The sequence below is a fragment of the Chanos chanos genome, chromosome 5 (genome assembly GCF_902362185.1).
Source record: "Chanos chanos chromosome 5, fChaCha1.1, whole genome shotgun sequence".
Lineage (NCBI taxonomy): Eukaryota > Metazoa > Chordata > Actinopteri > Gonorynchiformes > Chanidae > Chanos > Chanos chanos.
This window is the reverse complement of record NC_044499.1, coordinates 31,398,807-31,469,392: the sequence shown is the minus strand read 5'-3', so window position 1 is coordinate 31,469,392 and position 70,586 is coordinate 31,398,807. Positions and strand designations below refer to the sequence as shown.

Genomic DNA, 70,586 nt, shown 5'->3' with positions numbered 1-70,586 from the left:
AATAAGTGAAATAAAATAAAATGATTGTGAAATGAAAATAATACAGGTTTTAGGCCTGTTCCAAAATAGATGAGACTAGCCTATGAGAACATAAAATGTAAAGTTTCCATTGCACAACAAATTGCTCGGTATCCAGCCTTTTTAACTCACAAGGGAAAGCTGGAAACGAGAAGCAACTAAATGCAATCTCTAAATAAATAATAATTAATAACTTGATTAGCCTCATAATGTTTCATCTCAAGGAATACAGCCAGTAAATGAGAGTCAGTTCCAAGCCAATGACAGGTTGCTACAAACCGGTATGATTTTTTCAAGATATTTAAACTCTGTTTTATTTTTTAATATTTTCAAAAGCTATGTGAATCTGATCCATTCAAGGTTGACAGTAGCCTATATTTGCGTTTTGACAAGGAATTAGTAATCGATTTTATTATAAAGATTGTATAAAGGCAAGCCTGGTAGGTTGTTCCCCGGATAATACAGTGGCGTCGGGAAAGCAATAGATCTGGGAACAGGGACTCTAAGCCTAGAATTGTCTCTGAAGACGAGAGGCATCCCAACCAAAGTCTGCGCAGAGGCATGTGCCATGTTAGCCGCTTCCAGTTCTGCCGAAAGTTGCCGTTTCCATTTGTTCCTGCGATTCTGAAACCACGTTTTCACTTGGGTCTCGGTGAGCTGAAGGCTGGAAGCGAGACAGGCTCGCTCCGAGCTGCTCAAATACCGTTTCATATCGAAGGTAGATTCGAGCTGGTACACCTGACTCCTGGAGAAAACCGTCCGAGTCTTCTTTTTCACTGAGTTGCTGAGTTTATCGTCACCATCCCTGTGTCTATCATCAGAGCTAGGTGACAGTTGAGTACAATGTTTTTCCTTATCATCTTTGTAATCCTGAAATATAGCCTGCGTTAAATGTTCTCTTTTCTCCAGTCCGTCGCGTCCTGTTTTAATCGCTTTGGTGGAATCTATAAAAGAGAAATTATGGAGGAAATTGTGAAAATGTAGGCCCACTATGTGAAAGCGTAAAAATACACAGTACACATGTCTAAACATATGCATACACTGAAACCAGAACATTGGCTCCCACATTTCTATGACATCCCGACATAGCTTAAACCTTATCATTATTTTTTTCGTTTAGCATCTGATGTTTATAGTTATGTAAATATTTATATTAATATGTTGTCCTTAAAAACAAAGCGAGTGAAATGAGACTCTTGACACTGGTATTTGATTTACTCTGGACATTTAAGAAAATGTCTAACTTAGCCTTCAAATGAGAGTAAGAAGTTGTGATTTACACTTACTCAGTGATGAATAGCTGAGAGGCTGATTTGAGATACACGGTCCATTGTCTCCGGGTTCAGAGCAAAAGCAGTCAGTGGAGTCCTCGCCGGCGCTGCATTCTTCTGACGACACGGACAGCGCGCGCCTCCTCTGCTGCCCTGAGCTCGACCCGTTCGTGTGTGAGCTCTCCGATGCGGTGCCCAAAATGGACTGGATGGAAAAGCTGGAGAGCGGAGCTGACGCGTGCTTGCTCCCACTGTCCTCTGAGTTACTCATCCTGGATTCCTAACATTCAGTGTAACAGCGTTTTTATGCATGGATAGAGAGGGCGAAAAGAAGCGTTCCAGCGGAAGGCTCCGAGACGTTCTTCGGTCTACTCTACTTCAGCCTACATGTGCGTTGAGGTATGATCAAGTATTCCCGCGTACCACCACTCAAGACTGTTGTGGCGTTGCACCGTTTTGCATGTAGGCATGCCCCCCATGGGCCAATCACATGCGGAAAGAGAGGCCCGGAAATTTCAAACAGTACTGCAAAGAGCTTAAGGACAGAAATCCTCAAATTGTCATCAACGCACAACATCAGAACGAACAACTTGCTTTTTTTTCTCCAGAATGATTACAATTCACCTCTGTTGAGTGTTTATATCTACGTATTGTGCTGACTGTCATCGTTATTTTTGTGTGTAGCTCCTGGTATTTGAGCTAAACTATACAGCTGTATAAAAATGCACGTAAGACGTTAAAAATCATGTTAAAACTTAAGACATTAAAAATCAAAGGCAAGCACTCTGAAAATTACAAGAAGGCCTGCCACTCTGCAGTGAGTGAATACTGAACTGAACACAGGAGTCTTTTTTCATAAAGAAAACTAACAATGTATTCTTAACCTTTGTTCACGAAAGGGGCGTAATGTTAATGGTGACCTGAACTGCCGTACACACCAGCATAAAACGCGCGCTGACGTTGATTTAGAATAAATCAGCGATTTTGAGCGAGAATGAGCTGGTTTGCTTGAACCAGACTGGAAGGATTAGCTATGACTGCGGAAAAGTGCTCTTGTCCAATTGTTGGAAAACTCATTATGTCTAAAATAAAACCGCCTGTCTGAAGTATAAATTCAACATATTCTTAGTGATTTAAAAGTTATCGGAGAGCCTAAAATGTGTTAAGTTAGGCTGGCTGTAAAGAGGCATAAATTCAGCAACATATGCAAAGTGTTTTGGGGTATTCTTAAATAGCTCGAATTACGAAATAATGTGGTTGTAATTCAGTTAATCACGAATCACCAACGTTCGTATTGCTGATCTTTCGACCACTATGCAAAGATGAATGGGACAACGGGAACGGGTCTCTGAGACATCATTGCCTACAGTAGACCTACAGGTGACGGGTTGTTCAAACCGACTGCGTCTATATCAAATTCAAAACAGAAGTGGGCATACCCATGTAACTGTTTCATACACTCTAGCTCCGGTGAACAAAGTAACAGATTCCGTCAAAATAGGATAATGTAGTGATGAGAATGACTTTTAATAAACAAATTGGACATGGCTGCGTCTTGAAATAATACGCTCACTTTAGAACTTAATTGATCACAAATAACCTACATGTTACATATCTCGATGTACAATTTTATCAAACCCAGTCACAAATTGCATTTCATCATCATACCAGTTTTTGTAGTTAATCACAGAGCCACAAACTCATAATGTAAATTCGGGATTGAATTCGACAAATTCGTAGTCACTTGGAAATGCGTCGACAAGTTTTACAGTTTGCTAATCCAGGTCAGAATTATATTTTCCTTTCTGCGTACTGACAGAGAAAGCATGTTATTTTGTTCATAAATCACAATATAGGAACATAATGTGGCATTTTAGGATATGCTCACTACTGTACTTTACTATAAAAGTTTAAATGGATGCGTGTAACTCAGGCTATTTCAGGCCCAGTGCTCCCGTAAATGAAGAATCGTGACAGCATATTCAAAATTACACGTCAAAACTGCACGCAATGTGCTAACATAAAAATAGATGAAAATACATTTTACACTCAATTGCATGTCTTGTTAATTAGACTGTTGGCAAAACTGCAAGACGCACATGACGCATGGACAGAACATTTACTTTTATAAGTAATTCAAACCATCTGTACGTTTTCATTCTTGTTTAACGGTCAGAAATATGGACATCGACTTTCATTTCCATTTTACGGTATTCAGTCAATAGACTGCCATTTGAAGCATAATGTTGTTCCATTCCATTAATGCCCTTAAGTAGGACTGTTTTGTGTTTGAGTGGTCAATAATTAAAATGACGATACAAGGTTGTCATGCCGCAGCAATCACATATGAGCACGACAAGAAGAAAAAGAAGAAGAAGAAGAAGAAGAAGAAGAAGAAGAATATCTAAGTAGCATAGAGTGTGCGCATCATTGATAGATTATCATAATAACCACATTGTTATGTTCACTGAAGAGCAGTGACCTGAAATCTGAATATATTTAAGAGGCTCTATGATGACACGCTTGTCGCTGGAGGGCAACAAAAGTGCAGCATTAATTGATTGATTGTTCCCTGAAAGAGACAGTCTTTAAAGGTTAGCGGGTTAATAATGTCGAATGAACCTGCTCAAACAAGTGAACAAGTGCTGTGTAGCAGTGTGCTCTACAGGCGCAGGAAACTTATAATGAGATCAGAGAGCATCGAAAGGGAGAATGATATTTCACGAATCAACACTGATATCTTATTCAGAGACGGTGCAAAAATAGGTTATTGTTAATCTGTCCATTTCCAAGCAAACTGGTCAAAGGGGAATCTGAATAACTAGGAGATTCACGATATTATTGGGGTTTTTTTTTAAACGTTTTTGTTTGTTTGTTTGTTTGTTTGTCTGTTTCAGTTGCATTTTGTAATTTACGTATTTCTGTCCTGCTATGCTGCACATTTTTTCTTTTACATATAGATTTACGGGCAAACAGAGATTCACTCATTTCACAATTTATTTCAGCAATAGCCTACAATATCAAAATTCCGCTCATACACAAAGAAAAGCTGACATTTCTTCGCATCCTTCGCATTCGTCAGCTATCTTTTGTCTTACATACATGAATACAATACAAACTGAATTTTAAAAACTGGCAGTACATCTCTAAAAAGAAAAAAGGGGAGAACACACACACAACCATTGCAAAATTTGTTTTATGTAAAAGGCAATAGAATAATATGAAACAAACATTTTTTGATTGTCCTAAACCTGGGCCGCATAGCCGACTGCTGCTGTTAAGATCTCAGTGGTCTGAACCCGCCATAAATACTCCGCAAATATTTGGCTATGGCATAAACACAAATTAGCTTTTTCTCGGAACAAGCTACTCAGCAGTACAAAACATCGATGGAATCACACGGCAAAATAATGAAGATCAATACTGGCGGTGAATTACCACTGATCAAAATCATAACAACGCAGAAACGAAATCCGTGGCTATTTCATGAATTAATGAAACTTTCATTTTTTTTATATTTGATTTTCTGACAAATGTGGCAAAGAAAAATAACTGGCCAAGTGTATTTATTCAATCCACTCAGTCACTAATAATAATAATAATAACAATAATAATAATAATAATAGTAATAATAATAATGTCACTCAGCTGTGCTCAAAGGACAGGTCTATTCCTTCAGCAATACAAAGCGTGCTTTTCAAAAATAGTGAATGACAGTAACACCTAAATATATTAAATTACACTCAGGGATCGAAATGCAAGTCCTCAGACAGGCCTCAGCAGTGGCACCGATGTGACAATGGGATGAGTATAATACACAGGATGGGGAAATGTCAGGAGGGACTGACTCGTTGGCACGTTGCCTGCACTATTTACACTTTCTGACGCAGAGTTCTCATGGTACAGAATAGGCACTCGCACTATTCTCTGCGCCGCAGCGTGACTCAAATTTGCAGCTTCCAGCTCCGCTGCCAGTTGTCTCTTCCATTTGTTCCGTCTGTTTTGGAACCAGATTTTGACTTGAGTCTCTGTCAGATGTAAGGATGCCGCCAAGCCGGCCCTTTCAGAGCTGCTCAGGTAACGTTTCATGTCAAAGGTCGACTCCAGCTGAAACACCTGACTCCGGGAAAAGACAGTGCGTGTCTTCTTTTTCCTACAAGGTTTCTTATCCGGGCTTTCCTCGGATTTCTTCCAATCGTCTTGTCCTTCCTCCCTCTTTGGTTCTTCAAAATCGCTTTCCTCCAGAATGATTTCGTCTGTGCTTTTGTTGTCATCGTCGTCTTTGGCGTCTGGGTCAGGTTTTAACAGCGGTTCTGGCGAATCTCTGTCTGTGCCGGACGCCGGCGACGAGTCTCTAATGTTGATCTTCTCTGAGACTATTCATTAAGAAAAAACGCAGTTAAAAGGGGGGATAGGAAATACACACTCGTTTCACGTAAGTGCCATTTGTTCGGTATGTAAACAAATTAACACCGGTCTTTCTATACACATTGCTCTGGCCTGTTAAAGGCTCTGGTGTATACCTGAACATGTCTAAAGGTATAGTAATTACCTGCACACCACGACAAAGTAAATTTGTTCTGGAAAATGTACTTTTCTGCTCAAACGTACATATTACGTAAAATTACAATGAAAATCAAACGGCCCAATGTTCTCTTACCTGAAGATCTGTGTAAGTGTCCGGATGAACTAAGAGCATATGGATACCACCACGCAGACGTCCGCTCTAGATAGTGCGCCGGTAATCCGAACCTTTGCACTGGTATCTCAAAGCGAGGAAAACTTAAGTCACCAACTCTAGAGAGCGAAAAGCCCCCATCCAAAAGTCCTTTCGATGTATCGAGTATTGTCTTTGGTTTGGAAGGCTTGCTATCACAGTTAAGCAAGTTCTTTATAGAAAATGGTGAATCCTTTGCAGGAGGATGAGTCTCTTGTGTTGTCTCTGCCATTGCTATTGGATGTAAGTAGTTCGGATGACACGGACCATAGAAACTTACAGAATATTAGAGCAAGATTGCTCTAGTCTAAGGTTGTCGGTGTAGACTGTTTCGTCAATAACTGAGACGAAAAAATCCGACAAAATCGCAAATCTGGTATGTGTCATTCAGGTCCAGTGATGATCCACAGCGGGAAAACAAATGGCTTTGATAAATGCGTACGTCCCGCGCCAGGCTGTAATGACTGAAATCAAAATGTCATCCAAGTTAAATGCGGGTAGTGCTCCACTATTGGGCACGCACAATGGCAAATAGGATTTAAGAAGAAATTGGTCGAGCGTGCGCTGCAGAGAGAGAGAGAGAGAGAGAGAGAGAGAGAGAGAGAGAGAGAGAGAGAGAGAGAGAGAGAGAGAGAGAGAGTCCACCCTCTTCATTGGTATATTGCGTTTTGGCTCGAGGCGGTAAACGCTGGCATGTTAGGCCATTGGTCTTGTTGTTCAATTAGTCAGCAAATGAGCTTGGAACAATTAGTCAGGGAGCATTTCCTGCAAACGTGAAAAACACATTTTAAAAAACAATAGAATTGACACGAATGTTGTTTGTTTTGTCAACAAGGGTTCTGTTCTTCTGTTCAAATGTAAGAATATTTTTATAAGGCAAAATGAGGACTTGCGATACTTCCTCCACCAATGTAGTTGCGAGGATTTTGAAAGTATACCCCTACATGCTACGCGCGTGATATTTTGTATCTCCACATACTACACGCAAAGCTGTTTACTACACATGGTCTGCGATGCATATGTTTGCATTTCGATTTCAACACATCTTCTAATAGTAGAGAACTAAACATCCCACAAACCTCCAACTACTATTCGGACTTTGGTGTTATTAAAAAGGATGTGTATTCACCTACATAGTAGGCCTATTTGTGACCATAACATTTTGAATGGCGCCATTAGATGTTCGTGATCTTTATCAATTAATTTGATTTGATTTATTATAATAATGGCATTTCTCTGTACGAATATTGTTGCTGAAATGGAAAACCTAAATATAATGAAACACTGTAGTATGACTGAATATATTTTATAAGTAATTACTGTGGGCCATTTGTCCGATTTAAGTTCAATGGTTCGATTTAATGATATCAGTAGTTTAGATTTATAATATAAGCGAATAACATAGTTTTCGTAATGTCTCCGCAGTACATTTTCTTATATTATTTGCTGTCGCAGTATGAAATTGTAGGCCTCTTTGGATTTTTAGTCGGTATGAGTGTAGTAACTTACTTTTAATTTCAGGCAAGTCGCTATAGACTGTTTTGCTTGGTGTATATAAAGGGTTTCAGACCGTTTCCTCTGGCTGTATGAAATATTCCAAGAATCAGATTTCTTTCATGGTTGATGTAAATTAAAAGCGAGCACGTCAAATAGCCCCACCTGGCGTTTAAACATCGAGTGTTCATGAATTACAGAACACATCAGCATATTGGTTTAACGATCCTTATTAGCCTAACTGCCCTTAGTTAATGTTCTCAACTGTATTAGAGATGACAAAATTGAAACAGTGCGTGGATTACTAACCGTAACAGCGAAGCAAGAAATAATTAGGATTTACATCAAATTAAATTTAGCCTACGCCCAAAGAACAGTATCATGACAAATTGCTTGTATTTGTGGATGATAACAAGGTTTAGGTTCAAATAGGCTATGCAAAACGTGATTTTTTGTTAATGTTACATAGGCCTGCCTCATATTACAACTATCAAAACATAATGAGCTAAGATAGATCGTCGCATTCATATTTTATCATGCAATAGCAATCAAACGTCTGATCCTCAAATTACCAGCATGGGGCCTGTAGTATCCAACTTGTATTTATTTCCAGAGTCCGGCTATTGATTACTTCAGCCAGAGGATGACGAATACCCCACCTGATCGATACGGCCAACGGTTTCTATTAAAGAAATGATAGTGGGGTTTATGGTTTGTTAAGAGGTTCAGATTGGGTCCATCATAGGCCTGCATTTATCATCGACTAGTTCGATGGTACAGTGATGAAAAGCCCGAATCAACCGTTCCAAGACTGCAACGCTCGCACACTCGATTAAAATGGTTTAGAATGACTTTAAGAAGTAATTTACATGTAAGACAATGTGAGTAAAGCTAACGGTTCGGAATATCCAGAACTACGAAAACAGGAACGCCAAGCCACTTCACCTCATTTCACAAAAATCTGTCCTGTCCGTCCACTCTGGGGAGTGGTGGAAGCTCTAGTTAAACAGAAAAATGACTGTGTTTTGACAAGCACTGTTACTAATGTCCTTCCATTTCACGGCTCATTTGAAAACCTTGGCTGTCGGCTTGCCGCGGTAAAGACCCTGTTTTATTAGCCTATTTGTCGGTGTATTCTCTAAAGCTGTGTATTGACATTCGGATGTTTCAGGGAAGCTTGTCTCTTAGCAGAAGTGATTACTCTATGTCTGATAAGTCAAAGACACCAAGCATGTATCTTATTCATAATCAAGTGTCTTTTCATTAATCACATAACGCTTGTAATTGAGGCTGCAGTCTTCAGACTCAGTACGCAGAAAAAAAATTGACTTTGTCAAAATATGATATTAATTATTTTGTGAGATCACACAATACTCAAACCTCACCAGGCGGTGACGGAGAAGCCAATTTCCATCTGAGAATGTGCGCTTGATTTTGGAGAATGAGGTCTGTAGCTTCTCCTTCTGAGCGCGCCACACTAGAGAGAGTAACCTATAAAACAGAGTCTGTTATCAATGTCAGAACAAGATATAGATATAGGCTGGCTCACAACGTAAGAGTGGCAACAGAGCTAGCCATCAACAAGGCAATTTCTGGTGTCACAACGGCTGCGCTTTAGTCGCGAGACCGCCATTCCGAAACTTTCCCTCTCCGCCTTCGCAGCTGAATGGGTTCCCGAGTAATATTCCACCATAATGGAAAAGGGCTGAAGTTGCCGAAGACAGATGAAGCCATAAACACGTATAATTGAGAATCAAAGCCCAATACATTTTAAACTGCTATCCATTCTCTCTCTACAGATGGTGATCTATGTCGCATGGTTGGCTACGGAATAGAGGGGACTGCAGAGCGATATTATAACTATAAATTTTCGTAACATAAGCCTTGATTATGGTTCGATTTTTCAGTCCGAGTCAGGGGCTAGAGGTGGGAAGCTCGCTTGGTAAACGGCACCATAAAGGTGCTGAGATGCTTATGACCTACGTGAGATTTTCCTTGCCCTCGCTTTAACAGGGTGGAAATAATGTTTGTTTTATTCCTTTTCTACAGATTCAGGCTTTCGGGAATAATCGAAAATGATTGAACACAACTCCACTGGTTTCTGATAAATATTTGCTCGTGTGTCAAGTAGCCTACTATAGGGGATGACAAATGTAATTACTCGCTGTTAGGAGCCCATTTTCAGTCGCTCCATATTAATATGATTATGGCGACAGCCGGATTTAAGAAAAGTGAAGTCTCCCCTCAGGCCTTGTAGCTGTGGCAAGTAGTAATTACGATGCCTATTACGTTGTAATTACATTACATAATAATTAAAGGCCTTTGCGGTAAACACGTGTAAGATAATTTATTAGCACAGTGGTTTTAGTGGCTGAGGAAATACGTGCGTAAACCACTGTTTGTGCCGTTGATGGTTTACAATGTAGCTACATAGATTACAAATTATGTCGTTTTTTTTCTTTTCAGTAGTAACAACTGCTTGTCTTCCAATTTTATATTACAACTCATTCCCGCTTATTCAGTGCACGTAACCAAGTTCTACCACATCTGATGCCTGAAAATACCCGCGCACCAAACTCGGGTATGAAACTGGAATACGCTACTCTGGATTATGGAATATTTATCTTTCTGGGGTTTTAAAGTAAGTGATTTGATCTAAAATGTCACTGGATGGGTTATGTGTTGCTCCCATTTGTTACTTTAAGTTGATATAATCTTAATGAAATACTGAGAAAAATTCCAAGTCTTGTTTGAATGCTAAAATAATCGGCAGCATATGGCTGCCATTTGCCATCAAGTATTTCTATTGTGTTTACAATTTTGTGTGTGTGTTTTTATTCTTTTTTATGTTATGTAAATGTTAGTTTGATGACCAGTTCACAAAGCAGGTAATATGGTGGAGAGGAGTAATCTGGCCCAACATCTAAACATTATTGCAACTACTTGCAATACCAATCGATGTTTGTTTCACTCTCTCTCTCTGTCTGCCCTGCTAGAGAGTGTTATTGTACCCTGTCATTAACATGCATGGTTTCCTCAGCTGAGCTGGCTACAGCCTCTTGTTCACAGGACGAGGCCTCTTCAGCGGACGTCAGGTCTTCCTAATGAGTGTAACCTGAGCACATGCCCACACACACAAACACACACACACACACGCACACACAGAGCTCGAAATCCAAGGGTTTATGCCACAACTCTGACTCACCGGTGAACTGATAGAGCAAATAGTAATGTTGCTTTTTAAACTTGCATGTTCACTAGCAAGAGATTTGCAGTCACAACATTTTCAGTTGTGTATTTATCCATTATACACTTCAGTGGCCTCAAAAGAGCTCTCTTGAGTTTAAAATCTGATTTTCAGAGGAAGTTCGACGGGTCGTCATCCTCCATTTCATTGTCATAAATGACAGCTATTCTCAGAGAGATCACAGATTAGTTTGACATAAACAATGGCTCAGTCCGTCATGCATGATGGGTAATTTAATAGACAAGACTAGAAGCAAGATTTGATAATGGCGGAAGACACTGCAAAATCAGATTCATATTCTTCTTTTTTTTTCTTCATCTAAACAAGTGTTCCCTCCTACTAAACAACGTACCATTAGTACAATTCTGAGTATAAAAGAGAGAAATTGGGGGAAAAAAAACAAGTTTGTATCTGATTGTAAAGGAGGTCAGACTGTCTTTATACTCATTCTTTTTTCTCTGACTGCAGATCATGAATGGCCTCTATTTGGTGTTTTGTGCATTTGTGTTTTGAAGGAAGTTTATTCTCTGTGGTTCTAACATGCTACTTATAAAATGTAAACATGTTGACAGTGTTGACAGTGTGACAAAATGGCATAAAGTGGCCTTTACCTAGACTCCACATAAGGTTCCCTCTAATACCATCCCTGCCTAAAATATGACAAAAAGCTACATTTTGTGAAATCTAGTACATGTATTTTGGCAAGTAGTCAAATATTTACTTATTCTCAAAATATCACATAAACCACATAGTACAGCATGCCCCAATGAAGTTCAATCTCAGATCTGAAATCAAAAAAGGTGCTGAATTTATTTTCATTCATTACAAACATGCTAGACTTCACTGTTAACTGTACTCAGTTTTTTCATATCAGTAATATTTACTAAGTTTATGGTAAACATCCACAGCTGTTCATCCACAAAAACAGTTCATTCATAAAGGACCTGACTCCAAAAATCCCATTAGGGAGGTGTTTACTGTCTTTTAACCATTTACTCAACTCAAAGAGCAATGTCACAACCATGAAGCACCTAGGTTCATATTGTTCAGAAGTTATGTTCCAAGCTGAATGACGTTTGACATAGTAGATGACCACTTTACAACCCTGTTCTTATGTGCCAATTGGTAGCCTAAGAGATTAAGGCTGTAAGTGGAAGTTTTTTCACTGTCCCAGGTAAAAAATGGCATTATTGACACCATGGGCTACATGACATGCTAGATTTAAAGCTCCTTTGTGGCTTAGTAGGGTTGTGGAGAGGCAACCCAAATGGACTCAGCTGTGGTTGGTGGATCAATGAGATCAAAGGTTATTCGTCCATCCCATCATTGCCAGGGCAGCGGTGCCTGCAAGACGGTCCTCTGGATTACTCTAATGTTGCTATTAGTGTCTCACCCGCACACACACACTCACATACACACACACACACACACCTCATCTGAAAATGGTGTGAGTGTATCTAAAGACTGTAACTGCTCCAAACACAGTGTATCACGTCTACTGAAACATTCTCAACACACCATTTAACTAATCAATTTCAACAGTGAGCAAACGCGTAATAGTGAATTAATGGAAGAACGCTTTTTGCTAATGGTTTCTGGAGGTAGTAAGAATTACAAGTGAATTCTTTTAACGCTTCACCAAAGCTATGCTTGAATAGAAGTGAAGTGACTAGCTCAAGATAGTGATTCATCTGTGTCCATGATAACGAACCTGAGATCAGATTAGAAGAGGTCCTGGTCATAGGACCACAGCTTTATAACGCCAGTTCATACAAAGTGAAAAAACTGAATCGAAACAGTCGCTAGACTGTGGGTAATTAAGTTACAGAGGGTCCATGAGGGGGAAAGAGAGAGAGTGGGCTAAGCTTATCAATGTCAATTTTCCTCTAAAGAGAGATGAAAAAGCTGAGCTTTCACTTCAACAGGAAGAGGGAGATTTAAATATTCACATCTTATCAAGAGGAACAGGATTTGCACAACCTACATTGGTCGCAATCTGTTTCGCAGGACTGCCGCGGCCTATTCCTAGTCTCAAGGACGACTCACGCTTTTGTGAACAGGCCACTTGTTCCCTGCATAATTAGGAGGTCTCATAGCTCTGTTAAAAGAAGTGGGCGGAGACGGGGGAGGCTGGCAGTGTACGCCAATGTAAAGTGTGATCGTGATAATAGCATTTTCATCAAAGGCACCAATTATCTTCATTAAGCCCAGCCGTGGTGTGGTAGCTGGGGGAATCGAGAGAGCGTCAAATGAATAGCATAAAATGTTCTATCTGCAGGTCGCTCTCCTCTCCTCTTGTCTCCTTTTCTTTTGCGTCGTGTGAAGCTGGGAATAGGGTGAGGAAGGAGGAGTGGACTGGACATATAGACAGGGAGGAATAAATTATGCATCCTGGGCCCTTCTTCAGCTCTCTAAACTAATTATATTCCAAAGAGAGCTAGTGAAGTCTGTTACTATAGCTGCACTTCCTTAGAAATGATACTCTTTCTGGAGTACTACTATGTCATGTTTAGCCAGAAAGGGTTGCACACGCCACAGAGTCCGGTAATAGGTTGCAGGTCGTCTCTCCAAATTAATTCTTAGTTTCTTTTCAAATGGAAATGATTTGTTTTCTACCCTGTGAAAGCGCAAACAGCTCCCAAATAAATTAGTTTAGCAGAGACACACACGCTTTTCTTTCAGTTGCCATGTTTAAATGCGAATTAGCCTAAGTAGATAATTTTTTTGACTTCCTAAGCTAACAGATGCGGTCTGGTGAGGACAGAAAGAGAGAGAGAGAGAGAGAGAGAGAGAGAGAGAGAGAGTCTGTAAAAATACATAAAGCAGCAGAACTGTCAGTGTTTTTCATTTTGGTTTAATTCAAAATGGTTTGTGTTTCATAACAGGTTTCCTCTTTTTTCAGGTTTTTTTTTTTTTGGAGTAACGTATTTTAGCAGTTAATATATTTTTCTAATTTCTGTCATTGTCAGTGATAAGTCTGTTTTGTCACACTATGTGTAGTAAAGTCTTAACTCTAAAATCTGAACATCTGACTACATACATTATTCCTAACATTTAACAATAGCAGGCCCTCTGGCTTACATTTCCATCTGCTATGTTAACCAATACGACCAGTGTACTGTACATTTACTGTTGGAGATTAACATTGGGGTTGGGGGGCAGGGGTGGTATTTTACAGACAGGGGAGAGGACGGAAATCTCATTAATCTGCTTCCTCTGACAAACTGGCCCAGTAAGGGTGAATTATTCAAGGCCAGTTCCTTTAGTTTGAAACCGGAGCGTAATTAAATGGCAATAAAATAACATTAGCGCTGACAGCCCATTAGGAGGTGTTGTAATTGACTGCTCTTCTCAGCGGAGACAGCACTATGACAAGCCCTTTGGCGTATTGTGCTGCCGTTACCGACTACAACCAGACTCCTCTAAAGCTAAGCCTGAGTCTGCCATCTAGTGGTCTGTACAGGTACATGCAGTTCACATGAAATAACACACACAAGTGACCAATAGTCACTTTCACTTATTCACCATGTTTATTTTATGGTTTAGTTTGTTTAGTATATGATCAAATACTCAGTGAATTTGTAATACTGTTTGCAGTGCAGTAATTGGCCCAGTGTTTCCCAATCCTGCCCCTGTGGACCCACAGTTCTGCATGCTATAGATCTTTCCTTGCTCTAACACACCTGATCAGCTCATTATCAAACTTATTATCAGCTAATTATCAAACCCTTGATTGGCTGAAGGTGGTGTATTAAGCCATGGAAGGGATATCATATGTGCAGATCTGTGAGCTTCCAGGAACAGGACTGGGAAAAATTATTTTGAGTAACTTATGCAGGGGGGAGAAAAATCCAGGCAAGCTCATTTCCACCTTAGGATGAGTCATGTTTATTTATTAACCACTCAAAAACAAACAAACAAACAAACAAAAAGAAAACAAAGCTAAAAAGAAGGAAACCCACAAACAAACAAACCCCAAACTCACTCACATGAAAAAATGCAAAACCAATCGATTATTATGCAGCTGTGTTACAGCAATTATTTGTAACTTTTTTTTGTAACCTTCCCATAAAACCTCCCACAGACATCCACTACAAGGCACTGACTGACTCATGGTGCAGAACAGAACTGAGTTTTGGGTAGGAGTTCTAAATGAATTTGCACTAATAGCTGAACCACATATTAATGGACACATGTTGTTAAAAATCATTAACCATTATTCAGTAAAAGTTCAATACACCATAAACATAGCTGTGCCAGATCAACATTACAGGACAAAATGTGAATGCCTCCGACTGAATAGGGAAGAACAGTGTAATTTTTGGTAAAGGTGTCTGTGTTGTTCTGTGCTCAATACAATACAGTAGTCTGAAAGTCTACACAGTGTACATACAGTGAGTACACAGTCACTGGGAACATCCGATACAAAGCAGGAGCTTACGCACTGAGGCATTTTGAAAAGCAATGCCAATTTAAACAACTGAATGATCTTTTTCTTTTTACCTTCTCTGAGACAGACAAAGTATCTGAATAACTGGGCCCAGTGACAGTTATCATTCAGAGCTCTCACTCTTTCTCCTTTTCACCACGCCCTCTTACTTAACAGGATAAATGACAGTTTTGATGAGTCTGTAGGGCATTGGTGTGATGTCTGAAACTGCTTAAACACACTCAAATCTGTCTGGATTGTAGCTTTAACTACTAAACTACTTCACTGCTGAAGATTGGAATTTTAAAAGAACAGAACACAAGATGAAGGAACCAGGCAGGAACATTAGGGTAGGGCCTACTTATTCTGATACATTAAATACTTATTTGCTTGGTTTTTCAGACTAACAACTAATATTGATATGATACACCTTATGCCAGCTGGCATGTGGGTGTTTTTATGGACATGTTTCATCACTTCTGTGTAAGAGACATTCAAGTCAAGTCTTTAAAGGGATTCTACACAAGGACAAAATAGGACAAAAAAAATCCAGCCACAGAACACAATTAAAATTCTAATGACTGTGCCTGATGTCTGAAAGAACATCTCAACACAAATTACTGATCTTAGTTATCTCTCACTGAGGTTCATACTAATGGTCTTAAGGTCACAGACAATGAGAGTGAACCTTAATGTGTAATACGGTCTCAATGGATCATATTGCCAGGAGTTGCGGATCAGAACAGTTTGTAAGTTCATACCTGTTACCACACTGAACGGGCTAACAGGTAATGTATGTCTTTTTGAATCAATGAAGGGGCACAAACTGGACTCTTCACTATTGTGCATCAATGTGTCAAAATCCAAGGGCATTTTTTTTCTTGCTATACACAAATCCAAATTTGTATCTACACATACAGTTTATTCCTCAGTATCCCAGCAAATCTTTTTTTAAACCATCCATACTGCAGGTTAGTGGAGACAGAACAGTTCCACTAAGTTCTGATCAGGTCAGCAAAATGCATTTACGGTTGTATTGACAAACTACAGAATTCAGCACAACTAAAAATCATGGATATGATCTCCCCATGGTCTAACTGCACGGCTAATGGTGCCATAATTTCGGAGTGTATCTAAAGCAGCAGCATCACACAGAAGCTGTGTGTGTGAATCTAGTGGTCATACTCCTGATCGATGAACTTGGCCATGGTACTCAGCTGAATGTTAGTTGTTCCCTCATAGATGGTGCCTGGAAGAGAAAGACACATATTAGAGAGTGATTCATAAAGCTTTCTACAATGTTGTATTGTCTTTACCATGAGTTTACATATAATCACTGTCTATCTGCTGATGCAATGACAGATCAGTAACACTGATTCTTGTGATTTTGATTTTTTGTGTTATTATTACAAAGTTTGTGTTATGTCAACTTGATGTGACTGGTTGGTTCATGACAAAACACTTATGACCAAATTATTCTTGTAATGGGACGGTATATAGTGATACAAATATCTACACTCTGCCATGAAAAAGAATAAGAAGTTGTCAAACTCTCATTGGTCGTTTCTGGGTTGGTAAACAGTCAAAAATGCGAAACTGAACCTTTCAGAAGTATGTGGTGGGCTCAGAACAATGGAGGAGGTGAAAGGAAAGGGGTTAGAGTGTCCTGTGTGTGTGTGTGTGTGTGTGTGTGTCCTCTCTCTCAGCTGTACACATGTTACACTGTCACTCTCCTCTGGGCACACAAGGTCAGGCTGTGGAATTCCACAGGCGTCGAGTTACCTCTGCCTCTGCCGAACCAGACTCCCCCCATGTCTCCCACTCTTTCTCTGTCCCTCTCGGTCTCTCTCTCAACCCCCCAATTATCAACTCAAGAAACCTACTTTCACCTATTTAAGTAATTCAGGTCCTTCTCCAGTTTTGGACAAAGAATACTTGCTTTGTACCAAAAAGATCCAGACATGGTGCAGAAACACACAAATATGCCATAGAAATTAGTTAATTCACTCAAATAAGTACAAAAGTCCTCTGGTGTTAATGTGTTTTTGGAGTGCCTTTTCTGTTCTAATTATAAAGTACTTACACAAGTATCTACATATTGTATACATCTATATCGTGTAGGCCTTTCTGATATACAGCATGTCATTTCTCATCCTGTTCTTGTCTCTGTGTACTCTTGAAAGATGTGGTAACGTTGTCATTCTCAGGTCCATTCCATTTAATACACACATACACATTCATCAACCTTACCTGTCTTAAAGCTATGTAACCTGCACACACTCACCTATTTTACAGTCCCTGTAGTACTTTTCAATGGGGTAATCCTTAGTGAAACCAACCCCACCCATCCATTCTATGCATTTGGAAGTGGTCAGAGTCGCAACCTATGTGAATCAAACAGAAGCATTCATTTAAACAGCTTCAAATTTCTCAGCCTACAAGATGAATTTAGGTGAATCTACATAGAATCTATTAGTAGGTCTCATAAATAGAATCAGGTACTCTGATCCAGGATCAGTGTTCCTCTGCTTAAGCAAAAAAGAAAAACAAAATCTCCTCAGCATTAACTGATCCAGGAACAGCAACCCCTGCCTTGCCCTGCTGTAATACAAGGGCAGTCCCTGACACTTGCACAGAGAAGCGTGAGGAGGAGTTATTCACTGGTAGAGGAGCTGACCTCTGCGGTGAAGTACTTGGCCATGCAGGCCTCTTTAATGAAAGGTCTCCCTGCCTCCTTCAGACGCGCTGCGTTGTAGGTCAGCAGCCGTGCCGCCTCCAGCTGGGTGGCCACGTGAGCAATCTGGTGCTGCATGCCCTGAGAATACACGGCGTTTCCACAACTTTACATATATGAACATACATTCAGCCATAATACACAGCCTTGATCATACCGCAGAGCTACATCACTCTAATGCTGATTTTCAATATTAATGCTGAGATTCAAGACTGAGGCTTCATTCAAACAGCCTATTCAGAACTCTACAAATCACATTGTCATTTCAGTTTTATTACAAGCGCCACACCATTCACATACATACATATTATACTCACTCATTCAGAACTAAATATGAGCCATACATACATACTACTCCACTGATTAAGGAACCAAAACAAAGAGAGAAATTTATATCCTCTTCCATGCTTCATCTATTTTTTCAGCATGTAAGCCATCTTTGGACTTCCTTGAATGTTCCCACAGTGAAACACTGCCCCACGCTGGTTAGGAATGGTTAGGAACTACGGACAGAAACACTTCATGCCATGCACCAGCTCCGTCACTGCTGATTTTACCTGGAAGTCAAAGATGCGTTTGCCAAACTGCACCCTCTGTCTGGTGTAGGGAATCGCGTGATCAAAGCAACCCTGGGCCAAACCCAGCATCTGAACAGAGGACAAAGGATGGATCGACTTAAACACATCAGAGGACTCCCGGTATGGAAACTATATGCTAGATAGTAAACTATGTAATAGACAAACTGTATAATAATTAACTACATAATATACATATAACAGATGGACACACCTGTGCTGCGATACCAATTCTCCCCTCATTCAGCATTCCAATGGCATATTTGTAACCATGGCCAATTTTTCCCAAGATGTTTTTCTCATGGACCTATATCAGAGAAAGCAGACTTAATGCTAGCACCTTTTTCACTCACTGCTCTGTAAAGTTCATTAACACAGCTATGCTTTTTCCCAACATGTTTGTAAAACTCAGCAGTTGTATTTTGTCTCCTTGTCCAACTTTTTTATCAAAGTCGATGAATATAAATAACATGATAAAAGTGTTGTAATGAAAAACAACAGTTTGCAGTAGTTCTCCTGTTACTTATTCAGTCATTCAGATCAAGGGTCAAACAGCAGAAGAGATGAGGAGGAATGCTACAACTCTGAAGATGTATTTTTCCTTTCTAGCAGATCTGTGTTAAGTAATTCTTTTGAACAATTTGAAAAACTTGCATCAATCCAGTTCTCCTTTACAGATTTCCTTTACCTTGTTTCCTGTTCTACTAAAAAAAAAAAATCCTACAGAACTGAGATCGTTGAACAAAAACACAAAACAAGGGCACAGAATTGGTGAAGAGTTTGTAAGTAAGTATCCTGCTAAAGAGCAAGGTCATAAAGAGAGGATGGTATGAGGAGAGCTCAGTCAAAACCTTCTCAATCTTATTTGACTCACTTCTGGACTCCAGTGGTTCCATGGTTCCTCCGTACCAGTTCTCTGAGTAAAAACATCTCTGGTCTTACCTTGAGATTGTCGAAGGTCAGGGGGCAGGTGGAGGAGGCTCTTAGGCCCAGTTTGTTCTCTTTCCTGCCGATGTGGAGTCCCTCGGTGTTCCCATCCACGATGAAACAAGTGATGCCTCTGTAACCCTGTCAAAGATCAACGCCAATCAAGACCTGACAGACACATTACCATGAAAACATGTGAAACATTTGATCACAAAAGGGTTTACATAGCGGGAAAATGATATAAGTCCGGCATGGTACAAAAATTGCAACAGCCAAAACATATCAATATAAACACAAATGATAACTATATCAGACTGCTCCGTTTCACTGTCAGTCAGTATATAAGTCATTTTAAAGGGACAAGCAAACTACGTTTGGTTTCACTGCACAGACAAGTTTTTTCATGGATTATGTTCTCTTTGCTCGACTCACAGCAGAAGGGTCCACATTGGCCATCACGAGGAAAACTCCAGCATGCTCTGCATTGCTGATCCACATCTTAGAACCATTGATGATGTAATAGTCTTTGTGTTTTTCTGCACGCGTTTTCAGAGAGAAAGCGTCGCTCCCTGACTCCGCCTCTGACAGGCAGAAACTACCAACCTACAAGACAAGAACAGGACAGGGAAAAGTTGTTTACCAGTAAAACAAAAGAAACTTAATTAGACATTGCAATAAATAAAGAGTTTAACCCTCAATTAGCTCTCACTGCAATCTCTATTCTGTCTTTTATAGTAAAAATGGCAGTGAACATAAACCAAATTTCATTTGTGCAAGCAGATGACCCTCTCATACCACTACATGTGCAACAATCAAATTCAATGCCTTCATTCAGTAGTCTCTATTACAGTATGAATATCAACAAGTCTCATAGGTATTCATAACAAGACCATAAATTCTAGTGTTCTGCAAAACTACTGTACATCAACTGTGCTCCTCTCTTTCAGGAAATCCTAAATTCTCACCATATCTGTGGACAGTCGAGTGAGATATTTTTCTTTCTGCTCATCTGTGCCAAGATTGGAAACCAGAGTGTTGATGAGCGTGTTCTGGATGTCGCAGAGCACAGCCACAGATGGGTCCACTTTCGCCAGCTCCTCGATGACCAGGATGGAGGAGAAAAATGTTGAGCCCGTGCCTCCATAGTCTGGACTGATTTCAATCCCCATCAACTAACAGTTCCAAAGAATCACATGAGAGGCATTCAAAATTAAAGCAGAGATGGTACAATGATGCACCGATGACTCAAAAGACAAACAAACAAATAAATAAACCAAACACAAACCCCCTGTTCAAATAGTGCTCCAATCACATCCGCATCCATGGCTGAGTTTTCATCCATCTTAGATACAAATGGAGCAATACGCTCCTGTGCAAATTTCTTGACTGTCAGAGAGAGAAAGAGCAAGAGAGCGAGAGGGAGAGAGTGAGTGAGAGAGAGAGAGAGAGAGAGAGAGAATATGAACAAATTAGGACGAATATTTCCATAAAATAAGATGCATCCTCCCTGAGTTCCTCTCTTATATCAACACCATTTGCACTTTTACTTCTATTTTACTATTGTTGTTGCTGTTATTAGTTCTCTCCTATTACTCCATTACTGTTTTCCTTGCTCTTTGTTACTGTGTTTCCCTGATTAGTTTGCTATTAACAAGTAAAATGACATAGCATGACAGCTAAAAGACTTCTCTTATTCCAGTGAAGTCAACAGACCTACTTACCAGCCTCCTTCATCATAGACTCTTCCTCTGAAAACGTCTGCAGGGGAGGAAACATGGTGCCAGGAGCCGCCGGCTCGGCAGACATCTCTGCAGCAGACTGTGACGACCTGTGCCGCAGCCCTAACTGGCAAGCACTCCATGGTCGGGAAAGGTGTCTGCCGAACTAGGAAAACAAAGGAACAGACAAAAATTCTGAAAAAAATTGAGGTGATTCTCAGATTGTGGTGAGGTCTTAGCTGTGAAGAGCAACGCTACGTGAATGACATCGGGACCCGGATGGGAACTTTCAACTTTAGAACCGATTTAGGTTAACTGTCTCCCAGCTGCGATTAACCAACGAAATTTACAGCAGAATTTGGCCAGTTGTATCGTCAGTCAGGGGTTTGATGTGAGCAGTATAAGCAGTACAAGGTTTTCAAAGTTACGTTTAAAGTAACAAAATCACTGACTTGTCCATACCAAGCGACTTATCTCCAGTGTGGCTAATTTTGCACACTGATTGGCAAACTGATACAATTTTGGCATGCATCGTATTTATAACAGACTATAGTGCTACGTTTATGCCTGTTCATTTTTCTAGCCTTGTGGCTACAAGTTAGCAATAGGCTGTTACATAATGAGGTGAAAGCCGATAAATTCCCCTCAGAACAACTTAATCAGTTGCATTTCCGCGAGAGACACAACGTTACATTGAGGTAACACATGTGCGTTTTCAGTATCAAAAAATACACCAAGTCACAGCTAAATTACGTAATGAGAGCGCACTCACCTTCGCGCATAATCTAACCAAGGGGGTCATCATGGTTGAGCTTGTTTACTTACGGGTTCTTTGGTAATATCGTAGATCGTATAGAAAAGTAGATGGCCAACTGTCCTGTTTAGCAGTGAGCAAAGCGTCATGAAGTGGGCGGGATCAAACTCATGGGTGGACTCCAAGCTCCCATTATAATTGGACTTCTTTTCTATTTGAATATGGGCGGAGACTTGTCATTTACGAAACGTCTCCTGCGCGTAATTCCAGTCCTAAAGAAAATCATTTTCTGAGACAACGGCTTTGTGTAAAGTCCTGACATTACAAATGAAATATATATACAACAAATCCGTGTTTCATGGATGGTAGACTGTATGAAACGTGGTGTTTTATTTTTTTAAGAGAAATAGCGACTTGCTGATCTAACGTCATTCTTGTTCATTGCCAGCCATACAAAACAGAACGGATTTCCCCTCATTTCTACCTTATATGGTCATTTTCTTTAACATGCAGTTAAGTATCTCGGTCGAATGTCAAAATGATCTATGGTAATATGCTAATTTGGTCCGCCGAACTAGAAGGACGGATAAAAAATGTTAAAATTCTGATGTTTGATGTAACAGTGATTTCTTTTGCTTTACCAAGTGTTTTACGACTTTTAATACACTGAAGACGAAAATTCAGGGTAACAACAGACTGATGTATCATCACATACTACAAGTAACTGAGTTAAGTTGTTGGCATCAGAGGAAACAGAACCACTTTTCATTGAATCCTGCACAATGTATGAGCGAGGAAATGCCAACTGACGTCCTGAAATATCGATTTTTTTCCCATAAACGTTACGCGTTTTACACAGAGCACAGACTGGCAACACAAGGCGCCTTCATTCCTCTTTAGGAACTATGAATACCCTCCTAGGGTCTCCGACACGGGGATGAATTAAGCGATGCACCAAAAGCAGTCCTCCGGACAGTTATTGTTGAGCACAGAGTGAACTGGTACCTTAGCTAGCTAGTTAGCTATGTGTTAGCTTAGTCTTTTCATTCGAACATCTGGGAGCCAGCTGTAGTAAGAAGCGTACATGACCTAAACGACGCAGAATTAAGTTAAAGCTCGGCATTTCCGTTAGTGTATACTAACCACATGGACAAAATATCGTGTCGTTTGATTATTTTCGGGACGTTATTTCTCTGTTTTTTTATATGAGCTTTTGGATTATATAAACACACCTGCAGCGGGGTGAGAAACAGTTAAGTCACTTATTCGCCTACTTATCACTTTCAGTCGAAATAATATGAAAACTAACCGTACAAAACACACGAAACCATAGTAGCCTACTATACTGGTGTGTCGACGCTGGTGAACCGAATCTCTCTCACATCAGGCATGTTATACCGAGTGAATGCTTTTCAATTTTTGGTTACAACTTCGCAACAAAGGTTGTCCAGCTTTCCAGTATGACCGTAGATCAATTTAAGGGAATGTCAAAAAGCATAACGTTAAGATGAAAATTATCAGTGGAAATTGGTCATCAGAAAGTATTACTGATGCCAGCATACCCTGCTTGGATTGAAGGAACGACGCTGTGACATTTATGTAAATATTAGTTACCCTCTCGGCATCATCAAGCTAATTTGACTTGTGACCACAGTTAAGAAAGCAATTGCCAGTAAAAAAAACTCGTCATACAATACCATGACTCACGCAGTTTCTCAACTGCGATAATGTTTAGAAGCTAGCAATCGTCAAGTAGATAAAAAACTGAAAACACTTAGATCGAAGAATGGGCGAGAAAAAACCGGAGCCATTGGATTTTGTGAGGGACTTCCAGGAGTACCTCACCCAACAGACTCAACATGTCAACATGATCTCAGGCTCTGTCGACGCAGACAAAGACCCAGAGAAACTTCAGGATGGTAAGTGTGTTTTAGATTTCACGGTTTTATGTCTGGAAAACGATTGTTATAATGCTAGAACGTCAGCTTTAAGACAGAAAGGCATATGTGCATAAATAGCGTTTCCCTATACCTGAGCCTTTATGACTTTGCCATCACTTGGACGACATTTCAGCGCTATTAGATATCTCTGTTACTGTGTTACTATTGTGGAATTATTATTCAACTTCTACATTTGTTGTCTTCGGCAGCGGTTGGCACCGAGGTGGAACAGAATGGCCTTGACCAACCCTCCGTGGAGGTGTCCCTTGACGACGGGACTGGAATGCTGGTGGATGGTTTCGAGAGGACGTACGATGGGAAACTGAAGTGCCGCTACTGTAACTATGCTAGCAAAGGCACCGCCCGTTTAATAGAGCACATCAGAATACACACAGGTAACACCTTAGGAGTCACCAGAATATCCCAGATTTTGGTTATAACTTCGCCACAAAGGCTGTACAGCATTCCTGTTTGAGTTCAGATCAGTTCATTGGCATATCAATAAACACAATGTTAAGATGAAAATTATCAGTGGAATTTGGAGAAATTCAGGTCAGAAATCAGAAAGTATGACTTTCTGAAACAGTCAGAAAGAAACTGACTCAATCAGTTGTTAAGCAAGTTTTTCATTCTGAAATGTGTTTTCCCCACATGAGAGAAAAGTGAAATGTGCTGTGTTAGTGACTTTATTTTTCTTATTGGTACTACAGGTGAAAAACCCCACCGCTGCCGCCTGTGTCCTTTCGCATCTGCTTATGAACGCCACCTGGAGGCTCACATGCGTTCCCACACGGGTGAGAAGCCCTATAAGTGTGAGCTCTGCTCCTTTCGCTGCAGCGACCGCAGTAACCTGTCTCACCACCGCCGCCGTAGACACAAGCTCCTGCCCATGAAAGGTGCCCGGTCTTCGCTCTCCAACAAGAAGATGCTCAGTGTTCTCCAGCGGAAGTCCAGCTCTCTGGCCTACAGCCGCCGACTCCTCATCAACTTCAGCCCTCCCTCCATGGTGGTACAGAAACCCGACTATCTGAACGACATGTCCCACGAGCTTACGCATTTCCATGCTGAGGTCTACGAGAACCTGGCCAAGACCCCTGGTGGTGGCGTCGGTAAAGATCCTAAAGATCACCTGTTGGAGAACCCTCTGAATCAGTTGTCCACTCTAGCCGGACAGCTGTCTAACCTCCCCTCTGAGGAGGTGCAGCCCAGTTTGTCCAGGGATGAGCTGTCTTGTCGAGAGGAGAAGCCCCTCCTGATCCCCCAGCCGTCCGGGGTTCCTGCCGCGGTCTCGGCAAACCCCGCCCACCACCCCACCTCGCCTGCCACTCCCGAGCTTCGGACTCGCTCCCACAGGAATTACAGTCCCACTGTGGGCCCTGGCAGTGAGCACAGCGCCACGCCCAGTGTCAGCAACAGCCAGCCCAGCACACCTGCTCCCGCCCTGGCCTCCAACGACCCACAGCAGCTGCACAGCTGTCGGCACTGTGACACCTACTTCACCGACAACATCCTCTACACCATCCACATGGGTTGCCATGGCTACGAGAACCCCTTCCAGTGCAATATCTGTGGTTTTAGGTGCAGGAACAAGTACGACTTTGCTTGTCACTTCGCACGGGGACAGCACAAATAGTGATTCTCCAGGGAGTCAGTTTCCGTATACATTTGGACTGTGGAGTGTCATAATTTATCCCAGAGGTTGCTGTTTGCGGTTTAACTTTTAGTTAGCCCTTGTATGAAGAATGGCGTAATTTAATATGGGGTAAACTACCTCAAGTTGTGAACAACTTGTCCTGGGCTTTTCTATTGTTTAAATTATAATAATTCTTATTTTATGGGATGTAAAGAGACAGATAAGAAAAAAGGTAAAAAGTAGTTAAATTTAAGCTATATTCAGTCTGTATTGCTTTATTTACTCTGCATCCATTTTTTATTTACTAACTCAAACCAAAGCCAGTTCGTATACTCTGTGACGTTGCTCTGGTTTGTTGGACCTAGGTTGCTCAATTTTACACCAACCTCGTAGCTTCTTCATACAACTTCATACATTTTCTTGTTTGTTATACTTTTTTTGACAAAAGGGCAAGAAATATTTGCTCAAGTTTCCATTTGCAGAGAAAGTGCCATTTCCCATAGATAACTTATATAGCTATAATACTGGTTTTTACAATAATACAGTCTAAAATGATAATTTATTATTTATTGTTTTATTTAACGTGTTAGAAAAAGCCTAATAATATGGCTGAGGAATGTTTTGAGATCACTTTATAGTTTTAAACAATCCTTTTTCTTTTTAAGCATTCCATAGGGATATCCAGGGTTTGCCTGTTCTTTCGATTGGTGCAAAATGAGACACTTCTTTCCCCTTTGTGGAAATAATATCCCTTCTTGAGCGGTGAAGCTACAACAGGTGGCTGTTTCAGTTTTGGGCAAATCTTATTACATGAATCAGGTCACGTAGTGCACTGTATCATATTATTTAGCAAACAGGTAACTTCTAATGGGCATATTACCCTGATAGCTAGCTATGCTGTGGTGAGAGCAGGTATATAAACATACTACTTTAACTAATTTTCTGGTTTCAGCAGTTAGCTCGGTTTTCACTTACCCAGTCGGTTTTGTTCCATTTTTCCAAGTGATGGGAAAAGGCTTCAACAAAATATTAGTTGAACCAGATGAGGTGCATTAATGTGCTCACCCCTAACAATGTAAAACCAACAGAGCAGTACAGGTTAATATATGCTAAGTGTGAGACCTTCACCTTTGCACCTTCATCAGTCAGGTGTCCAATTCTGAGAATTCTACCTCTCCACTTTTGGGGTCCAGGTGCCAGTGCTGTATGCAGTGTGTGTGACCATCATGTGGCTTATCTCAGACAATTTCTCCACATCATGTGGATCGCTGAAATTGGCCTACACCTGCACAATTCACATATGTCCTCAAAAAACCATTCCTTCACAAATCATTTACTTATTACTGTCTGGTTTACAGGTGATAATTGACTCAAACTGAACCTTGAATATCTTGAATTGCAATGATTCTTCATTTCAAGGTCAAAGTATTTTTTAAATAACCTTTAGGTATTTTAATTGAATTTTTAATAAATATTTTAAGGGCATTTCCAGTAACACTGTAGATGTGAGTTTAAATAGAATCATTTTTTTAAACATATATATATATATATAATCAGTAATGTAACTGTTGAGTGTCCACTGTTGGTATTCAGATTTTTTGCACATCCAAGATGTCTTTGTAGCAGTAGTGACACTACTATATTTCAGTACTTGCGTGTATAAATGTACTATGTTGAATCCAAAAACATAGGACACGTATGTACTTACATTTAAGTTGAGGCCTTGAAATCTTGTCAGAAATAAAACCATCACAGGTTAAAAAAAAAGTCCTTGGAGCAGAATGAAAATAACTGTAAGTCTTTTCGTTTTCCACTATGAAAACCAAAAAAAAAAAAAAAAAACCCTTAAATGTTATAAAAGGAAATTAAATAGTAAGGGCTTCTTTTATGTATTGACATTTTATTAATAGTTTACCTTCATTTGCATTATTTAACAAAACAAAAGTATATTGTGAAGAAATATTGCACATAATATTACCTTTTTATTTCATATGAAGTACTCATATTTAACTTATAACTCTTGTTTTGATTGTGGTGTCACTTCAGAGATGATCCACAGAATTGGACAGTGGCTAAACCAGGTCTTTATTTGCTGTGTTTTTTGTCACACACTTTGCCTTTTTGTGAAACTCAACTGACACTTAAATCATGCCTTTATAACCTTAATCAGATGATAACTCATTATTTATGTAAAATTATGTAAATTTCATTGTGATATTATTAGGGAGTCTTAGGCCGGTGAGAGAAATCTGAGGGTATATGACTGTTCTTTCTAAACAATGAAGTCAGTTTTTTTTTTTTAACTGTAGCTAATAATTCAACATATCTTTAATGTAAGTGGGATTGTTCATCATTTCACAAAAAGGCCTTTAATATAATCTGCTTTTTATTTATTGTTCTAATTTGTGTGTTATTCTGTGATATATATTTCAGACATATACATGTATGTAACATGTTTTATGCTTTTTTTGTATGAAGTTCTTCAGTTTGTTGTGATTTCAGTTTTGCCTCATGGCTGGCTTAATTTAAGGTGCAAACAGCAGACATTTCTTTTAAATGTTGGACAAAACACATGGATGGTACATGAAAGCGTGCATTGTATTTTCTAGACAATCCACTGAGCTCAGTTATATTTAACTTTGGAATATGTATCCCGAAACTGAAGACTTCTGCTTGCGGAGTATCAGTTGATGTGTTGTCAAAAGTGAAGTATTAGTGACGTTTTTGCTAGGCTTTCACATGGTCGGTGTCTGCCTGACCGGATGTTGAATTGTAGTTGCTTTTACTGAGCAGACTGGAAATTGGTTGTTTTTATGACTCCACTCTGGAACAACTACAATGCAATGTCGTGATGTGCAGTATTTGAATTGTATAATCAACCGAAGACAAATGCCTTTTATGGGTACACATAGCTCTGCCTTTGTTTACAGTCATGAAATAAACACATTGAAATGAACATGAGTAGTGTCTGATCATACAGCTTCAAAACATACATATCCATTTAATGAAACACAAGTAGAATAAAAACTCAGTAAAACACGTCTGTAAAAATTTAATTTTATTTGTATAGTTAATTAAATATTCACTGTATCAACCATCTGTGAAGATTCATTTTGATATTTACAAGTCATTAAATAACATCAACATATTTTCAAGAGAATATTTTGCAAGAAAAGAGAGATTCTGAATGATGAATGTCATCCTGTTACATAGTTTTTGCTTCTGAATTAATGCCATGTCTCAGCAAGATGTCATCTCTCTCCTGGTTAAAAACCCGCACTGCCCTGTTCACGATCCCCTCCACGTCCAGAGGCTCACCTGCACTGACAGGGAGGTCATGGAGAATTTGTTTTCGCAGATCCTGCAGGAATCTGGTTTTCAGCTCATTCAGCTCCTTGGCTAGAACCTTCATGCTTTCGGAGGAGACCGTGTTCTCTGGAAGGACAAGACCACCTGTCAGTCAACATTCTGTACTTCAGAATCAAAACACCCATTTCAAGCATGATCAATGCAGTGAAGAAAAAGACAAAACTTGCATATTAAATGAGGATAAAGAGGCCTATAATGGTGGAATGAAAATAATCTCATATACACCGCTACGTCACAATTTTATATCGCAAATGGCTTCAGATGATCACGCCACCGGACATCCACACACTGAACAGTAACATCAGCGGAGTATGCTGACTGAGTGCGATGACTCAACTTGTGCATTATGTACCACTTCAAACAATGACATTACTTTCAGATTGACTAGAAAACACTGAATGACTTAGCCCTTACATTTTCAGACCAGCCTAAATAGCAGGTTGCATATTTGCAGAAATAATGGATTAAGATGCAGACAAGTATCTGCACAGAGGAGAAAGTTACCTCTAGCTGTCTGCATAGCCTTAGACACTAGGCGCCTGCACGTCTGGTCCGCCTGATGCACCACACTGGACGCACATGCCTGCTTGTCTGCCTCCTATTAAAGACAGAACACACAGTATTAGAGTCTGTCCTAAAGAGTTCATTATTATCTGGCTGGTTGGTTTGTTGGTTTATTCTGGGGAATCAGTTTGCAGTCTTGTTCTCTTTGGTCATGGGTTCAGTCTTCCGTAGCAGCAGTTATGGTAGAGACTGTTCTGTTTTCAAAGACAACATGAAAAAGTTTTAGCCTGTCAGTGACCAAGTCTGTTGAAAGTGATGAGAAACAACAAACCCTCTGCTCTGAGTTGTCTTCAGTTGGGCTCAGGGGGTTTTCCACTGCAGACGAGATCAAGTGCATGAACTTCTCACTGAAAAAAAAAAGATAAATAAGATAAACATTTCTTCTGGTCTGCTCAAAGCCTCTGCAATATGTATATGCAAATAAACTCATGCACTGATTCCTTCAACATAAGGTGTCTGAACTGTTTGAGAATTTAACATATCCTCTTATGTGTGGACCATGTTGATGTCAACATTCCCACCTTTCCTTCTTTCATTTAAACAGATGGTGGCTTAATTTAAAAAAACCTTACCCAAGATACCCATACAACATAATGATGCGCACAAAACTCAGTTTTACAAACTTGAGAGGTTGTTATGTACGCAGACGAACTAATGCAGTATTTTTTTAAATGATCTGAAAGAACTTACATGTCCTTCTCAGTGAGGTGGTCCGTGCTGTGCAGCGTAAGGCTCCTCTGCTCCCATGGGTTTTTGTTGGGATTTGGAGGCTCCATGCGCTTCGACATGTCCAGGAGAACTGCATCAGGCAAAGGTTGGTTCCTCCTCTGGTTCCTTCCCAAACATAACTCCAAAGAGCATTGCAGATACACCTGACAGAACCCAACAGAGTCTGTCACCCAAAGGAGAGAAGGCGCATTTAGCCCTACATAGATCAGACATGACCAGCAAACTGGTACTTCTATGTCCCTTTGTTCTACAAATATTTTTCACCCACGTTTTCTTGCTAGTTGGCAGACTTCATATCTCATGCTTTGATAATAAAAGTTGTCGTCGAGCAGAACGAGCAGACGTGAAGGCAGAGCGTGGGAGTTTTCACATGCAGTCAACACATTTTGCTTCTGGACTGCACTGTAAAAGCGGAGCCAAACCTCTCCCTCTCTGTCACTGGACACTGACGTATGAGCAGAGCTCCCCAGAAACCAGTCCAGACAGGACAGCAAAGTTTGTCTGTGGAGCCTCCATTTGGTTTGCTGGGAAAAATGGTGCAGATTTTAGAAGCAAATGTTAGTGAATCTTTATGAGAAAGGTAAGTCTAGGCCTAAAACAATATCAAACAATAAAAGTTCTGTACTGGTCTGTACAGATAATGATGGACTGCTAAATACTACAGTTTCAAACTGGTTCGACTGATGATTAGATATTTTCAGACCATTCACTGGGAACATCTCATGCTTTGATAATAACACTGATGACGGTGTAAACTGATGTTCTAAATACAGGTTATCCTAAGCTTTTCTGTTTTCAGTCACAATAATAACCCACTTAACTTGCACTCTGAGCTAACTGCTCTGTCCACTTTCGCTACTATAATAAGATACACATATAAATGTCCATACTGCGTTAGGGAGCGTATCATCGTTTTTAGACGTATCAACACTGAAAGCGTCCTCAGATATAAGTTCGTCGTACGACAGGACAAAAGTCCCCCAGTCTTGCTTAAAAATATGGGTGGAGATCACTTGCGCTAAAGTCGACTTCCCCGCTGCAGGCAAACCGCACAGCACACAAAGACAGACAGCATGACTAGATGTAGTCCCAAGAGTGGGGTGTGCATCCATCTGTCGCAAACACGGACCATTTAGCTAGTAGTCGATGTTTACTTTGAGATTACTATGGCAGAAGTAAACACGGCACGCTTCCTGGTTTTCTTACTCTACGATGTTTCCGACGGAATTTCGATGACACTTTACTGCCATCTAAAGCCTTGGCATGAGGAAGGGCGCTTAGATTTTAAAGTGGGAAGTTCTAAAAAAATTCTAAAAAAAAAAAAAAAAATTAAAAGCCAGACCATACTTCTGCAAAACCTATTCACAGAGTCATTTGTGAAATAGCATCGAAGCTCGTTGCAGTTTAGGTCCTCCCAGTTTTTCTTTTGTTTTGTTTTTTTAGTATCACGACAGTACGTTACTTTACGGCACAGCCGCCACTTTTGTTTTGACCAGTTACTTTAGCGCGGTCTGGCCGGTGCTGAGATGCTTCCAACATTTAACTCGTGGAGTTTGGAAATAACATTATTAAGCTAAAAAACGAACGGGGACTAATTTCTAATCGTATGGCCACAAAACACATGTTTAGATTTATTGGACAAGTGTTATTTAAAAAGCAAAGCAATAGACACCCGGTCAAGCCACGTTACCTGTCATCCTCTGTGTTCTTTAAGATTTCAGTGTGAGTACACTTGCATCGCTTTCATCGTCTCCGCTGGTGATCTGTAATCAATGTTATGACTGTATATTGTGCCAATAAACACTCATATATAACAGATAACAAATTTAACAAATCAAAAGTAAAATACTAGTCATATTCCATCCCATAGCCAAGCATAGAATATCGTGTTCTTCTCCAGATATAGTTTTTGTAGTTAAATATCTGCCCTTTTCGTTGGAATAATTGATATCTGACACGCTGTTTTCCCCCAGTATGAGTGGGCTGTCGGATAGTGAGCCGGTCCGAAAACGACTGAGGCGAGAGGTCGATGTTTCTACCGGCGGACAGAAATCAACACAAGCACCTAGAAACTGTGACCGAGAAAAAGCGCCGTTCACAGACACTCAACTCAAAGGTTTCTTGGCTGGACCCATCTGAGTTTTGCCTGTTCCTGTACTTGTCCTTTACTGCAGCGGTTCAAGTCTCATGATTTACATGTTTTAAATGTAGTCTCTGGTCCAACATTTCAGTTATCCGGTCCAGCATTTGAAAATAGGAGACTATACTGTTGGCTATCAGTTCAGTTCAATTCAGTTTTATTTGTATAGGATGTAATCAGCATGTTAACTTTTGTTTGTCCCTTCCCTCAGCGAGCACCGAAGGAAAAAGCATTCCTGTGTTTGTTAACAAAGCAGACGGCATACCAAAAGATGCAGACAAGTAAAGACACCATTCTATCAATGAGATATCATTGTGATTTCAGCTAGATGAAAAATAATTTGGGATTAGACCATTACATACTTGTTTGTATTGACTAATCATTATAATCAACTTGAAGTGCACAGAGAATACAAAGTAAAGACTACAGGCTTGTGTATGTAAATATGTACAGTTCATGGAAAAACTTGAATAAGCTCTAATTATATTCATATGCTTACATTTTGACATTGTGCCAGTGTTGAGGTTAGTTTGATATCTTTTAACAGAGAAGCAAATGAAGATGAAGAGAAACAGTTGACTAGGCCTGAAGTTTCGGACTACTCCAGACAGGCCAGACTGCACAGTGTCACCTCAGGGAGTGAATGTGACATCAGATCCATACGAATCAAACAGAGAGGCCAACCATGCAACCAGAAAGCACAAAGATCTCTTGACAGTTGGCTCGTAAAGAAGCCAAGCACTGTCCTTGAGAAGTCTCAACCTGACCAAAGCGAAGAGATTGAATCTTGTCAGGATGTGGAGATGTTGACTTCTGAGAGCTCTGACTGCTTTTTGTTAACCTCTCCATCTGATCCTAAAAATGAAAGTCAGACCTGCACTAAGCCTGAAGTGACCTCACCCCCATCAGACGAAGAATTAGAAACCAAGCCTCCGAGCCCATTCATTGTTGAAGACAAGTTAACCGCTGGAGAAACTGTAGAGTCTGTTGGAAAAACAGAGAAAAGTGAGAGCCAGGAAGAATCAGTTAATCCAGAGGGAGACTCTGATTGGTTAAAAGGGCCACAGAGACAAGGAAGGAAAATCACAGACTTTTTTTCAAGAACTCAGACACAATCCCCATCTGTGAGGTTAGTATTTTGCTGTCTGTATTCAAAATGAAGTAGGGGCTGAGGTTGCATTAGTCTGTCAATAAATAATGGTCTTTGTTACATTTTAACGTCAGTTTTGCTTGGTATAGCTCAACATTATAACATGCTCTCCACACAGGGAGTTAAAATACAGTATTTACTGACGTTTTTATTATTGAATAAACCCTGTCAAAAATTCAAGCAATACTTGTAAGCCTTTGGCCCAACTTGCTCAACAAGTGTCATAAAGTTGAAAGTGAAAGCAGTATTTCCCGACTCAGTTTCGTTGTGAGGGCTGCCAGGATATATTACTGTACATAAGGAAATCTCGCGTATGCTAGCTGTTTGGTGCTAATTTGAATCGGTTGAACGAGGCGGTAAATTGGATAGATCTAAATGACACAGTGAACTATCATTCTGTTTTAGAGAGCGACATGTTGCTTAATATTTTTGCTGCCGTCATAGTTTTGGGCTCCGTGTTTTCTTTAATTAGAAGTTTTAAGGTCTGTGATCACCTCTGGGCGCCTGTGCGCTGGCGTTAAGTCTAGTCACTGGCTGTGTTTTATGTTTAATATTTATCAGTTTGTCTTCTATGATACATGTTAAGTACGCTGTAGCCCCCTGTAGTATGTTTTGTTGTTATACCATTTTTTGTGAGTTTCTTACGACAATATTAGGGCTGTGTAGTTTGTAGCTATTGCTCACGTTTTTATCCAATGTTATCTTCAGGGAATGAGAACTTTGTGTGGGATATTATTTGCGCGTGTTTCCATTTGGTGGGCCAAGCGTAAGGAGCAAGACAAGCGCATATCAGACTTAAATGACAGAGATTCAACTAGAAGCACTCTTTTGTTGTGAGTCTGTTTGAATTGCTCTGTTGGTATAAATCACCTCGTTTCAGTTTCTCTTAACTTTTCTCAGCTTGAAGCTGAAATTTTAATTTGAATTCAAAGGTAATGTTGTTTTTATAAAGTTGTTTTTGTACGAATTATGCGAGCATTCATTTTGTGGGACAAGTCTTGCAAGTCCTGAAGAAAGGAATGCAGAAACTCCATCCAATCAGTCTTGATAAGTTAATGCCAGTGCATCTTCTCATGTTGCGATGTTGTTTCAAGCAGCGGCCGTGGTGGTCCCCCAGCTGGGATTACGTGGCTGGGCACCCCAATCAGTGAACTGAGACGAATACCCCAGTGTGGCTATCCTCAGCCCCCTGTGATGAAATCAGACAGTCACACTGTTTTGATATGGGTAAGGATCCCCTTACACACACACACACACAATTCCAACGCTGTGCTGTTACTGGATGGAACGATTCCAAAAGAGTGTGAGACTTAGCAAAATAGGCAGAGCATCTGGAACTGTGAAAGCATCACATAATATGAAGACGTTCCCGAGCACCTTGGAGCTTGTGTCACCTTCATGTGCAGTGCTCTTCTGTGATGTCCTTTAACCCTGCTGAGAGGACTGTCCTCTAACTAGCATCACACCAAAATGTCCAGCGCCTATGCCCAATGCCCATTCTGTTTTCAGCTGCATTTACTGCACAAAAATGGGTACCTCTGGTTGTCTTTTATTAGTTATTAGTCTGTTATTAGTTCATTAGTAATTACTATTATGAAAACAAACTACTATTAATCTTACATGCTCCTGATTTTTTCTTTCCCCACAAGCTCTTGGAACTTTTTGAATTTTTTTTTTCTTTTTCTTGCTTTGCAGATGAACTCTATGAGGACTGGGGGGGATTTAGTGCCTTACCCTCCTGCTAAAGACCGCTGTGATATCTGGGATGACTGGCACGTGAAAATGCCTTGTTCTGACAAGAATCTCTTAGCAGCAGCTCAGGTAACAAACCCACATAGATGCTTTGAACAAAAAAAGGAAAACCTTTGGGCACATTTCTCCAATGTGTTCAGATTTTTGTGCAGTGTCCATATGTCATTTCTGTTTGTGGTCTCCAACTATTCAGTGCACACATACACACCTGATGTTAAACCCCAATACAAACACGCTGCATGTATTTGTGCCTGGCCCTTTGGTGTGGACATGAACTTTCAGTCAGAACTGTTTTCTTCTGGAAAGGGTTAATGCAGTGTATTAAACTACACACCAGTTGTTTTAATGTTGTTTGTGCAATCACATCTGACAAAATATAGATTGTGCTGTTATTCTGGAATCCTGGAGTACCTTAAAAAACAGGTACATGCTCTTATGTAACAAAAGTTAAAGCAATACACATGTTGAATGTTATTTTTAGAATTATTAAAGTGTTTACAGTTTCTGTATGTGGGATGGCCCATTTTCCTTTAATATGTGTCTTTTTAACATCCCACTTTCATCAAAAATGTGTCCAACTATCAAAACTGTGTGTCAAAACCACGTTATATACTAAATTAGAGGTTTAAAAATTCAGAATTATGAAAAGATACAAGTTTATACTCACATTAAGCCACTTCTGTGTTGACTGTTATTCAGTTAGTAGCCAAGGAAGTCCACTACTGTAAAATAAATAAAAAAGAAAAAGGGGAGAAATATTGCTGTCAGATTTCAATAGATAGCTGCAAAAACACATCCAGCAGGATTTTACTAAAGTTGCGCTTAACTCAGAAAGAAGAGCTGGAAAGATGATGTTTGATAAGTATATTTCATTAACAAGATTGATGGATTTTTTTGATAAGCTGCTTTTTGTTTTTGCAGTTTCAGAGTGCAGAGAGTCGGTGGAGTCTGATTCAGAGGGCCTTGAGTAGCTCTTTCCACCACTCAAGTGATGTGAAGGTGAGTGATTTAGATTTAACTGGATGTTTGATGGCTTTTCAAATGTTAAAAATGTTGTTGAAGTTTTGATAATGAATAATTCCCCAGTATTTGCCATAATGTTTTTGTTTTTGATATGAAACTTTGAAAGAACTGGTTTGTAACAAAAATTAAGACAGTTTGGTTTGTCAGTTAGCTCTACACTACCTGCAGCATTCAATGCACTTCCAATCTTGACCAGTTGGTGGCAGCAGAGACATACTGTAAGAATAACTCACCCCCCCATGTGCGAGAAGAATACAATATCTACATTGTGCCGACATGTAGATATTGTATTCTTGTACATGTACAACGCATTACCTACGGTTAAAAAGAGAGCGTATGCTTGTGGAATTGCCTGGATATTTGCTTATATTCATGTTCTCATGATTTGCTGTGTTGAAATGGTTACGTTGTTACGATCTTATTTTCCAGGGGGCTATATTGACATACAATGCAGGACATGCGAAGAAATGGGACTTTACAGCACTACATTCCTTCTGTGCGGTGAGCAGTTCATTCACTCTGACCTGTTGCCATAGAATCATTCAGTTTGAATAGTTTTGCTCATATGTTGTTGGTATGATTTTTTTTCCTTTTACTAATTGCCCAAAGTGGTCCCATCTGGTTTTATTGACCTGCAAAATTATCCTCTGTTAATTACACTCTAATAGCATTACAGTCAATTATATAAACACTTATATTAACACTCTGTCCAAGTTTATGTACTCAGCAGAGTAAATACGGCTATGACGGCTGTAATGGTGTAGGTAATAATGGATGTAAAATAGCCCTGAAAGGAATTTTACATCAGGAAAACAACAACAACAACAACACACACCCCCAAACACACTATACATGAATACATATATACAAGCATATGCACACCTTTCTCTTTCCTCTTTTTGAACTGAATCAAGTGGAATACGGGCATTTGGAATGATCATGGTGATTTTCTGATAGCATTGTTCAACAGAAGGTCACTTCAGCCATGTTGTGCTGTTGCTGATAGATAGTAAATATTAAAAAAAAAAAAATAGATTACTCAGAGCACAGGTGGTTAATCAGTCAGTACTGATGCTCTCAGTTAGAATTATACATAGTACCATCCAGATTACCCATGATTAGTTTGTTTTATTCATCTGGTTACGCACACGTTCATTTGTCCCATTAGGATTTGTTTTCTATGCCTGACATGCTCATTCTTATTTAGTTTCATTTCATTTATACCACAGCTTTGGGAGCAGTTGGACAGCTATAATATATATATATATATATTTTTTGGCAGGTGGTAAAATTTTCTGTTCCTTAAACACTCTGAGAAATAACCTGACTGATTTGATTACTTAATCCTTTTTACATCGCAGCGTAATTAAAACCCTATGATACAAAACACTTAATATTCATTGGAGTTGTGTATGTTCCAACAAGCAATTAATCTCATGTAATCAATTTCTGGAAATCAATACACAACCAACTCGTATACAATTTAGCATATGGGACACAGTCCAACAGAGGAAATACAAATGACTGTTGGCTCTTGTAAAATATTGCCCTAGTAAAGGATGCTGTAGATTCTGCTGTTAATTTATTTTTTTACTGCTGTCTCAGTTGGTTATTATAACACACACATACAGCGTGATGGGTTTGTTACTGGCTGCCCAGCATTTGAATGGATTTATGCACCCAGTGGGCAACATGAGCAGAACACGGTTTTGAATTCACTTATTTGAACTTCAAGCTGTAATAATTTATAAAAATAGCATTGATAATAATATTGTGTCTTTCTTGGTTCAGATATTGTCACCCTTTTTACACTTTGCTCTTAGTTGTAGATGACACTTTTGCCACACTGTTTCTTTTATTATTATTCATTTTCAGGGTACTTAATGATCAGTGCTTTTGCATTTTTGAGAATGGCAAGATGTTTGGATTTTGAGGTCACTTATCAAAGAACTTTTAATACTGGCCAAGACAAACAAAAAACAATCAAACAGTAAACCCTCAAAATAACAGAGGTCAATACCTTAGAGCCTGGATCGATCAGTGTCCTTCGATTTGATGTCTTTCACTGTTAGGGATGTTACTGCCTCTGAAAGTTGTGTGCTGTTGTCTGGGCTGGAAGTAGTAGTATTCATCATTTAAAGACCCTGAGGAGCCCTATGGACTGCCTGTAAAGAAATAAGTACATAAATAAATAGATAGATAGATAAACAGGTGCTTTTTCCAAGACAACCCAGTTTCTTACTCCTGCCCACTCTACAAAGAAGACAGTAGGAATAGTAATTATTAATTAATGAATTGTTAGTAGTAATTACAAAATCACAGTTTGGGTCCTTCTCCATAAATGTACTGTTCTCATAGGGCTGTAAGAGATTAGGAATATGTCACACAGTTACTCTGATAATATTGTTTAAATGGATGTCACTATTGGGAACCTTAGTCCAAGGGAAGGACAGGAAGTCGGAGAGCGGCCCTAGCATAAGATCAAGTGGAGTAACTTGTCAAAAAAAGGAAATGTCTGCTGTCCCTGCCTAGAAAATGTATTGTTTCAATTTAAGAATTATTAAACGCATCTCAGAGAACACATTTGTCACAAATCAGACATTGCAAATTGAGATGATATTTCCAGTAGAGAATTACTCGCTGAAACATTTTTTAATGCATTTTACAATGTACAGCTCAACTGCAGACTGCAGTGCTGTACAAAAACAGTTCTATATAACTCATAACTCTTCACAGAACACTTCAGCATGACTGTTCCTACAGTATCCCAGTCAGAAGATGGTGATAAAAAATTGTTATGACAGCCTCTGTCATTATTTTATGTTATATTAGCTTGCCATTCTAATCACTGCCTTGTTAATTCAGAGACTGGCTTAGGATGGAGAATTCTGACCACTCTTCCCGGTGGAGCTGCATTTAGTCACATTGATTACTGTCATGTCACATTTTAACTTGGCCTAATTCAATTTATCCAATTAAAGACAATCAGTAAATCCATACGAGAGCTAATTCTAACCATTAACCTAGAGCAGCAATTCCCAGCAGGATACCTCTCCTCTCCTCTCCTCTCCTCTCCTCTCCTCTCCTCTCCTCTCCTCTCCTCCCTTTTTAGTCTTTCCCTTTTTCTATTTTCCCTTTTCTCTAACCTCATTCAGGGTTTCTCTTCTCTTCTCACTTCTCTTATCTTCCCTGTTTTTTTTATCTTTTCCTCTTTTTTCCTTTTCTCTCTGTTCGCTCCTTTTTTGCACCAGGCTACTGTGAACCACGTGTTGGATCATGAGACTCAAACTCTTCCCGACACCCCGTGTGTACAAAATATAACACAAATCATGTAGATAATAATACAGAAGTTTCTCTTCCCCTTTTTCACTTAACTTCTGTCTGTTTCTCTTCTCTTATGTCTATTATTCTTCTCTTTTATCTGTCCTTCTTTTTTCCTGCATATAACCTTTTCATTCACTCTTCTCTTCTCTTCTCTTCTCTTCTCTTCTCTTCTCTTCTCTTCTCTTCTCTTCTCTTCTCTTCTGTCTTGATAGATACCGAGAAGGGGTTTGGCCAAAGGGGGAAGAGGGGTTAAGAGTTGCATAGGGTTCATAGCTTGCTGAAATCGCTCACGTCTCCTCTGTCTGTTCCCCTGCTGCTCCTGTGTTTGTCTCTCCTGTTTAACTTTTCTCCAGACCTGTGAATCACACGTCCAAGCCATGTGCAAAAATACAACAGAGAACATGTAGATAATATTTCAGAGTATGCATTATGTTGACAAATGGCATATGTATCTTCTGAATTATAAGTTGCCAACCTTGGTCAGTGTAATGAATGTACCATTCGTAATGTAATTAGATGTTGAATTGCTACCTCTCCATTATTTTTTTTACTTTCTTCATTGCTTTTCCACATTCTGTGTCTGGCCATTGAAACTGTCTAAGTTCCAAAAAGCAATGAATTTGCTTTTATACTTTGTACTGTGTAAATACTGTGCTGAGGTACTGTGGAGACTGGGTTGCTGTTTCTGTCGAGTGAGTGAGAGTTGTCATTCACTATCACAGTTTCCACTGCAGAGGATCAGAAAGGCTGTTGGCTTTAACCCAGACTAGCAATGAACTCCCAGTGGCATCTCAACAGCTGATGTGAGTGATGTCACTTAAAGTCTGGGTGTTTTCTGAACGTTCAGATGCTTTACAGAGTAGGTAGAGAAGCCAAACCATAGTTTGGTGACAGTGATGTTTACAGTGCTGTGACTTCACTACTGGAGGTCAAATCAGAAGATTACATCGTATACCTTATCAGGCAGTATACAAACATTCTGTTCCTATACTGCCTGATAAGTATGTTTTTTAATCATGCTCTGTCTGAATCAGTCTATCGTTTGATATTGTTCTTTCATGATATTTTAGGTTTAATATTCTGGGTTTTATTATGTTTCCCTTATAAAGGGAACATTGTTTATGCAATGAGTGGATTTATTTTGGAATAAGGCATCATTTTTAATGGACTTTGTGAAAGGTCATTTAACTGCTGTTGAATGTATTTCCTCAGCTGACTGTGATCTCATATATGGACAATTCTTTTTGTCCTGTGACGTCTTTAAAAGCTAAATAAACAGCCCTTGTCCACTGAGTAAAGTACTCTGTTCATATATTCAAAAATGACAGGCAAAGCATGTAAATTGTTTGTGTATAATTAGTTTCTTCAGAAATGGTGTCTGTGCTAAAACAGTCCTGAGGGAAAAAAAAATCTTAATTGGCAATATGAAGCTGGTGACAGACAGCTGAAATGTTGTGGTAATAATAATACTAAGGAAAAAATGAATAGCAATAGGGCAGATCTTGTAAAGCACTAGAATGGTCCACTCAAATAGAAGTGTCAGACTTTGCTTTCTGATAAATGTCACAATGCCTCCCTCAGGAGCATTTGCACCCCCCACCCCCCTCTCTCTCTCTCCTCCACCATCCTCTGTAATTCTGTGTTTGTTGTTTTTCCAAAGGGATGATACAGCCCTCCTCCTTATACTTGTTTTTATTGAGGATCTGTGAAATTGCTGGGTGGAATACTCTCTTTGTCTTTACTCTCTCTCTCTTTGGGTGGGATGTAGAATAAAGAACTGCATCTGACCTTTTCTACAACGTTCTATTCCTTTCAAACAGTGACGAAGAATACAAAGCCAAGCGCAGTTTAAAGGCTGAATAAGTAGCCAGAGAGTCCGTGATAATAGCAGCCAGTTTACATCAGATTATTTAAATAGTTTGAATTTAGCATTTAAAGTGAAGAATAAACGACAAATACTGATCTTTTCTGAATAATGGAAAATTCTGTGTTTGGTCTCGCACTGTTCACAAGCCAAAGGATTTTCCGTTTACTTTGATTTGTTGTTTCTTTTTCATGACAGCGAGGTGAAGACTCTAGATCTCAGATGTATTTGAATGACAGGGTGGAGCATACGTGATTGACAGGCGACGGCGGGGCAGGCACACTCATAGAATATTCAACTGTAGACATGTTTAATGAATAACACAACAATTATTTGACAGGCAGCGTGCAATGTTTGTTCTCCATTCGTTGCTGGTAATGGATACGAATTTACGATTTTTCAAACTCTGGAAATCTCAGAGTCAGCCAAGCATTCATGCTCTGTTGTTTAGGTGAATAAAAATTGTGAAGACCAGTGTGCTAAATCTAGACCAGGGCTGTTAACGGAACGGACTGTCCCTTCTTGCTTGATTACTTTGTCAGCTTCCTATGATGAATGAAACTGCCCCAAGTCATACGCCGCGCGTGTTAGTTGAGCTTATTCGATGTATCGTTGGCCTGTGATTTATCGGAGCCGTAGGTATGCTACCTCAGCTGGTTCACAACCGTTCACGTTTGACGCTACATTCGTTACAAACAAAAGACTAGCTTATGATGTCAGTTCGGTCATTACTTATGACAAGTCCTGTCAGTTCTCCTTTATAGCCACACAAACGTCTGCCGCTAAATCGCAAGTCAAGGCTTCTCACGCGGGAACACCCATCCCGAACGTTGTGTCATTTGCATCTATACCGGCAAGCCCATTTAATCAGCCGGAACGGCCGCGCAACCTTGATGGAATTGCCCAGTGATTGATCACGCTGACATTTGGCAGTCCTTACTACCATAAATAAATGTGTAACTATCTGCTCTGCTAGAATAACAGTGTCTCTAGCTTCCAGAAGTCGTATACACGTTGGTTACGAGTTGGTCGGTGACTCTCTTGTCGTGGATGTCCTTTAGTAGGTATCAGCCTTAACAAACAAATCTCAAAAACAAACAAAAATGCCCAGTTAATATTAATGTTCAGTTTCTTGATTCTCTATTAAACAATTGAGTGTTGTCCCAAAATGGAGCTTGTTTGAACTCTGAGAACTACAGATTTTTTTTTATCTGCTGTTTTCCCTGTGTTTGTCCAAAAAGTTTATCATTGATGAAACTTTTCCCTCTCCAACTGCTCTGTTTTTCCTGCTACTTTTGTTGATCATAATGAAAAACATCAAAACACATTTAAGTGAAATATTTCAAGGTTGAATGCTTTCATGGTTTATTCTTCCCCATGGTTTTCTAACAAAACACTTCGGAATTGAAATCCACTTCGGAAAAAAAAGTACAAAAGTGTTATTTTCCCTAAACAGTGGCCCAGTTACTATTAATGGTGAAGATAATGATTATCTGTGTGTATGATGTGTGACAAATCCATCTGGCTGTGTTACTCACTGCAACAGCTGTGTATGCATAGCACTGCAACAAACTGTCCCAGTGTCCCAGCAGTGGTCTGTGGAGAATAACTTCAGTCTCTCTCTCTCTCCAGAGTCTGTCACCATCTGAGGCAAATCATCTGTTTTCTCACCTTCTTCCTGCTATGGCAAAGTTAGCGCTGAGTGCCAGCAAGCTGTTTACCCAGGTACCGTACCCCCGTGTAGTCTCTCATAACCCGAGTGTAATAATTAGCCTGAAAGATGAAAACTGGACCAACACAAGCTGGAACCAAATAACAGAAGGAGAAGACTAGGACATGGTGGTGTTGAACATTTTCCTCCAGTTGCTTTTGACTTTATTGGTTAGAAGCAGCTGTGGCCAGCTGGTGATTAAGATTAATCTGTGATGCTGGCATGCAATGGTAGTCATGGAAATGAGGAAGTCAATGTCCAGTTTGTGGTCAACGACCGAAAGTTTATCCACTCTAGGAAAACAGTGCAAATCTGGGAGGCTTTTTGAAAAGTCAGGACGTTTCCTCCAACTCTCTCTTTTCCTGGTCGCTCTGGTTAAACTAAACATATTTCAAACAAAGGGCTTGACACCAAATTAAGTCACTGTCGAACAGTACACAGGTGTTTTTAATGTCGAAGATTCATTGTTTGAATCCTGGCCATGGCTCACTAGCCAACTGGAGTCCATGAAATGTAAATGGCCATGTTCCATTGGGCAGGTTATCTGGGCAGGTTCTTTCTCCCCTCTGTCTCAACACCGATGATAAGGCCCCTATGTGATCGTGAGTAAGATCAAGTGAATAATGCCCATCTCTTAGCATTTATGGAGGTTGATTGTACTGCACAACTCATAGTGTAAAAAAAATAATTTTACCCATGCCAGAGGAAATATTTGCCAGACTTACTCATTTTGACCTTGTGAAGCAAGCATACTTACATAATTTGTGGGAAATTGGGCACTCTGAATTAACAGAGAAGCAAATATTCGGACAGAAGTTGATGTTCTCCCTTGAGGCATCTTTCATTGACTTCACATTAGGGAAAATCTATATCTGAGCTTAATATATCGTTATTTTCCGTGAAAACCTTATAAGATATGATTGGGGGATAGTATCTTTCGGTCGTTTCTGATTGGTTGATAATTAGGCTTTGGTTGGTCTCTGTGTGGAGGGGAATCATGTATAGACACAGGAGGACTGTAACATTTTAGCAACCAAGAGCTGAGCAAATCTGACAGTAATGAGACAGAGAATTGAGCAAATACCCCACCGGTCGATAGGGAAACCACCTTGGCCTCTGCCAGCCTATTGAAATGTATTGGCTAGATACAGAACACTGAGATTAATGTGTAGAACAGGAGCTCTCATTGCATTCATTCCCACTGTGTTACCGCAATGGAGGGAGCAAACCCAAGTCCATCCAAACACATCATTGTTTTTCTTTTTTTTTAAGTCCTGACATTTAACTGTAATTTTTCACAAGATCCAGTATATATGTTTAGTGTTAAAATAGTCTAAGCTCTAATTAGTGAAAATCAAGGTTTGTGTGTGTGTGTGTGCGTGTGTGTGTGCCCGTTTGCGTGCGTGTGTGTGTGCTCTTGTGTCTTTTCTCTGGAGAATATTTGAGGGTTAGCTGATTCTCCAGGGTAATTGCTATGTTTGATTGAAGCATTCCTGAGGGAGATTAAATTATACCGGCTAATCAAGGTAATGTAATTAAGTCACCTAGTTTAGCAAACTGATTAACTAATCATGTACAGCTGTCTGTTTGTGTATGTGTGTGTGTTTATCTGTGTGCGTCTCTGTGTGTCCAGCCAATCCCTTTGCTGAAAGCTGAGAGGAGCCACACTATCACCCTATCACAGGAGCAGGTGTCCTGTCTGTTGGCCAATGCCTTCTTCTGCACCTTCCCACGACGCAGTTCCCGCAAGAACGAATACTACAATTACCCCGATATCAATTTCAGCAGGTACTTTCCTTTCACTGAGACGTCGGGCAGTGGGGGGAAGAACTTTAGACACCTAATCCTGACGTTTTGTATTTTTGCCTAAAATAGAGGAGAAGGTTAGGGCGCAGAGGGCTTTGTCAAACAGTCTGATGCCACTCCCAATGTTTGCTCCTTCAATTCTTGTTTGCCCTTTCAGTAGTTTAGTGAACAAAATCACTTTAATTTGCATTACATATTACTTATTTTGTTTAGGCAGGAACATTTCTTGGATCTTTTTCAATTTTGTAAATCTAACCAGGCAGTTAATTATTCATAAAGTGTGATGCAGTTGGTTTTATTCTCATAGAAATCTGCTGCCCATATCTGCCATGCTTCGATACTGAGTTTTCCTTTGAGACCAAGCTCTGACAACAAACAACAGTTTTTGGTCATCAAAATGTTATATGTAAACAAGAGATAAGATAAGAAAATTACGTAAGTAAACAGCTGCTGATTAATCATTGATACCCTCATTTTTGGTGAGCAGTGTGGTGGTGACAGACTTCTCCACCAGATCTCCTCAGTTTTAGTGCTCAAAACTCTTTTTCCCATCGGCAGATTTGCCGTGTGCCGTCACTGCTAATGGTGACTCTGTGAGAATCCTTCATCCATTCAACATATCAGTATACTGTGTACCAGAAGATAATGGATCTCACAGAATATGTGGTATGGTGCAGCATATTGGTGGAATATAATAGATAGATTAGATATTGGACATCACAAAAGATATCGTACGTCACAGATGATATCAGACATCACGGAAGACATCAGACATTGTAGAAGATATTAGAAACATCACACAGGATATCGGACATCTTAAAAGATACTGGGCCTTACAGAAGTTGTCGGACATCATGGACGATATCAGACATCACAGAAGGCGAGGGATTTCACAGAAGATGTCTGATTCCCAACTGATCTGATATCACTGTCATGATCTGACCTTCTTCTTCTTGTCACTCAGTTCTGCAAATCTGTATTGCACTCATTGCTTTACCTTATTGATTGACTAACCTCAGCAAACAACCCCAATCGTTCAGAAAAAAAAATCAGATATATATGCATTCCTTTGTGTGTCATAAATTTTTTTGGATGCTACTGGTTTGAATTTATTCTGCTGAGCGCTTGACCTCAGGAACTGGCCCCAGCATTTCTCTACATTTCTCTACCTCAGCAGATCTTCATTTACACAAACCGTCTGATGTTTGTCACAGCGATCTCTCAGCAGCCAGCTCAGTTTGTTCAGATTGACACTCAGTCAGTGAGGTTACTCTGAACCGTAGACCAGTGTAAATGACATTTTATACATATGTGTGCATATATATACACACACACACACACACACACACACACACATATATATATATATATATATATATATATATATATATATACACACACACACACACACACAATATATATATATATACTACGTATATATATGTATATATACATACACATTGAATCTGTTCTGGTTCTTTTACCAGTGGTAATGAATCATCACATATTTTTATTTAACACTTTGTCCTTGAGAAGGTGTACACCTTGTTATGTATGCTCGCCTGACTGCTCTAGTACAGGCCTGGAAGTTTTTATGGGATTAATATGAGATAATGCAATATGTTTTGTGTGTAATTCCTTAAAGGGAATCATTGCGTAGGTCGTGTGTGCTGATGAATGGCTGCAGCGTGTGGTTCGCGTTTCTGCTGGCATGAGTGTGTGATTAGCTAAATGGAGGGAGAGAGAATGAGATTAACATTGATTTGAGGGGGCCTCTCTTACAACTAGAGGTCATTGCCAGTGGAGCTGTTCTTACTGAATCTCTATCTGAGAAGAAAGAATCAGTCTGTCCATCTACCTGCCTGCCTGCCTGTCTATCTGTTTGTCTGTCTGTTTCTCTAGCTAGCTTTCAGTCTGTGCATGTGTGCATCTGGATATATTCCTGTCCATCCATCTATTTGACTGCCTGTGTTTATCTTAAAGCTAAATTGAACAGTTTCAAAATGATCCACTAATTATCCTAATGGTTTTTAATGTGTATCAACCTTACAGTTACCTTTTTAAGTTTATTGTATTTCTTGAGTAGAAGTACTTTGCTGCAATGTTTTCCTATAATATTTTTTGAATACGAATTAAGTAATTAGACGTTTTAAACAAGTATGCAGTTGTAGTATGACAGTTTGTATGAACCCATTTAACATGGTACTTTTGGAATTAAATACACAGTAATTCAGGAGGTATACTGTGTCCTGAAATAGCTACACTTAGTACAGTAAGACACGGACTTAATGGCTTGAGGTTAATAAGTTGTGGTTTGATGTTGGTGTTTTAGCTGAGTGTTATTTTGGCAGTTAGGAGCTCTTGGACGTCTTTTCTTTTGTTGCCATTAATAGCTGTGATGCAGTGGTGGACAAATAACTGAATTTAGGGGTCACTTTGCTGTGCTTCTCAGTAAGATACACATTTATAGGCCTCTGTTAAACTTTTAGTTGTAAGTGTGTTGGCAGTTTAAACCTTTATTGTAGACATATATTTGATTTGTCATGATGAAATATTTTATTGTTAAATGGACAGTGTTTGCTCATTCCATTCCATGCTGTTTTCAATTCAGTAATTTGCTTTCCTGGCAAGCTGTAATGATTCTTCCCCGCAATATTATGTAATAGTCATTGGTTGTCTTTGTGAAGTCATGGCTGTATTAATATAGTTTGTTGTACAGTAGATGAAGAGGTATCCACACTTAAACCCAGTTTTATGTTGCATGGACTGTTATGTCATGTGTCGGACAATCGTGTCCACAGATCTGCGCTGACAAAATGGATGGAAGAATGAAAGGAACTGAGTTCTGCTCTCTTTCCCCGAGGGGCTCTCACCATATCCTTTCTAAACATTCCTCTCTCTCTTTCTCTAATGGCATGACAAGCCAGATTCACTGAGCCTTCAGTGCAAACTGCCTGGACTGACAGTGCTCTCAGTGTCAGGAGGTTGAAGAAACGCTCAGATACCTCCGGCACTTACTTTTGTTCCTCTACGATGAGAGCATAGTTTAGCTCTTGAGGTGACTTCTTTGTTAAAAAGAGAACGTTGGACATTAATGTATCCCTGGGGACTGAGCTGTGGTGGTTTGTGTGGATCTTTTGTGCTCTATGAGTACCAAACTTTTGAGTGCCTTGTTTTGATGTACACCCTGAAGCCGGGTCATAATCCCTGCGTGTCGCCACGTAACCAGGCAGAGGGTGAGAGAGAGAGAGAGAGGGAGAGAGAGAGAAAGAAAAAGAACTGAAATAGCTAGCATCCATCAGAAGGATGTCTGACTGAACTCAAATGGCACAAGAGGAAACTCCCCCCATTCTTGTGTCTTGTTTTATGTGTTTTTTATAATGGGAAATTTTTGCTTTGAAATGAATTGTTCCGCTTACTGTGAGAATTGCAGCGTAAAATGTGATTTATATAATGAGTAGCATGTCACAAATGTTCTGTTGTTTTTTTAAATTAATATATGTAATGTTAAGACTTGACAGTATTATAGTGTTGTGCTGTAAGAGCCTTTTGATGGTGATAACCCCATGGCTCAGTGACATTAGAGGGAGGGCCTTAAGACGGTTAGGCTCCAGAAACATGGGACTGTTTATCAGTATAAATGAATCTTAATGCTTTGCATTTCGAATAAATACATGTCTTACTTGATACATGTTGTTTAGTGTAAATGTCCTTTGAAATTTACAAAGGTATCTGTAAATGAGTGTAGAAAGTGGAATTTATTGATTAGAATATGAATCCGTAATAACATTTGTAAGCCAGTAGTACAATAGCAACAATACAAATTACACATATTTGAACCTAAAGGGAAACTGATTGAACAGGAATGGAATCATTGGTAGTATTGTGACCATGAGTTAAATGTGTATTGCTGATTAAATGGGATAAAACATTTGAGATGTATTATAACAATATTTTTTTTATTATTTGAACCATTTTGCATTCTATTTTTAAAAGTTAGCTACTTGCCATGTCATTATATAGTTTATTATCAGTCTTCTAGCCCTGGCCTAATCTGTGTGTTTATTGGTGTGTTTCCTATTGGTTGTGTGTTGGGTTGTGTATGTTTTAAAATCTCTGTGTGCGGATTTGAAGCAAGAGGTTTTGTTGCCTGAATGAACTATGTTTTACGAGCCAGTTTTTAATTTGACTTTATTTTTTAAATTTACTTATTTTTGTAATAGCTGCAATTTGAAAACCAGAACCAAAATACATTCTGGTCTCCTGTTTAGTTATGCACCTCCTCTAGTTAAGCGTCAGGAGAAGTTTCCATCTGTTAAACACACATGGAAATGTTGAATAAATGGCAGAGTCTGTAGAGTTAGAGAAAAGAACTAGTTGGCATAATTTTCAGTTCAACTCAAAGCAGGGATGGGTAAAACCTCTTATCACTCAGTTTGCTCATAGTTCTACGTCTCTCTTTTTTTGTCTTTTAGATTATTTGAGGGGAATTCTCATAGGAAGCGGGAAAAACTAAAGACACTCCTATGGTACTTTAAAAAAGTTACGAGTCAAAGTGAGTCCTAACATGAAATATTACTGCCATACTATAAGTGGAAGTTCAGTTATGTACAAAAACTGTGTCAAATATAAACATGTATAACAATGGTTTTTTTTCCCTTTGTCCCAAAGAACCAACCGGTGTCGTAACATTCAAAAGACAATGTCTAACTAAGTTTCCAAAATGGGAAAGGTATGTTTTTCAAAATACTGAATTAGTCAATAATTTTCCCTTTTAAATGTTGTCTCTTGTCTATTACTGTCATTTTTTTATCTGTTAATTGTAAAACTTGTGCAATGTCTTGAACAGCGTTGTAAAACCTTGTGATATGTCTTGAACCATAATTGTAACACTGCTTATGACTGCAACTGCAAATCATGTTACAGAATAAACTGTCCATAATTCTATTATATGGTTTTTAGCTCAGAGAAGCTGCTTACTAAACTGCACATCACGTGTGAAGGCACTATTGAAGACGATGGCTATGGGATGCTTCAGGTAAAAGGAAATATTGTCAGCTGTGTGCGTTTTTGTCAGCTCAGACTGCAGTCAAAACCCTCTGCTGACTGGACGCGTCACATCACATGATTTTCCTTTTTTTTGCAAAATTTAAGAATTCCTAGTCTATTGTTTTTCATATGGAGATGAGTTGGAGTTACATGTAAGTGTAGTGACTTGGCTATTTCAGTGAAGACAAAGGATCTGGGTGTTTCTCAGGTGGCACACAGTGAGTGTGTGTGTGTGTGTATTTGAATGTGTGTGTGTGTGTGTGTGTGTATTTGTGTGCTCTCGTGTGTGTTTCTGTGGTCATGAGTTTGTATGTGCGAATCTGAGACAGGGGTCGGAATCCAGTGCCCCTCAGTGCTTTGCAAGTACCCCAGGGTTGGGTCTTGCCTGTCACATCAGTCCCCTCCCCATGCATATGTGTGTGTATATGAGCAGCTGACAGTTGACACACACACGCACTAAAGTGGCCGGGGGTTGGGGGTTGGAGGGGTGATGGGGGTGGGCAAGCTCGTGTGATTGACAGTTGTTTGGGCGAGGTGGGGCGCCTTGACAGGCTGTCATAGACCCGTCTGCTCTTGTCCTAGAGCTCAGTTACTAACGCACACACACACAGAAAATAAACTCTCTTTGTTACTCCGTGCCTCCTCTTCCTCACTGAGCAAACTGTTCTGTGATCTTTTTTTTATAGATGAGTCCATTTTGAACAATTCTGTATCTTAAGCCTTTGATTACCTGATGTCCTGCATGATAAATTGATGTCCGTTACAAATCTGGCATTTGGCATTAGTTGCGCCGATTTTGATCATTTTTCAGTAGATAGAGATTAAATCCTTTAAGTGCACTCTCAGTGCTAATCTGATATAGAGAATGCTACTTCATACATACAAAATGACTAACAGGCTTAGCTTTGTGTTTTCCTGTATTTGTGAGTCTTTTCTTTCTGCAAAATGCACAGAAACAGGATTCCTCTCTGCATTGTTTAAAGATTTATTGCACATGAACAAATATGGAAGTAAACTGATGTGGTAAATATTTAACCCAAAGTCATTCTTCTCAGTTTGGGACTGTTAAAGTATTACGGACACAAGATGGTCCTCAATGAATTCTCAGCTACACAAGATTTATCATACACATGCCTAAAGTAAGACCAAATTTTGTTGATATAATGATTTTCTCTCTTTATCTCTCTCACTCTGTGTGTGTGTGTGTATGTATCTGTGTGTGTGTGTGTTGTGCAGGTTGACTTTGCCAATCGGATGGTCGGTGGAGGAGTAATTGGCTCAGGCCTGGTGCAGGAAGAAATTCGTTTCCTCATCAACCCTGAGCTCATCGCCGCACGGCTTTTCACCGAAGCCCTCGAAGACAACGAGAGTCTGATCATTACAGGTCAGTGTCCAGGCTCACGTTCTCGTTTCCGCTGCATTGTCTATTTACCTTCCTGTCCGACGGGAATTTCCCCGCGTCACTTTTTTGACAGAGCACCCATGTAAGTCAAACATTCAGCCCTTTTACTGCACCAGCGCAACATGCAATCTGTCAATTTGTGACATTCTCGGTGGGGTTACCGTAGTGACAGTGTTCTTCATCAGACTACTGCACAGCGAGAGCACAGAGAGAGTGACCTGCAATCACGTCCCGTCTCTCTCGTAGATTAAGGGCAGGGGGGAGGCTGATTCCTGATTGCTGTCTCTAGTTAGTGATTTGCTGGCAAGGACTTGGGCTATCAGGATGTCCTGACCGACTTAAAGAATAAAAAAAAAAAGACATAAAACCTGGCAAAGATATAAATCTGGAGATCTTGATCAGTAAACAACCTCAAAGTGACTTCAAGTCAAAGTAGCGCATTGTCCTATTTATTCTAGTTTGGAACAAACAGTTTTCGGTGTCCCTTCACAGCCATCTTGGGTCTTGAACACTGCTACCATATTACAGATGAAAATGTCTTATGATGGGGTAGCTACATGTCTTTTGCTGTGCTGGTGTTTAACCAGTGAAGTCATTTCATTACCGCTTAAAAATTTTGTATGTTTTCTTAAAAACTTTTTTTTCCTTCATGTTTCAAGTTTGGCGTCAGAGTTCGCTTCATTTTTAAGCATTTCCTGTGCCCCTGCTTTACCTTTACCTCAGCGTAAGCATAACAGACGTCCATTTACCAGGCTAGTGCTCTACAGACTTAATCATAACAAAAACTAGTCAACATATCCCAGAACTTCCTGGGTCAGAAATGTAATCAACCACAGACGAATACTTGTAAAGGGTAAGCATCTGACTATGTGCCGTCTGAGATTTTGGAGATTTTGATGGGTTTCTATCTGAATGGGCGGAAATGCGGCAGAGATCAGCCTGCATTAGATAGATATTTTCTCTTCTTGAAGGATTGTACACTTGTACATATATGGTTATCTGGAGTAATCTAGAGCATTAGCAGAGAGAGTAACGGTTCTTCTGATGGATCTCTCTCTCAGTGATCACACTGCAGGACCTGAGGCTTGTATGTAAAGTTATGTATGTATATATGATGAAACATATATGTATGTATAAAGAAACTAGATACATACATAATAGAAGTAATATATAAATAATTTGGTTTTGGGCAAATGAATGAATGACTGAATTAATGAGACCTCGTCTCATAAATCTTGCCCTTACACATGAATTGAGATAACACACATAGATATGCATGAAGCCAGCCCTTGTGTCTTTGCTAACCAAGACCCATGTGGATTTTTGGAGTAACATAGCATGCTATTTGACTGACAATACAAAGAGGAACTATGTAAGTGCCTCACCAACAAGCAGTGAGAAGGAGAGTGACCCTGACTAACAGAACTGCCCAAAGGGAGCAAGGCTTACTAGGCTCCCTTGAGCCCCAACTAGGGTATTTGTGGTACAGCTGCGATTCAGATGAAATAAACATATACAGTAGGTTAATTTATAGTAGGACGTAGTTTGGCAGGCTAGGTATGGAGCAAAAACAGGTTTGGGCCTTATATTAGAGGTATGTGTTTTATCTACCTTTTTTTGTACAATCATTTAAATGTAAATTCCTTACACACTTTTCACAACTTTTACTTTATCACTTAATAGATTTTTGGAATACACTTTGAAATTGTACCAGTTCTAGACTCAGTAGAGGTTTATTCCATTTTTGGAGAACCTCTACAATTAGTCCTGTTAAAAACTAAGTAAATGTATTGATTATTAAAGTTGATCAGGCAAAGGAGCATCTTATAGCTTAGCAACAGAACAGCGTAGCTTGTCCACTTGGAGAGATAAGAGTTTCCTCATAAGAGACTCACGTCTGATTACATCTTGGAAATGAAGTGAGTTGTAAAAGGCTGCATGCATGGACAAAGGTGCACTATTCAGCAGAGTCGCGGCTGAGATGGGATTTTCCTGCCGGGCATTAAGAATGGCCAGAATGGCTCATTTCATCACGCTTCACTTCCCACTGAGATCAAACCAGTTACTACACTAACAACCAATACTGTGACTTCACAGTAGCTTCTTAGGAAAAAGAGTTTTCCTTCTTTTTTATGTTATTGGAAGATAAAATATAATCTTCCTTTCTAATCTTAAGTAAAGGCAATGTCCAAGCTTAAAATAAAAGAGCTCGAGAAATTATGCATTTCTAGTAGTTTTTTGGTGAAAATGAAAGGGGTGAGGCTCGGTCGTGTGATTTGTGGTGGAGTTTCTCTTAAATGCTTGCTTGATTGCAAAAGCTGATTGGTCGAAAGAAGAAACAGCATTTGGAGTTCTCCTCTGGCTCTTTGTACACCAACTACTGCTGTGCAAACACATCCTTCATCAACCCCCCTTAAACTCACACGACATCACACACACAAACACACATTCTGACATAAATACACGCTGTGCACTACTTATTCAACTATGTGACACTTGACTACAGGCTTTGCTAAATCACTAAGAGAATGACTAAGTAACTTAGTGAAGTGCTGTTCATCATTTTGTCCAGTGAGAAGTACTTTATAAATTTAGTTTTAGCAGGCTCTTGAGGCTTTAAGCAAACGTATTCCTCCCTACTGACGAGAAACATAAATGGAAGTGTTCAATAGCATTGTTGTACAGGCTTCACTTAAGACCTTTATAAAGTCCCTTGTAAGGAAGGAAGAAAAGCTCTTTAAAGATTATTTAAACAGGGCAAGTCCTAGTTCAAATACTTTATATGCATATTCCCCCAAGTTTGCCTTTGATTTCTAAACATTTTTCCTCAGTAGTTCTTGATGGCTGCCATCCAGACTCCATGTCCCTCATTGGTATTCTCCTCCAACCTCCACTTTTGTCTCCATGGAGTCACCTTCAAACCCCCCCCCCCACCTCCACTCTGTCCCCCTTCCACTTACACCACTTAACTTTATTACAGGCGCCCTGAATTAATTACCGCAGGAAGACTCCACCCGGGAACCCGCTCCGCTAATGCACACTCCTGTTCCATCGTCTTTATTAAACTAACGTACCCCATGTTCGGTCCAGTCTCTGCAGTGCAGTAAATCAGCCCGCCCCCCCTCCACCGTGCAGCGTCTTGACATGGATCCTTAATGGATCTTATGGCTTGCACTGAAATTTGCCAAAGTGGCCAAACTTAATTGAATTGCCGGTGATTGCTGTGTGTCTGGGCTTGCCGTGAGGGCAGTTAGGAGTATAAATAGGATAAAGGGGGAGGACGATGACTCACTGATAGTGATCCGACCCAGGAAACGTGACGTAAATGGCAGCCAGGTCTCCGATGCCTTCTCTGGCATAGAGCGGCTCCTCTTCCCCCTTTTCCCTGGAGAACACAGCCCATGCAACATTTATGCTAGCATTTGGAACTATAAATGAAGAGCAGTGAATGAGGAGCTATTTCCTCACTCATGTTGCACTTAGATTTACTTACCGTGTTTTTTAGTTAGTTGGTTTGTTCGTTTTGTCTTGCAAAGGGCAGGTTAAATTATTTTTGATTGTTCTTTGGGTTTTCTGTATGATGTTCAAATGAGATCAAATGGTACAAAGAAATATAAAATAGGTGAATGTAAAATGGGGGAAAAAAGGTAACTTTTCACTCTCTCATTTGTGGACATGTTCATGTCATCAGGAAAAGAAACAGTGGGAGAGGTTTGTTAAAAAAAAAAAAAAAAGAAAGAAAAGAAAAGGTTCATTTTGGAGACAAATGGTCTCTCAAGATGATGGCATTAAGATTAAGACAATCACCCCTCGTGGGGAATCTCCACCAGTGTGAGTAATTTCAGGCCGAGCACCACTGATGAGATGCGCGCCTGACCTTTCCCGCTCTATTCTGTGGGTCCCTTAGCAAATTCCAGCCTCTTTCTCAGCAGGGCCCGATGAGGAGTCAGCTTAATGAAGACCTGAGATTTCAACATGAAAGCCTGCACTGAAAGAATGCAACAGTCATTGGTTCACACGATCTCTCGGATCTGAAGCCGCTGCAGACAATGGAGTTTTAAAACGTGCTGTCCTTCCTTTCAGTTTATGGCCTCGTGCACCGTTCAGCACAAAGGCGTAATTTGGAAATGTCACTGTAGATCTGGATTTGAATGGCATTTACAGAACTGGCTCTGTAAATGTGCACACGTTGATGGTCATGAATATACATTTGCTGTGTTTGGCTACATCACCAGTCATCTGAGCAGTGGAACAGCCAGTGCTGCACATTGTTTTAACTGTCTGCTGTTTAAAATGGATAGTTATCTAGATTGTGCAAGCTTTTTGTTGTGAGTGAGCTAGCTAGCACATTTTTGCTGGGCAACTAGCTACCTTTCTGCTGAACCATTTGAAAATCAGACTTGCACTGAAAAATTGGTTTCAGACGTAGCTACATGGCTATACTTTTATGACACGAGCTATTGAGTTTCCCTAGTGATCTATGTGTGATCTAAATTTCATATTACTCTCAGTGGGAGTACTGGTTTGTTTTCCCCTGCAGGGACCTAGTCTTTGAATTTCCATCTATTCAAGTTACTAATGTATGCAGTATGCAGAAGTAAAATTGGTTCTAAGCACATAAACAATTTGTGACACCAGGGACAGTAGTCTTCTTTGCAGAGCAAGGAGATGAGAGATGACCACACAATAAAACCACATTCCATGTTACCACTGAACCTCTCAGTGTTTGGTTTAGGCCATTTTAATGGTGGCTTTAAGATTAGACTTAATTTTAAGACACATTTTTTTAGACATAATTCAATACATGCAGTGAGTCAATGGTATGGAGTGCAAAAATGACTCCGGGAAAAAATGGTTACAAACTTTGTCCCCAAGTACAGTAATCGCATCTCAAATCTTAAAAGAAGTTCTCTCCCTCAGTTCTCCTCCCATATCTTCTAGCCACTGATATTGCTTGGCTCAACATTCTCGGACTTGTTCACTTATGAAGGTCAAATGCAGTTGAGTCACTGGAATGCATTATCTTCTTAGGGTTCCACTAAAGACAATGAGCTTATCTGTGGAAAGACCTTTTTGGCTTGTGTTTTATGACAAGTCAAAGGATTGCATATCGTCACTGTCAGGAGCAACTTATTAGATTTGCCAAGCTTTTAGTGGGCTCCACCAATCTCTGACATTGCATAGATTTGATTGGATAGCACTGTTGATATTATCGATTGATCTGCAGCCCAGCTGAAGAGGATGGACATCATAAAGACACTGAACAGTCTTAACTCTATATCATGAAAATCATAATAGTAATGAGAGAGTGCAGACAGGACATAACATATCAAACCACATCTTCAAGACTAATGGAAAAATATGAATAGAGAAATATGGCAGTCAAAGATAGCATAGATTGGTGATGGAGCCTCAGTGATTTTTTTTTTCTTCTGGGTATACTTTAGTCTTGACTACCTGTCATTGTAAGCATCAAATGTTGACTTACTTGAGTTCACTTAGACTGACGAAGTTAGGTACCTCTCACTTGGTTAGTCTTTTAGTTCATCACACTGAGGAAGTATTTTCTCCAGATGTAATGAAGTTTCAGATTTATCAGAATTGGGGAGCCTCCCCTGCATAGCCTTCTTAGGTTTATTTTTAATAATGTAAAATATTTTGTATAGTAATATCTAACACTAAAAATGTAGTCTTTATTTGAAATGCAAGTATATGGTGGATATTTTGGAGCTATAGACTTTGAACAGAATATTTCTGGAAACCATGGTAACAACTAGGAACACCACAAGAGCACTTAAGGAAGTTATTAAATGCCGTTTCTTTATTCCTGCTAAACTTTTGAGGATGATTTTTGCCTCCTCAGCAAGTTCTAAACCTGTTTTTCTCTTGAAGTTACGTTACTTAGTTAGCTACATGTGTTAGTTGACCAGGTAGGTGATACAGGGAACATCTGTCATAACTATTTTTTATAATGTTGTCACGAAATCTGCTCATTGCTTAGAAACCTGCAGATTTGCAACTGGAAACGATCATGTTTTGTCTGTATTCGAATGAGAACAATGGGCCTCATTCCCCAACCATTCTTAAGAAGAGATTTGTTCTTAAAACCCATGTGACATTCACCAATGTTTTCTTATGTGGGACACTTATGCACATTTGAGTGCTGACATGTTTGTGCAAAATAATTGTTTATTGTGTTTTCTTCAAATCTACACTTGTATAATATTATAGAATTTAAACTGCAATAATATTTATCATTTACCATAATTTCAATAATTATTTTCATTATTTTACAAAGCATTATGGTCTTTTAAAATAAATAAACACTACATTAACACTTCATGTAACATTCCAGAATGTAGTGCATATTTACCTCTGCCAAGGAGGTTATGTCTCCGGTGCGGTTTGTTGGTTGGTTTGCTTGCTGGCTTGTCTGTCCGTTCGTCAGCAGGAAAACGTAAAACTTTCACGAAACTTGGTGGAAGGGTGTAGCGTGGGCCAAAGAAGAACCCTTTCAATTTTGGAGCAGATCCGAGTCACGGGGTGGATCCACGTATTAATGTCAACTTCGTAACACCGGTGGCTATGGCAAAATGAATTGAATTTGTTGCGCATGGGTGAACCTGTCGTCATTACAGGGAGTGGTGTGCCGCGCTGCGACTTAAAGAGTGGACTGATGGCCTTGGCGGAGGTCTGTGCTCTCCGAGTGCCCTTCTAGTTATTCCTACTTTAGTACAATGAACAGTTGGACACTGTGATTAGTGAACAGTAGTTTTACACTACTTAAGGGTTATCCCATCTGAAACCAGACAGGTTGTAAAGCAGGTGTGTGAGAATCAGTCAGTTTTACTTTTATACATATGGATAAATATTAAAATACCTGAACAGGGCAGATACAGCCATTGTAGCCTTCGCTCCTGTATGCGCGTTGCATTGTACCATTAAAGCGGGGCACAAGTGATGACTCAAGCTGCTTGTTGGTTGTTAGAAAAGAACTTAGAATTATGAGAAATAAAATCGGAATTCCGAGGGAAAAAGTCAGAATTGTAAGAAATACAGTCAAAATTGGGAGAAATAAAGTCGCAGTTAAGCAGACTTTTATTTTAATGTGGCAGAAATGGGCTTCCATAGATTTCTGTGTGTACACAGGACCCTGCAGTCTTATGCCATTTTATGGGCATTGGTGGGGTGTTTACCTGTGCCAATTAGGAACAACTGGCATGCACTTTCAACTTACGAGGACAATGGAATTCATCATTATAAGAACAAAGGTGCGAACAATTCATTGGTTTAATTGCACGTCATGAATCTGATGTAGACTTTTTCTTAGGACCGTTCTCAAGAACAAGTTTAAGAAAAAACTAAGGAAGATATTAGTGGATGAAGCCAAATGTTATTAACGGTAACAAAAAAAAAAAGTAAAAATCCAAGTTGTATTTTGAGTCTCTCATCAGGAGGGCACTTCTTGAGTGATCAGGGAGCTGACGCTAATCATTGTCCTCCTTCATGCAGCTCTGAGGGGTCTCTCCAGGTCCTAATGAGTGATAATGAGGCCATGGCAGTTCAGTTAGAACCCGCTCCACCGAGAGCTTCCCCAAGTCTGGGGAAACTACTTAGACCTACGAGGAGACTGGGCTGGGTTTTCTTTCATGCCTGTCTTGGAGGGGGTGCGTGGTGGGGTGAAGAGGAAGTGGGGGTTTGCTTTGAGCTAATAACTGAACCTTCTGAATGTGGGAGATTTTTATAGTTTTATAGTTTTCACCCACACAAGTGAATTTGTTCTTAAATATGCATGATATGTGAGATTTTTTTTTTTAATCTGCTGGAAGATACAAAGGTTATGCTGTAAAATTTAGTGTGTGACGGGGGAGTGTATTGCTGTAGTGAAAAGATGATAATATGTGAAATGCGTTAATTTTTTTTTTCTTTGGTCACAGGAAGTGAGCAGTACAGTAAATATACTGGATACTCAGACTCCTATAAATGGGCTGGAGACCATGAAGACAAGATTCTAAGGTTATTTTTTTAAAATTCATTTTCAGAAGTATCTGTCTACATCTGTCGCCCATTAGCCTGGCTGGCTGTTGTTTGTTGTTCTCGGTTTTCCGGCACATTTCACAATTTCTTTTTCCCCACAGCTCCCTAGAGAGAATGTTCTGGCAAACCGTTTTCTCCTGCACTAACAAACAGAGTTTTATTTTCAAATGTATAATCTGAGACCTCAAATTCAGGTTTTATTTTCTGATGTGACTTCCCTGATCTCCTCTTTAGAGATAGGTGGCAGAGAAGATGTACAGAGATTGTGGCCATAGATGCACTGCAGGTCCGGAGCTTCACACAACAGTTTCACCCACAGAAAATGACCCGAGAGCTCAACAAGGTAAATGAAAAGATCCTGCTATCCTAAGTGTTTAATACCGCATTACAGTTAATGCCACAGGGTCAGATTGTAAAGCCACCTTAGATAGTTTATCCTCTTTTACATGCCTAAGCCAAGATCAGACTAACATTTTACAAGTGTGTATATCATATAGAATAAACTATCTGGGTAATTTTGGAGCCCATACAAGCTTTAGAACATGGAAACATTAAATGAGAAAGTCATTTATAACTAAATATAACTAAAGTATTACAGTTATATCACTGCTTGTTGTATCCAAAGATGTAAATGGTTGGCGTAACCATTTACCATGGCATGTTGCTGCCTCTTACCTTCCTCCTTGTTTATTTTAGCTTTGATGAATGTATTATAGTTAGAGTTTATATTTTATATTTATTTTATGTTTAAACTTTTTTTATTTTATAACATGATGAAACCTGTCTGAAACCAGGTTGGAGAGAAACTACATTCATTTCTGTTGTTATACCTTGGAACTCGGCTTGAGTTGTAGTCAGTTTGTAGACATAAATATGAATATTTTGTATTATTTATGACGGTGGAAGTAAGGGGATGGTGTTAGTCTACAGACTGTCTTTGATGTTGTGCTTTGATCTTCTCTAGATGAATCTCTCAGTAGATGCACCCCTGCAAACGCTTCTGTGCCCCCAATGATTTCACGCACCAGAGGAAACTTTAATTGGCATTTAAGTTCAAATCTGGCACATGGTGGTTTAATCTCTTTATTATCCAGTAGTTGCCTACAGAACCAGGGAGCAAATAAACATAATTCACACCCTCTGTTTACCTTAACAGTGTTTGGTAAACATTATCAGTTAGTCATGTTTGACTTGGGCCAGGGAAGCGTGTAAGTGTAAGTAGTCTTCATGACTCCCAAAGCAAGCGAGTGAAAAAAAAAGAAAAAAGAAATAGAACATGATTGCACAGACAGACTGTCTGCCCGTCTCATTCAGATGATAAGCATTATTTGTGGCACTGCATGGTGTTTGATGCTGGGTTCTGACTTTTGCCCTTTCATAAAACTGTAACCACTCTAACTCTGATTGATTAAATAGAGAATAGCCTTTCTTTTTAGCTGAATCTGTTTCATGTGTGAATGGGGATGCAAATTTGTATCTGAATTCGACGTATCTCATGTCCCAATTAATAACTACTCTTTTTTATCAAGTAGATAATAAACAATTTGTTGAGATTTGTTCATTTTACCATATTACTTGGTAAGGTCTGTCGACACTAAGTGTGAGATAGCTTGATCTGTCTTCTCTCTTATCCTGCTGATTTGAAGGCATATCTCAAATAGTGTTAACAACAACAAAAAAAATCATGTTTTCACATCCAAAAGTTGCCACCTATTTAATAACTTCTGTGTTTCACTCAAAAATAAGAGGTCACTGTAGTGGTTAATTTCATCTCTCACTCTGAGATTCATCATGCACAGAGAAAAAAAAAAATATCAAGATGTTTGGGCTGTCAGGTGTTACATCTGGACGGCAAGCTGAACGCCTGACAGCTTTGACAGCAGGGTGAGAAATACTTCATTATGATGATCAGTCCGCTTTGGACGATTGTTTAGCCTCCTGTCACAGCTGCCCTTTCTGAACAGGAATTTACTGCTGGACAGAGAGGGAGCGAGAGAGAGACTGCGCTCTCGCCCGTCATTCTCACTTCCAACGCCTCATCCCCAGAGCGAAAATTACAGTTTCAATCTCTGCAAATCGATCACTTTCTCTCCCCTGTCTCCCAGCCCCACCCCACCACAAACCTAAATCTCAAATGACATTCTAAATAACCAGACGTCTGTCTGCTCTTTGTTATTTATCCCCTTGTTTGTGGTTTTTTGTATGACGTGATTCTTTAATCAGAATATTAGGTAGTCGTATGTGTTTTTTTTTTTAACTGGAGTATCGCAGTATCATCCTTTTTAATTGGTAAGTGAATGGTCACAAAGTCATGTCTATTTCTGACATAAAGTGTTCTTCTCGTAATTGATTCTGTCTCGGCCGTATGGTGAGTTCTTCTTTTAGACAGGTTGGCTGTGTTGTTTCAAGCCCCCCCTCCTTTTTTTGTTTTAATGACGCTGAAGTTCAGAAAAATCAGTCTGTCGGTATCACTGGTTCTGAGGGACTGTGACACACCTGCTGGGTGCACAGTTTCTGCTAAATTCATTCACCCGTTAGCAGAGTTACCATTGATGTCTTTCATTTCTCATCTCATATTTAATTATTTGTTTTCACATTTTGGTGTTATGTCTCTTAGTTCCCTCTGTCTCTCTCCATCTCTCCCTCTTCCCTCTCTTTGCCAAAGCTAATGTTCAGCTTTTTTCCAGGCTTACTGTGGTTTTGCACGTCCAGGAGTGGACAGCCAATACCTGGCTGCTGTGGCTACAGGAAACTGGGGCTGTGGAGCTTTTGGGGGTGATGTTGAGCTAAAAGGTACATTTTAGTTTGGTATAGGCAAACATTTACCACATGTGAAGGCCCTATTCATAGAGCTAAACGTCAAATCTGTGCCTGTTCTGCGACTCCATTTTGCATGTCGTTGACTGGCTGTTTATAATATAACATTATATAAGACAGTATCTCTGCTTCCTTAAATTTATTATAATACCTCTGAAGGGTTTGGTTGGTTTCTTGAATAAGGGATAGGGCTAAACTTGGACTAAATCTACATTCTGAATGTCTGTATATATATCTACAACATAGATATATATACAACAACAACAACAAAAAATTGCATTATTATATTTATGCTTTGTTTTGTGTGTGTGTGTGTGTGTGTGTGCGCGCGCGCGCGCGTGTGTATATGCGGAGGAGGGTGTTGCTTTTCAAACTGTTATGGGAAAATACATGATTGTGGCGTAAGATTTGTGGGGGCCAGTCAGGAGTAATTTTCTCTGTCAAATCTAACCACAGCTGTGCTTGTTCATTTAAGCCCTATCAACCTCTCCTCCTCTTATTGATCAGCTGACAACCAGAATATTTTCCATTAATAGTAAAATTGATCACTTGCCGCAACCCATTTTTCTCCACCTAGAGAAGCCTCAACTCTTCAAAACACTTCAAGGTTCGGGGAACCGCGTCAAATGCTTCTTTATCCTTCTCTAGCTTTGCCCATTTATCAGTCCAAATGTTTTTCTTCTAAACTGATGCAGGATAATTAGCCAGCATCCAGGAACAGGAGTTTACACACTCTCTGTCTCACGGGGACAGCTGATCCTGCTCTGTTTTACTCCAGCACGTTGTCGTGCACTCCTGTCACACTCAGCTCTAATTGAGGGACTCTCTTACTGACTCTAATATTGGACCCACTTAAAACTGATGACAAGGGGGTGGGGTTAAAAAAACCTCTCCTGCCACTGGGCACACTGCTGTTTTTACCAGCTAGCGCTCATTACCAAGCTCGTGTCCCCAGACCGTATTAATCAGCACTATTATTTCCCCCCTCCTGAAATATTCACACGTCTCCAGGGCCCTAGCCTCTTCTGTCTCTCTCTCTCTCTCTCTCAATGACTAAGTCCATAGTCCCCACAGGAGGTGTAAGGTACCTCCAGAACATTTACCTTTTTATCACAGATGAGTGCTGATTCATAGGCTGAAGAGTGTGAGTGATGTGTACCACTGTTGGCACCCTCAGCCAACCCAAGCACGTCAACTACTCTATCAAAAACAGCAGGTTTTCAGCACATGATGCTGGTCAGTGATTGGGTATTTTAGACATTTGTTTTTAAACATTTACCCCTTTAATAAGGATAAAGAGAGAGACTTTTTTGATTCAATGACAAAAAACAAAAAAAAAGAAAAAGAACTGAAGCTGAACTGAGGTGTTGTTCCGCAGAGAAACGGTCACTGTTTTTCAGCACATTCTGTCATTCTTTTTCTTTTTTTATTTTTTGAGTCTCTAACCTCTTTGATTAGTACAGCCAGTTGTAGACATTTTGACGTGTTGCTTTGCTCAGCCCAACCCTTCTCTTTGAATGTGGAGACAGCGTTGAAAGGAAAGGACAAGTCCTGCTTCTGTCTCTCTAAGACTATGGAGAGAGATGTGGAGGCCCCATAACCCTGCCTGTCACTGAGTTTGGAAATATGTGTGGAAGGAACTGTGGCAGAGCCTCTGTCTCTGTCTGTCTGTCTGTCTGTCTGTCTGTCTGTTTTAGTGTAGACAGGGCTTGACTCACTTTTCAAATGGATTTGAGGGCATTCTGTAGGTTAACTTTATTTCTTCTTGGAGAAACATTTATTTTATAGTGATCCTCTTCACATTCATAGGTGTGTGTGTGTGAGAGAACTGTTGTCTTATTTGTGATATGTATAAGGATGTGTTTTGAGGATATTGTCAGTATCTGTTCAGAACTCTGGTTTGACCTGTGGTGTGTGTTTGTGCGTGTGTGTGTGTGTGTGTGTGTGTGTAGCTCTTCTCCAGATCCTGGCGGCTGCGGAGGCAGGTAGAGACGTGGCATACTTCACATTTGGAGACCGTGTCCTGATGGGCAAGATCCATGAAATACACTCCCTCCTCACTCAGAGAGGCCTTACTGTCGGTAAGCACCTGTGCATACTCCTACACACATGACACACACATGTAAAGACACGCACAAAGCATCAACACACTGTCACAAACACACACACACACACACACACACACTCAGACCAAGCACTAAGAGTGCATGTTAAGCTCGACATTGGGATAAGAGACACTTGTCAGAATTCCCCACAGCTTATATATCGTACACACACCTGATCCTCTTTCATCACAGCTGTGACATTAAATAGCTGTAAAAAAAAAAAATTGTTTTCACAAGCAGGTCATTTGCAAGTAACAAACTACTGATAGTGTTTTGTCATGTGTCATACACAATTTTAAAGCACTGTAAATTCAAACCAAACTCACACTTCATCGAATATATTACTTCAGAATTTAATCTATAGTTTTTAAAATGCTCTGTGTTCATGTCTTTTTTGTTGCTGTATTGTGTAGGAAAGATTTATAAACTGTTGGAGCAATACTACGACAGCGTGTGTAAAGACTACTTTGGCCACAGACCCTCCATCACCCTCTATGCCTTCCTGCACCAGCGTCTGGGTTGTCTCCAAGCGAGAAAGCAGGACGTTAATTCTGACGTTTACACCAGTGACGAGTCAGAGTGACGCTGTGTCCCTGAAGACTTCCAGAGATGTCAACCAGGGACCCTATCCCTCTCACCCCCACTCTTCACTCCCCTTTTTCACCCTCCGTCTGTCCGTCCGTCCTTCCCCCGTTTCTCCTCTCGTTCGTGGCTTTCTCGCTTGGATTCGGCACCATTTGTGGCCCCAGCTTTACTGCCATGATTCATTTGCTATGAATCACAAAACCAGAGAGCCAGGGAGATAAATGATGGGAACAGATAGCCAAGCTTGGAGAGGCTTGTTTTCCATTCATTTCCTTGCTCTAACACACAAATGCATTTTAATTCATGGCTGTGTAAAATGTGCTTTCCAGTTTAAAAAAAAAATTGAAATGACAGTTGCAGTCTTATTCTGTAAGTGCCTCATATTTTCTGAGTTGTTTTTTTCCCTGCCTTTGCCTTGTACAGCTTAATTGAATTGACTGCCTGGAACCCAGTAAAAAGGAAAATTATGAATCAAGTGAATGGACAGTGGCAAACGTTGATGCAAGTTTTGATTGGTTAAGTGGCTTGGCAGTGAATTAGTGGGAATGTTGTTTGTGTTGTCAGTGGTTCCATTCTATTGAACACTACTCCAAATAATACATCAAGATGTCCTGAGACACTCCATAAATCTTGTCTCTTTTCCATTAAGTTCCTTTGAAAGTATTGGAGGAGACCATGAATCCATAGGCATACACAAACATCTTACATCCAAATATGTTTTATTCAGTTTTAATTATTTAGTCTGTTTGGGAATCTCTATTTTCATTTGATCTTTGTTTTTTCTTGTTTTTGAAAATTGATTTATATATATATATAAAGTGATAAAATGAGATACCTCTGGTGAAAAATGTATGATCATTTTATGTAAATCTGTTGTTAATTTATGTAAATCATGTTGTGCTTCAGAAATAAAGTTTCATTGTTGGTCTTTGTGTGTTTCTGTGAAGAGAAGCCATTCGTCTGTTGCCAGCGGTGACAGAATAGAAGAAGAGGTCCTTGTCCAATGAAAATTCAGTTGTTAAATGATTCAATTGTTGAGCAGGTCACCAGACATCCTAAGCTCCCGTAATTTCAGTACTACATTCTTGGCCTTTGAGTCCTCACTTAATAAGGTCGTACCTTTTAGACAGTCAACATGGCAGCTCATTAAGATTAGTCTGACCTTCCCACAATGCCCCTCTGACTCTTTCTAGACTTTTCTCTGTCCAGGACAGCACTCCAAAGAGGCTGCTTTGGCTTTTCTACCAAAAATGTGCAAACCTACACACGTGAAGATTTTGGAGAAATACAAAGGATATCGAGGACCAGTAGAGTGCTTCCTCTTCTTCTTTTTATTATTACTGTTATTATTATTATTATTATTATTATTATTATTATTAATAATAATAATAATAACAATAATAATAATTATAATAATAATAGTAACAATAACAACAACAATAATAATAATAATAATAACAACAATAGTAATAGATAGAATGTCCCTCTCGTATGACCATTTGAAAGTGCTAGTCACCTGTGTGGAAATGTCTGAGTGGAATATGAATGTGTTGTTAATGCTGCAACTGTCATTATTCAAAACTGCTGCCTTTCTAAAAGCTAATTCTAGATAATTAGGCCACTTTTTTGCAGCATAGCTGGTACATTACTATAAAGATGTCTTTGGGATGTTCTTTGGTGGGTAACCTCTGGTCAAAGTGGAAAGCTGATGATTTGATCTGTGACATAATGACATAAATATTCAGTACTGACTGCATGGGTGGAGATTTCACTTGTGCTTGTGTGTATCAGTAGATAAAAGGTTTGAGTTCCTGCTGGTTCTGTATCGACTGGTGAACTGGAGTCAGGCCCCCAGATCTGAGCTCTGTCTTTATAGCTTGCTGATTTCAAACAGCTTTTGTGGCCCTCACCACATGAGATGCCCCCTCCCCCTGGGTCGGGTGGGGGCGGCATATTGGATTGTTCTCTCCACTGTCACGCCCAGACTGGCACAACCTTATGGTCACCATGTGGTACCAAACAGACATATTCAATATTTTTGGGAGAATGTCAACTTTTTCTTAATTTAATAGAGTTTATGTGAATCACTTTATGTTTTAATTTTGATAAGATGCGTCCCTCTATCAATGTCTGTCTGTCTGATCATTTTATATGTCAGTCTGTGTTTTACAGCATACAACATACTCCTATTGTTTTTAAATCCTAATCCTCAACTTAAAATATGTGTTTAAACAAAGGTTTTTCTCACATGCTTAGTTATTGGACACATATATCTCAGTATGTAGAACTTTTTTTTGTGGTTGTTCTTGTTTTTGTTTTGTTTTGGCTGTTTGTCATCTGAGCATTTTACTAGAAAGGGAAGTTCAAAAAGCATGATGAAAGTTTCTTCTCACTCACTGTACCCTGATGACCCAGTTAGCAGTCTCTAGACTCACTACCTGCACAGGCTTAGCTAAACATCCAAGCCCTACACTGATCTTCCCTTAAGTCTCCCCGTGCTGTTGTCCCCTCATCTCCAATACCATTTAATCCCTTATCTATCAAACCACGCAGTTTTCCAGCCCAAGTTATGTTCTAATGTTAAATATCGCTAATGACGCGTGATAAAAGTTAAGAACACAGCGCAGAGCCCAAAGACGGATCAGCTCGCCAACTGTCTTGTCAGTCGGTTGCTTTGATGATTTGATGAGGTATTTTCTGCTAAATGTGTCTCCGGTGTACGAGCCCTCCGGAGAGAAGGGATTTACCCTGCGTGCGCACCTAAAGGTCAGCTCTTCTATCTGTGTATTTCTAATGAACACAGTACACACTGATATTCAGGTAGGGCTCATTTGCATAAAACCTTTTGAGGACAACTTGTGTGGCGCAGACTACAAATACAGGGCGAATCAGAATAGTTGTTGCCTCACAATTCAAATGTTTCAGCATTGCTTGTATGTGATGTTTCTGTTGAAAAGTTGATTTAAGCTGTGGCTTTTGTATACTGATGTGACTACCTAGGCTTTAGACAAAGCTACTTTTAAAATGAACTGGAAATCACATCACACAACATCCCTTAGCTGCTGAATTATCAGTTATCAATCATTTCTGTTCAATCAGTCCTTTACATCATGTTTCCACATTAAGAGTGCAAGATACATGTCAATTGCAGTATATTTTCCTTTTTCTCAAATAAATGTTGGTAAATATATTCTACGTTTTAAGGGCTAAATGTTGTCGTATTAGGATCATTGCAAGAGTGGGTTGTAATGGTTTTAGACTCAAATAGTCTCACTGAGTTTATAAGGGGTGAACACCCAAAGACCCGCTCTTTTTTTTTTTTTTTTAATTAAACACACACACACACACACACACACACAAACAACAACAAAGGACACTAATAGCTTGGCAGTATTTGGTATTCATAATTTACATCTCCTCTCTGATGAGAAATACACCTCTAAATTGATTTGCTGGAAATTAAAAACAAAATTTGAGCAGACGACTGCTCATTCGAACAATGATTGACCACAGGAACAGTTGTGAAAGGTTTCATCTCCCACCGAGGTCAGTGCTTTCTCCTTCTCTCTCTCTCTCTCTCTCTCTCTCTCTCTCTCTCTCTCTCTCTCACTCTGTCAAAAGGAGATTGGTATTGGCAGACAGAAGGGTGAAATATTGAGCAGCTCGTCAGCTCTTCCCCAGCAGACCTCCTCACAGCTGTTGGCCTCCGCTCTCCACTCCACCTCTCCAGGGAGCCAGAGATGTGGGTAGGAGGGTGGAGGAAATATGGATGGGTAGAGGAACAGCTGAAAACACCTCGAGAGAAGCAACAAACAGAAGAGAAAACTCATAAACAAATAAACGAACTAAAGTTCTAATGAGAACAATAATAAAAAAAGGTCTGGTACAATGAGGCCCTGTCTACACAGACTACATTTTTGTGCACATAGACCTTGAAATAGTCTGTTTCCTTAGCAATGCGGAATGGCAGGGGAGACAGACAGGAGATTAGTGGTGTTACTCTTTCATAAGATTCATGTTACACTTTTACAATGACATATAAATGCTATTTTGCCTTAAATGGGGTCTTAGGCATTTTCTTTTGGAAGCATTCTGTATTAGTGATTTTTTTTTTTAACTTCAGACTTTCAGAGGCTGTTGGTGTATCACATTAGCATTTCCTATTCAAAGACAAACATGAATTTGGCAGATAACATCAGAAATTTACAAATGTCTTTCTTGGAAACCTGAACATGAATGGTAAGTTTTCATTCCCTAATTTAATATGTTTCTTTTAAAAGTCTTTTTTTTTCTTATAATCTGATTTCTCTCCGTATTTGGGCTCCTGCTGATTTTTTTTATACATCATATTTTTTGGTTGACTCATCTCGGGAGTGAATTATGTTTTTAATGTGTGAAAGAATCTCTGGTTTGTAATTGCACACTTGTTGCGCAATGTTCCCATCCTGAGCATAACACCATCTGCTTGGTGTCCACACAAGACCAATCATAATTTCATAAAGAGAAAAATATATTCATTTCCTTGGCATGGATTTCAAAGCCTGCATGCAGATGTTTCCTCCGCATTTCAAAGGAAACATTTTCGTGAGGTTTTGGTCCTTGATCATGTTTGTTGGATTCTAAGAGATCTGCTCACATCTGTTTCAGAAAAGAGAGAGAGAGAGAGAGACAGACAGACAGACAGACAGACAGAGAGTTTACGGGAAGTCTATCCATAATGTAGCGATTAATTCTAATTTATAATGCCAGTTTATTTCTGTCCATTTGTAATTGTCACACTATAGGTTACCTACCACTTTGAACAAAATAAGTTAATGAAAGGAAAGAATAAACAGATTTATAACAAAGCTGAGTGTGTTTAGGCATAACAAAATGAATGAAGAGAGAAAATGACCAGATTTGAAACAGTTTCTGCGTGTGTGTGTGTGTGCGTGCGTGCGTGCATGCATGTGTGTGTGTGTGTGTGTATGTGTGTGTGCGTGCGCTTTATGATTTCTTTGGTCTTGTCTGCATCAATGAGTAGAACTTTCTGGCAAAGTCTGAGTCCATGCGGAGTTTTGTGTCGTTTCCCTGTATGAACAGATGAACCGTGAACCTGCATTATGTGATAGATGCATGTAAGTTGTTGTTTGTGACTGCTCAGTGACTAGTGGATATTGGCAGTGTGATAATATTTCTGTTTGGCTGTGTGTGTGTGTGTGTGTGTATGTGCGTTCATAGCTTCAGTCGGGGCGTACACGTCAAGCTTTGTCTATGACAGGTCGAGTGGAGAGGTGAGCGGCGTTACTGGGGGGTAATAGTGCACACTGACAGGCTATGTAAACAGGCTTTGAGGGGCTGTCAGTGTGTTTGACTGGAGCTGCAGGCCCTCCTCCTGTCCCTTGCTCCTTATACAGCTGTCACAGACCCTGTTAGAAAACCAACCTGCCATGCCTGTTGGCTCCTGTATGCAGTTCACCCGCCAGACCTTTTCCTGCTGTCTTTTCGGGATAGAGCCATCACTGCTCCGACTGACTATGTCTGTGAATCACAAAGGAGCTTCCTTGCATGGCTTTTTCCTGCTCGTAATTTAGAAAACCATGTGGCCATTGTCATGGTCTCTGGCTTACAGTGCACCCACCACACCTTATCCTGCTTTCTGGTCGATATTGAGTCATCTCTATTTGAAAAACCAGCCTGCTGTGATAGTGGGCCTTAGATCG

The 70,586-nt window shown here is 39.7% G+C and overlaps 6 protein-coding genes across 8 annotated transcripts; 2 read left to right on the top strand and 4 right to left on the bottom strand.

Moving 5' to 3' along the window:
- Nucleotides 1–414: 414 nt before the first annotated feature.
- LOC115813259 (homeobox protein HMX2-like) lies at nt 415–1,560 on the bottom strand. The gene is made up of 2 exons (XM_030775873.1): nt 1,305–1,560; nt 415–962 (listed from the first exon to the last, which is right to left on the bottom strand). Exons 1-2 carry the CDS (start codon nt 1,558–1,560, stop codon nt 415–417), a joined length of 804 nt encoding a protein of 267 aa, XP_030631733.1.
- Nucleotides 1,561–5,054: 3,494 nt separating this feature from the next.
- Nucleotides 5,055–6,238, bottom strand: hmx3b (H6 family homeobox 3b). Its single transcript, XM_030775808.1, has 2 exons — nt 5,950–6,238; nt 5,055–5,665 (listed from the first exon to the last, which is right to left on the bottom strand). Exons 1-2 carry the CDS (start codon nt 6,236–6,238, stop codon nt 5,055–5,057), a joined length of 900 nt encoding a protein of 299 aa, XP_030631668.1.
- Nucleotides 6,239–14,723: 8,485 nt separating this feature from the next.
- Nucleotides 14,724–21,975, bottom strand: acadsb (acyl-CoA dehydrogenase short/branched chain). The gene is made up of 11 exons (XM_030775333.1): nt 21,903–21,975; nt 21,134–21,296; nt 20,698–20,798; nt 20,378–20,584; nt 19,845–20,015; nt 19,428–19,553; nt 18,700–18,792; nt 18,468–18,557; nt 17,854–17,991; nt 17,461–17,560; nt 14,724–16,425 (listed from the first exon to the last, which is right to left on the bottom strand). Exons 1-11 carry the CDS (start codon nt 21,933–21,935, stop codon nt 16,349–16,351), a joined length of 1,299 nt encoding a protein of 432 aa, XP_030631193.1. The 5' UTR covers nt 21,936–21,975; the 3' UTR covers nt 14,724–16,348.
- A 1,544-nt stretch (nt 21,976–23,519) lies between these two features.
- LOC115813016 (zinc finger protein Pegasus-like) lies at nt 23,520–25,552 on the top strand. Of its 3 annotated transcripts, none has more exons than XM_030775602.1 (3): nt 23,520–23,803; nt 24,034–24,219; nt 24,535–25,552. In XM_030775602.1, the coding sequence occupies exons 1-3, from the start codon at nt 23,671–23,673 to the stop codon at nt 25,455–25,457; spliced, it is 1,242 nt and encodes a 413-aa protein (XP_030631462.1). In that variant the 5' UTR covers nt 23,520–23,670; the 3' UTR covers nt 25,458–25,552. The 3 variants fall into 3 exon arrangements, with proteins under 3 accessions (XP_030631462.1, XP_030631463.1, XP_030631461.1); XM_030775603.1 differs by having other exon boundaries at nt 23,520–23,811; nt 24,048–24,219; XM_030775601.1 differs by having other exon boundaries at nt 23,520–23,848.
- A 3,064-nt stretch (nt 25,553–28,616) lies between these two features.
- pstk (phosphoseryl-tRNA kinase) lies at nt 28,617–31,243 on the bottom strand. Its single transcript, XM_030775722.1, has 6 exons — nt 31,010–31,243; nt 30,388–30,643; nt 30,081–30,282; nt 29,662–29,737; nt 29,331–29,424; nt 28,617–28,892 (listed from the first exon to the last, which is right to left on the bottom strand). Exons 1-6 carry the CDS (start codon nt 31,229–31,231, stop codon nt 28,663–28,665), a joined length of 1,080 nt encoding a protein of 359 aa, XP_030631582.1. The 5' UTR covers nt 31,232–31,243; the 3' UTR covers nt 28,617–28,662.
- Nucleotides 31,244–32,093: 850 nt separating this feature from the next.
- On the top strand, nt 32,094–65,013 carry LOC115812397 (poly(ADP-ribose) glycohydrolase). Its single transcript, XM_030774875.1, has 19 exons — nt 32,094–32,235; nt 32,471–32,540; nt 32,807–33,388; nt 34,507–34,636; nt 35,105–35,230; nt 36,098–36,160; nt 36,614–36,682; nt 37,816–37,823; nt 43,007–43,097; nt 44,717–44,871; nt 49,365–49,444; nt 49,561–49,621; nt 49,852–49,927; nt 51,175–51,322; nt 59,278–59,356; nt 59,612–59,720; nt 62,065–62,170; nt 64,147–64,275; nt 64,713–65,013. Exons 1-19 carry the CDS (start codon nt 32,094–32,096, stop codon nt 64,880–64,882), a joined length of 2,394 nt encoding a protein of 797 aa, XP_030630735.1. The 3' UTR covers nt 64,883–65,013.
- The last annotated feature ends 5,573 nt before the right edge of the window (nt 65,014–70,586 follow it).

Coding starts and splice junctions, on each gene's coding strand:
- hmx3b (XM_030775808.1), bottom strand. CDS start 6,238: ATGGCAGAGACAACACAAGAGACTCATCCTCCTGCAAAGGATTCACCA. Junction 5,666..5,949: donor ACACTTACACAGATCTTCAG/GTAAGAGAACAT, acceptor CTTAATGAATAG/TCTCAGAGAAGATCAACATT.
- LOC115813016 (XM_030775601.1), top strand. CDS start 23,671: ATGGGCGAGAAAAAACCGGAGCCATTGGATTTTGTGAGGGACTTCCAG. Junction 23,849..24,033: donor TTTATGTCTGGAAAACGATT/GTTATAATGCTA, acceptor TGTCTTCGGCAG/CGGTTGGCACCGAGGTGGAA. Junction 24,220..24,534: donor GCACATCAGAATACACACAG/GTAACACCTTAG, acceptor TTGGTACTACAG/GTGAAAAACCCCACCGCTGC.
- pstk (XM_030775722.1), bottom strand. CDS start 31,231: ATGGATGCACACCCCACTCTTGGGACTACATCTAGTCATGCTGTCTGT. Junction 30,283..30,387: donor CTGCCAACTAGCAAGAAAAC/GTGGGTGAAAAA, acceptor TTTGGGTGACAG/ACTCTGTTGGGTTCTGTCAG. Junction 28,893..29,330: donor GGCTATGCAGACAGCTAGAG/GTAACTTTCTCC, acceptor TTGTCCTTCCAG/AGAACACGGTCTCCTCCGAA.
- acadsb (XM_030775333.1), bottom strand. CDS start 21,935: ATGATGACCCCCTTGGTTAGATTATGCGCGAAG. Junction 21,297..21,902: donor TGGTTAGATTATGCGCGAAG/GTGAGTGCGCTC, acceptor TTGTTTTCCTAG/TTCGGCAGACACCTTTCCCG. Junction 19,554..19,844: donor CCAATGTGGACCCTTCTGCT/GTGAGTCGAGCA, acceptor GATCTTTGACAG/GGTTACAGAGGCATCACTTG.
- LOC115813259 (XM_030775873.1), bottom strand. CDS start 1,560: ATGAGTAACTCAGAGGACAGTGGGAGCAAGCACGCGTCAGCTCCGCTC. Junction 963..1,304: donor TCTCAGCTATTCATCACTGA/GTAAGTGTAAAT, acceptor TCTCTTTTATAG/ATTCCACCAAAGCGATTAAA.
- LOC115812397 (XM_030774875.1), top strand. CDS start 32,094: ATGAGTGGGCTGTCGGATAGTGAGCCGGTCCGAAAACGACTGAGGCGA. Junction 43,098..44,716: donor CCAGCAAGCTGTTTACCCAG/GTACCGTACCCC, acceptor CTGTGTGTCCAG/CCAATCCCTTTGCTGAAAGC. Junction 49,445..49,560: donor TAAAAAAGTTACGAGTCAAA/GTGAGTCCTAAC, acceptor TTTGTCCCAAAG/AACCAACCGGTGTCGTAACA.